At 62.7% G+C, this 66,931-nt stretch overlaps 2 protein-coding genes across 5 annotated transcripts in view; both read left to right on the top strand.

Annotated features, from left to right (window-relative positions):
• The window catches only part of STARD10 (StAR related lipid transfer domain containing 10), a 42,345-nt gene extending 36,279 nt beyond the window's left edge, over positions 1 to 6,066 (top strand). The window contains exons 3-7 of the mRNA XM_062196671.1: positions 2,789 to 2,936; positions 3,306 to 3,409; positions 3,981 to 4,098; positions 5,386 to 5,438; positions 5,644 to 6,066. Of these exons, the coding sequence (XP_062052655.1) occupies positions 2,789 to 2,936; positions 3,306 to 3,409; positions 3,981 to 4,098; positions 5,386 to 5,438; positions 5,644 to 5,889 (669 nt within the window). The 3' untranslated portion in view covers positions 5,890 to 6,066. The remainder of the gene's footprint in view (positions 1 to 2,788; positions 2,937 to 3,305; positions 3,410 to 3,980; positions 4,099 to 5,385; positions 5,439 to 5,643) is intronic.
• Positions 6,067 to 28,519: 22,453 nt separating this feature from the next.
• ARAP1 (ArfGAP with RhoGAP domain, ankyrin repeat and PH domain 1) lies at positions 28,520 to 62,630 on the top strand. Of its 4 annotated transcripts, XM_062196667.1 has the most exons (33): positions 28,528 to 29,057; positions 38,181 to 38,350; positions 38,764 to 38,831; positions 39,324 to 39,442; positions 39,566 to 39,721; positions 40,037 to 40,106; positions 40,296 to 40,416; positions 40,583 to 40,785; positions 41,119 to 41,225; positions 43,375 to 43,574; positions 44,121 to 44,206; positions 45,374 to 45,556; positions 46,559 to 46,733; positions 47,512 to 47,646; positions 49,109 to 49,244; positions 49,502 to 49,604; positions 50,222 to 50,417; positions 50,644 to 50,695; positions 50,784 to 50,947; positions 51,032 to 51,244; positions 51,458 to 51,563; positions 51,924 to 52,071; positions 52,164 to 52,250; positions 52,329 to 52,397; positions 52,675 to 52,792; positions 55,031 to 55,144; positions 55,348 to 55,493; positions 55,973 to 56,005; positions 59,343 to 59,425; positions 59,962 to 60,012; positions 60,151 to 60,214; positions 61,803 to 61,952; positions 62,073 to 62,630. In XM_062196667.1, the coding sequence occupies exons 1-33, from the start codon at positions 28,564 to 28,566 to the stop codon at positions 62,088 to 62,090; spliced, it is 4,338 nt and encodes a 1,445-aa protein (XP_062052651.1). In that variant the 5' UTR covers positions 28,528 to 28,563; the 3' UTR covers positions 62,091 to 62,630. The 4 variants fall into 4 exon arrangements, with proteins under 4 accessions (XP_062052653.1, XP_062052651.1, XP_062052652.1 ...); XM_062196668.1 differs by lacking the exon at positions 55,973 to 56,005 and having other exon boundaries at positions 28,530 to 29,057; XM_062196670.1 differs by lacking the exons at positions 28,528 to 29,057; positions 38,764 to 38,831 and having other exon boundaries at positions 38,186 to 38,350.
• Positions 62,631 to 66,931: the final 4,301 nt, after the last annotated feature.

Here is a 66,931-nt window from a genome sequence, read left to right as displayed (position 1 = left end):
TGTTGTCTCTGCCACAGTCACTGCACACGCCCCCTTCCTGGGCTGAGCCACCCCACTCCGCACTCCCACTGGGTGCCATGGGGCATGTTCCATTTCCAAGCTGGGCTTCTCCATAGCTGGAGAAGGCTGGGGACTCATCTCTGGCTCCTCAGGCTCAGTCCAGGCTTGGAACCGGGGGCTGGCTCCATTCATGCCCCTCCCGGACAGGGAAAGGTACTTCCTCAGGGTCTCACAGTGAGTGCAGGCTGGAGGCTGGCCTTGAACTTCGGTTTTCTCGATTCCAAAGTGGGGCTAAGACCTCAGAGCACTGTGCGAGAAAGGAGCGGGGTCCCTGGCACAGGGTGAGCACTGCTCAGGCCCTCCGGGGACCTTCTCTTGAGCACTTAGTCGTCCCTGCAGAAACAGCGCAGTTGATGTGAGACAATCAGAGCTACAGACAGCAGAAAGAAAACCACATATCTTACCGTTCAGAGAGGCTCACTTTTTAAAGATATGTTTATTTGAAGGAGTATCAGAGAGAGGGAGAGCTTCCACCTGCTGATTCACTCTGCCGACGGCCACAACAGCCGGGGCTGGGCCAAGCTGAAGCCTGGAGCCAGGAGCTTCACCCAGGTCTCCCACATGGGTGGCTGGGGCCCAAGCACTTGGGCTATCTTCTGCTTCCCTTCCCCGGCCATCAGAAGTGGAGCAGCTGAGACGTAAACCGGCACCCATGTGGGATGCTGGCGCTGCAGGTGGCAGCTCTACCCACCACACAACGCCAGCCCCAAGAGGGCCACTGTTAACAACACTGCTGCCTTTGCCTTCTGAGATTCTTCTATACATATTCTCCCCAAGTGAAATGAACATATTTTCTTTCTTAAAATCTATACACTTTTCATTTTATTTGAAAGGCCTGCGCGCGCGCACACACACAGATACAGGGAAGGAGAGAAAGAACTTCCATCTGCTAGTTCACTCCCCAAATGCCTATAACAGCCAGGAACATGGAATATAATTTGGGTCCCCCACCACAGGTGACAAGGACCCAACCACCTCAGCCGGCACCGCTGTCTCCCAGGGTGTAACACATCAGCAGGATGCTAGAACTGGAAGTAGAGCTGGGACTCGAACCTGCACTCAAGGGCTGTGGGCTTCCCAGGGGACATCTTAGCTGCCACAGCGAATGCCCTCCCTGTCACCTGCTTTGGACAGGCAGCGTTCATTTCCATAAGTTTTCACTGAATCTTAGAGCACATCTGTATGTCACCAGTTGTCCCAAAATGTCACTTTATTCTTAAAGATTGATTTATTTGAAAGGCAGAGTGGCACAGAGATAGGGAGAGAGAGAGAAAGCTGTGTTCCATCAGCTTGTTTGCTCCCCAAATGGCTGTAATGGCTGGGGCTGGGCCAGGCCAAAGCCAGGATCCTGGAACTCTGAAACTCCAGCCAGGTCTCCCACATGGGTGGCTGGGGCCCAGGCAGTTGGGCCGTCCTCTGGTGCTTTCCCAGGCACAATAACAGGGAGCCGGATTGGAAGTGGAGCAGCTGGGACTCAAACCAGTGCTGCAGTATGAGATCCTGGCGTGACAGGCAGAAGCTTAACTGGCTGTGCCACAATGCTACCCTGCCCCCCCCAACCCCATGTCCTCTACAGCTGCATCCAAATCAGTATGGGACCCAGGATCACACTTCCCATGTGACTGCTGCGTCTCAGTGTCGCCCAGTCCCTTGGCTATGACCCTGAGCTGCAGGAGACTGGGCCAGTAGCCTTGCAGAGCATCTCACTCTCTGTCTTTGCTTGTGTTCTCATGGTGTCACTTAGCTTGTTTCTCTGTCCTCTGAGGTCACATCTGGGGCTTGACAAGTTTCTTGGTGGCTGGAATAAGCCACAGGGGTAGGTGCATCTTTTCCTGTGGCATCCTTTGTGGCACCATGGCCTAGTCCTCCCTCGAGTCTTTGCATGTGTCCCCTGGGAGCAGAAAGTGCTGTGTGGGTTCCCTCTGCACCATCTGAATGCCAGTTCTGGGAAACCGTTTTAAACCACATGAGATAACTGGTTCATTTGCGGAGGGAAACTTGATCGCGGAGGTTGGACTCTGGGTGAGAAAACAGAAAAATCACAGAACAAGGACACTGACCAGCGTTTCATCTTGCTGAGTGCAACTGAGGGAAACCTGGTCCTGTTTGCACTTGCTCCCCGGACATGTGATCCGGGTTAAATCCCAGCGCTGCTGCTCACCAGCCGGGTAAGCTTGGGCGAGTTACTTAACCTCTTTGAGCCTCAAGTTCCTCCTTGGATTTCTTGTCTGGCAGAGTTGCTGGTTGGGTTCCATAAAACAAGTGCTTGGCCGTCTTCTCCCCAAGATGGAAAGCCCTTTGAGGGCAAGGCTAATAAACAGAAAGAAATCGAGTGCTTTCTGTGTGGCCGGGCGACGAGGACTGTGAGGAGAAAGGTTGCCCGTTTAGGCCCCTCTTTGCCCCTGATACTCTCACTGCATACCTGTGCCAGGCTCCACGCTGAGTTGACTGTGAGCCTCTGCCCATGAGCAGCGCGGCTCCTGGCTGTGGGAGGGCACAACACAGAGATTCAATGTGGGGGAACCTAAGAGTCTGGCTGGGAAGGCTTCCTGGAGGAGGAGACTGGGTCGAGGTGGGGAGGTGGTTTCTGGAAGCAGGCGCTACCCATCTGGCACAGGCGGCTTCTGGGGGAGCTGGCCAGGGCACGTGGCAAGAGTGCACCCCGCCCTGCCTGTCGTCCTCCCTGCCCGTGTCCCCCGGCCCTGACAACGCCGTTGTCTTTCTCCAGTGCCGGATGGAGTGCCGCGACGTGCCGGCCGAGACGCTCTACGATGTCCTGCACGACATCGAGTACCGGAAGAAGTGGGACAGCAACGTCATTGAGACCTTCGACATCGCCCGCTTGACAGTCAACGCAGATGTGGGCTACTACTCCTGTGAGCAGGCCCAGCACACAGTCCCCTCCAACTTCCCTCCCGGTGGCTCCTGTCGTGGCCAGGGAGACCCAAGGGCTGAGACGGAGGACCGGCCCCCCTGATGTCCCTGTTCATTCCTGGACACTTAGGTGCATACTCGTGTGCATTCGCGGACTCCTGTGGACATTCCACACACCGCGACACACGCACACCCACAGCCGTGCGCCCAGCCGTGGCCACACGTTCCTTCCTAGACACACGGCTCTATGTGCACTTGCTCACAGTGGCACTGGTTGGTTTCCACTCGCACACACCGGCAGGCCTCCCTGCACATCTGGCCTCCGCCGTGCCCTCTCACAGCTTGCCTGAACACTCCCTTGCCCTCCACAGGGAGGTGTCCCAAGCCCCTGAAGAACCGTGATGTCATCACCCTCCGTTCCTGGCTCCCCATGGGCGCTGATTACATCATTATGAACTACTCAGTCAAACATCCTGTGAGTCCAGCCGCTGGGCCTGCTGCATGGCCGGCCGAGGGTGCTACTGTGACTTCCCTAAGCCCTCGGTCCCCCCCAACTCTTTCCTGTGCAGCCAGGACAGTGGCTTCTGGCTCCTGCTGAGGCTCCCGTGTGGATCGGGAGAGGGCGCCGGGAGAGGGCGCCGGGAGCCTCTCTGGGGGGAGGGTGGGCTGGGCTGGGCTGACTCCTGCTGGCTGCACTGGAAAGGCTGAGAGGCAGGGTCCTCCGGGCTTCCACGAGGCCAGGCCGCCATGATCTCCCTGGTGTAGGGGACAGGCAAGGACAGCTGGCCCGGGCCCAGGTGAGTGTGTGTGCTCAGGGTGGGGGCTTTCCCCAGGGGAATAGGGAAGCATCGAGAAGAGAGCAAGGATAACCTGGTGTGGTTCTTCCCTCGCTCCTCACCCCACCACCTGCCTGACCTGGCATGGACGCTTAAGGAAGTGAGCTACGAGCTACTGTGTGCCTGTGTCATGTGTACTTACCAAGACGGCTGGGCTCCTCCCTCCCCCCCCCCCCCCCCAGCTCACTTCCCTGTGCCTTCCATCCCCAGAAATACCCACCTCGGAAAGACTTGGTCCGAGCGGTCTCCATTCAGACGGGCTACCTCATCCAGAGCACGGGGCCCAAGAGCTGCGTCATCACCTACCTGGCCCAGGTGGACCCCAAAGGTGAGGGCTTGGCCTGGCAGCCTGTCCTGGGCTCCTTCCCGTGGCACGGCAGAGGGGCATCGTGGAGAGCTGTTTTGTGTTCTGGGAGCTTGTTGGAAGCGAGGATTGTGACTTTCCAGTGGTTTAGAGAACTTGGGCCGGGGTGCTGCCGCTGCTTCTCTGAGCACGCTTGTGGCTCTCCTGGGCTCCCACATGCCCAGGCTCTGGCTGCTCCCGCTCTGTCTTGTCAGCTCCCAGCCTCTGGCCGTGCTAGGAGCCTGGGTGTTCCAGGCTATCCTCTCCCCCACCATGGCTTCTGGGGCAGCTGACCACATGCCTCTCTGCTGAGATCCAGGTCCCTGTGGCCGTCGGCCCCCGGCCATTTCCCTCAGGGTGCGTTCTGGGCAGCTGAGCTCACCGCTCTGCGCTCTGCACTCGCCACTGCCCCTCCTGGCCCCGTCCCCCTAAGCCTGCCCCATCCTCAGCGCTCGGATCCCGTCTGCTTCTCCAGGGTCGCTGCTGACACTCACTCCCCTCACAGTCGGCCACCAGAGGAGGGTTCTGGAACGCACTCCTCCGTCCTTTGCCCTCGAGCCCTCTCGGGCTTTCCCTGTAGTCCTGCTGTTTTCCCTGTAGTCCTCGCCCTCTCTCCCCTCCTTGTCCGGGCAGCCAACTCCTCAGCCTACACACACAGCTCTGTGCCCCTTCTTCCCCCGCAGGGCTGCCTCCTCGCCTGATCCCCAGGGAGTCACTGCCCCCTGCTGGGTGGGCCCACTCCCCAGCACACCATCAGGCCCCAGACGGGTGTGCCTGTGCCCAGGGGATGGTTAGGCCCCCTGCTTGCTTCTCTGCCCGGGTGAGCCTGGTACCCAGTGCTCTCCTTCAAGGGAGTGTGGTGGAGCAGACACCTGGGAACGAGGCCGAGCGGGGCGCTGGGCTATGGGGCCGGGCCAGTTGATCAGCCAAGGGGACAGTGTGGTCAGGGAGGGGTCTGGAGAGACCGAGCCTCGGGGCCTTCCCAGCAGAGGGGTCAGTGTAAGGGGAGGGAAGGGGCCAGCTCAGCCGCCCTGGCTCGGAATTGCAACCCAGGGTAGCCCCTGGCTTACCCAAGGTTCCCTCGTGTGCTTGCCTTTCGTATTCAGTGGAGGGACATGGGTGCAGAATTGAGCCCGGGACCTGAGGAGGGAGGAGTTGAGGATGCGACGGTCTCCCCTCTTCCTTCCTATCCCCCCCCCCCCCCCGGCTGAGGGCGGGCGGGCGCCCGAGGCCTCCCCCTGCCCTCTCCTCACGCCCTCCCTGCCCTCTCAGGCTCCTTACCCAAGTGGGTGGTGAATAAGTCGTCTCAGTTCCTGGCGCCCAAGGTGAGTGGCCCTGGGACTGGGCGGGGGCTGCAGGCTGCGGGAGAGGACTCGGGGATGAAGGGTGGGGCCGAGGGCGGAGTGAGGGCCGAGGGGCGGGGTCACGCTGGGAAAGGAGTCCCAGCGTTGGGAGCTGCCGGCGCGGCCGGAACGGGAGCGGACACCAAGAAGACCTGGTCCCCCGTCCCGCGCCCCGGCGGGCCCGCAGGCCATGAAGAAGATGTACAAGGCGTGCGTCAAGTACCCTGAGTGGAAGCAGAAGCATCAGCCGCACTTCAAGCCGTGGCTGCACCCGGAGCAGAGCCCGCTGCCGAGTTTGGCGCTGTCGGAGCTGTCGGTGCAGCACGCGGACTCGCTGGAGAACATCGACGAGAGCGCCGTGGCTGAGAGCCGCGAGGAGCGCGCGGGCGGCGCGGGCGGGGAGGGCAGCGACGACGACACCTCGCTCACCTGAGCGCGGCTTCGCTGCAAGGACCGGACCGGACAAGACGGGCCGGGCCCGGGGACCGCGGGTCCTCCCGCACTTTCTCCCCTCCACCCCCGCCCGCGCCTCGGGGGGCACTGGGCTCGGGCCCAGGCGGGCGCTGCGGCCCGGCTGAACACAGCCCCAATAAACGATCCCACAGCCTCAGCCGGCTCCTCCCTGTGCGTGCATGCCGCCTCCCGCCCCCGTCGCGACCGCGCCCCGCGCCCCCGCCTCTGTGGATCACATCGGCAGTGTGGTTGCTGCTCACCTGGCCTTTGATGCTTTAGGCCGCCGCTCGTTTCCCACGTGCAGCCGCAGCTGCGGCGGGGCCACCGCGCCCTCCTGGCCCTTCCTCCCCGGCTGTGCTTCATCTCACTCTTCATCTACGTACTGGCCACTGCCCTCGGGGAGGGAGCAGGCCTGGCCAGAGCCTGGGCTCAGAGGGTAGAGGCGGACTGGACGCGGGGGCCGCCACTCCCCTGTCATCGCAGAAAGGAGGGTGCAGAGCTAAGGGTGGGGCAGCATGGCTTGGAGGAGGGAGGGTCTTGGACTATAGGGCAGGGCTCTGTGATTTGTGCCCTCCTTGGGTCATCTGAGACCTCAGGACTGCGGGAGCAGAAGTGGTGGGACCTCTGGCTCACAGGCCCCATCCCGGTGCCCATGCTCTGAGGTCTGGGCATGGCTGCCTCCCCACCGTGCCACCGTCTGTGGCCCTCTGCTGCCCAAGGGACACCCCACCGCCAGGTCCAGAGGAAGCCCCTGCGCTCCGCTCATCCCGATGGCTTTGTCCCTTTATGATCCTGGGGCCCAGGCGGTGCCCCTGAAAGAAGGCACAGTCCTCTCAGAGTCCACACTCCCCCCCCTCCCCCCCCCCCGGGTGCAGGGTGAGTGGCCCCTGGAGGTGGGTGAGAGATACTCTAACCGGCCAGGAGAGGTTTCACTCCCAGCCCAGCCTGGGGGGTGCTTCTCGGGGCCTCACTCCCTAAATCCCTGGCCTGGGCTGGTGGGTTTTGCCTGCCAGCAGAGCGTGTGGGTGTGTGGGCGTGTGGGGTGGGGGAGCTAAAAGGGCTACATTGCCTACCATGGGGCCCGGCAGGTGGCAGGGGCTTAAATGAATGGCACCTTCCTCCTCTCAGGGTAAGCCCCCCGGCCACCCAGTGTGCACGTGGTGGAGCAGAAGCCCAGAGAAGTTAGAGCTCTGGCTTGGCCGGCCCCGAGGCAGCCTTCAGCCCAGGGAACCTGGGGCGCTGGCACTGGGCAGGACACTTTCCCACTGCCCTGCCCCTGGGGCTGTGGTACCTTAGACACGTGTGGGGAAAGGACTTCCTGGAGGAGGTGGTGAGGGATCACAGAGGGGTGGAGTGGGATTGGGGAGTGTGGCCTCTCATATCGGCCAGAAGAGGGGTGGCAAAGGTGGGAAACGCAGGGAGAGATGGAGACTGGGACGGCGGCTGGTGGGCGTGTACCTGGACCTCCGGAGACAGACAGGACTTGCAACCCGGAGGGCCAGGAGAGAAGGCCACAGGGACCCGCGGGTCGGGCCACAGAGCCAGGCGCCCGACCCAAGGTCCGCTACTGGGCCGGGGGCGGGGCCGGGCCGGGTTCCGGCCCCTTCCCCGCCCCGGGGCGTCACGTGGGGCGGGCGGAAGCGCCCCATGGGGTGGGCGCGCCCAGCCCGCGGCGGCGGCAGCGGCGGCAGCGGCGGCGAGTTGGCGGCGGTGTGATTCGGCGGCGGTGGGGGATCCCGGGTCTGTGCGTGGAGTCTTCACTCCAAGTAGGTCGGAACCGCTGCCGGGTATCCAGGTCCCCAGCGCCTCGCCAGGTGTGGTCCGAGCTTCCCCATTCTGCGGAAGGGAACGCCGAGGCCGCACGCCGACAGCGCGCCTTGGCGCCGGCTTCCCGGCTCGGGTCGGTCCTGTGGCTTCGGGGTAAGTGGGCCCCTGCGGATGGGCGGTGGGGCCATGGACCGGAAGAAGGGCCGGGTCGCGGGGCTTCCAGCTCTTAGCCCTTGGCCGTGCGTGCTCCAGGGCTCCAGAGCCAGTGCTCACGGGCGCCCCGGTTTTCCTCTGTGAGACCGAGGCTGGCACCTTCTTGACTGCTGAGCCCATTACAGTTCTGCAGATCGGTGGGACCCTGTGCCCAGGACCTGGGGCTCCCGTGACCTTGGGCAGGCTACTTCCGGTCTCTGCACCTCAGTCCTCAGTTCCCCACCGGTAAATGGGGGCACGGCCTCCCAGGAGCCCCTCCCTGGCCCAGTTGCTGGCGAGAGGCGGTGTGTGTGTGCTGAATGGGGCCAAGCTGGGAGTGGATGGCTGGGACTGGGGAGCAGAGGCTTGGAGCACGGGCTGGGCGCCACAGGGTGGGTGTTTGGCCTCAGGTATTCAGCAGGGGTTTTGGGAGCTGGGAAACTGCCCCCTGCGCTCCCTTCTCCCCAGAGCCCCTGCCCTGGGGAGCGGGCTTCAGGGACAGACGATGGGGGTCCTGGGCGGGTAGAGGGGAGGACTTGGTTCTGTGCTTGGTTTCCACAGCCCAGACGGAGACGCTGCTGCTGCTGCTCCTCTGTGCTGGGGGTGACCGCCCAGTGAGATCATTACAGGGCGGAAGGAGCCCGGCACAGCCAGGAGACAGGTGTGAGCAGGTGCGGGCCCAGGGGCAGGAGATGACTGTGGGGTCCCTGCAGTTAAGTGGTGGTTTACAGGGAGGGGGCCCGCCCTGGGAGGGCAGAGTGTGTGCAGAGCAGGAACTTGGGTGTTGCCCACCTGCTCAAACGAGGGATGGCAGGGGATGAGCGAGGCTGGAAGGGGTGCAGCCCAGGGCTGCAGAGGGAGCTCCTCCTGCTGTCTCGTGGCTGGTCGCTGGGTCTCCCTGCCTCCCCACGGGCACTTGACTGAGTAGAGCAGGGCGTTCCAGGCAGAGTGCTGGTGCCTGGTGAGATGGAGGGGCTGGGGCCGCCGAAGCCGCCGCTGCCCCAGGCTGACCCCACTGCCTGGGCTCCAGCCGTGCTCCTCCACATGTCCCCCCACCCCCACCCCGTACCCCACCGTGGTCCTCGGGGACTTTGGTTCTGCCGTGGGCTGTGTGTTGCTCCCTCCATCCTGCCCAGGCTTGCCGGCTCATGGCACAGCTTAGGAAGGGTCTCCTTGGAGCTGTCTAGGGGGAGGGGCCCCACAGAACCGTAGAATGACTGGGGCCTGGGGCCTGGGATCCCTGTGCAGCCACCAGCACAGCCGCTGTGGGACTTTGCAAGGGTTCAGACCTCCTCAGAGCCTCCATTTCCCCATCTGTAGGATGGGACGATAAGCCCAAGCCTCAAGCTCCCAAGGAGAGACTGTGCTGGGACAAGAATGAGGCCTGAGTCTGAACCCTGCCCTCAGCATTGAACGTTTGAAGGAAGGGAAAGCAGAACCCAGGGAAGGGGTCCGATCAGAGGGCCGGCGGCCCCTGAGAGCATGTGGGCCGGGCCGGACCGGGCTGAGGGCATGTGCAGGGAAGGGAGTCCCCTCCTCTCTCCAGGGCCTCTCCCCTTCCTACCCCACTCTCCCTTGGCTGAGCTCAAAGCCAGCCGCCACTGCCCAAACAAGTGGCCTCTGTTCCCAGGAGAGGGGGAGGGGAGAGCAGCCCTGGGCTTCAGGCCTGTCCGGTGCGCTGACCCTGGCCCCCCGCCCCTCGCTCTGGGTCTTAACCCTTGGGAGCCTGTGCTGGGCCCTGTGCTGCTTGAGGGATGACACCCCTTGGCCACCAGCGCTCCCTGCTGCCCTTTTGCGGGCTTCCATGGGTCGTGTCGCCTCCGACGGGGATGCTGAAAAAATGGGGAAGGGCAGAGGGAACGGGGTGAGGAGGAAGCCGGCCAGTGCAGCTGTGGTTAGGGACTCCTTGGCCCAGAGTGGGGGAGTCCGAGGCCAATGGCTAGAGATCAGGCTAGGGCGCTGAAAACCAGGAAACCCTGGTGGGGGTCTGGCCCTTTGGGGGACAAGTGAGGGGAGGGGCAGGAGCTGCCTTTGGGTGTCTACCAGTGCCACACGCTGCATGGCTGCTGACCTCTGTCACAGTATGGCGCCTCACACTCCAGATCACAGGGCAGAGCCGGGCCTCAGAGAGTGATGACGTGGGGGTGGGGGCGGGCGCCAGTGGACACGTTGGTAGCACTGTTGCAGGAGTCCTAATGTGTGTTACCTGTTTTAAAAAGATTCATTTATGTATTTGTTGGAAAGGGAGAGTGACAGAGTGAGGGAGGAACCCACACCTTCCACCCTCTGGTTCACTCCCCAAAGGCCGAAACAGCAGGGGCTGGGCCAGGCCGAAGCCGGGGACCCGGAACTCCTTCTGGGTCTCCCATGTGGGTGCCTGAGCGCCCGAGTCAGCATCTGTTGTCTCCCAGGTGCATTAGTAGGAAACTGGATCAGCAGTGGAGGAGACGGGACTCGAACTGGCGCCATGAGAGGGGATTCAGTATGGGATACGAGCATGCTAAGTGGGCGAGTTAACCTGCTGTGCTGTGAGCCTCATCCCTATTAAACCATTTAACCCTGCCAGCAACCTTGGAAGTTGTGTCCCATTCTACAGGTAGGGAAACTGAGGCACAGGGAGGTTGGGCACCTTTCCCCATGTCCCAGTGAGTAAGTGGTAGAGGCGGGGTCAGGACCCAGGCATGTGTTTGCTTCCGGAGCTCAGCCCAGGGTGGGAGGCACTGAGGAGCTTTCCTTCCGCTGGCCAAGGTGGCCTGGAGCAGAACCCTGGGCAGGCAGCTGGCCCCTCCCCTGGGAGCCGTCGTCCTTGGCGGCTCAGTCAGGCTGACTCAGCCCCTCCGTGGCCCTGAGCAGAGGGCCTTCGTCCTGTCCCGGGGCGGGGAAGCTGCTGTCCAGCAGGAGAAACGGTTGCTTCCTGGGAGCCTACGGTGTGGCAGGCAGGCAGCTGAGGCGTTCATGTACTGGTTTCATTAAATGCTCAACGTTAGTCTCAGGAGCCAGGGAGGCACTGCTCCCACCTCGCAGAGAGCAGACTGAGCGACTCGGGGTTAAGTGGTTTCCCCAGGGTGGTCCGATACACTGTGCTTCCCGGGAGAGCCCTGAGGGGACACAGGAGATCCCAGCCCAGTCCCAGCCTGGGACTGGCCGGGCGGCAGGCAGTCGGAGGGCCTGCGGCCAGGTGGCGTTGCCGGGGACTGCGGGGGTCTCCTGCTTGCACGGACGATGCAGGCAAGAGCCGAGCATCTTCTCGTGCCATCGGCCCCGGCTTTTGTCTAACACAGGGCTTCTCTGAGACTGACGAAGACGCTGAGGTCAGCAGCCGGCAGGTGAATGCCTGTGGTCTTTCAGCAGCTGACAGAGAGCCGGGATCGGGCCCAGGAGGGCCTTGAGGCCTTGGCCGCCCCCCTGCCTGGGCCTGGCCGGGGTCTCCCGAGGCCCTGAGCTGACTGCAGATGCTGCCCACACTGCCTGTCTCAGGGACCAAGTCTTCCTCCCCTGACCCCATGCTGAAGGCTCTGCCCCTGCGGGGTTGCCCTGGTCAACCTGACCCGGCCCTCTGCGGCCCTGGGGGTGGGCTCAGGGCCAGAGAGCCGTCCCTGGGCGTGTGGCAGAGCCCTCACTGTCGTCTTCATGTGTGGTGGCAAAGATGCCGGGGTGGGGGTGACCTCTCACTGCCACTCTCCCTCCCAGGTCTGGTGCAGGGTCCGGGGCTACACTTGGAACACTGGAGCCTGGCTGCCTGCACCCCCTCCAGCCAGGCCAGTGTTGGGTTGGTTCTCGCCAGGACAGGGCAGGGCTGAGAGACCACTCTCCCCCCATGCCTGGGTGTCCCCAGCCAGCTTCCTGGCTCCTGCCCCTGGGCATCCTCTTCTCCCCTCCCGGACAACAGTGCAAGACCGAAAGTCTGCTGGGAGTCAGGCCTGGTGGCAGGGACCTGCTGTCTGTCCCTGGCCTCGAGCCCAGGAGGAGGCCTTTGGCTGGTCATGGATCGTCCATCCGTGTCACTCAGCCTCCCAGGGGCTTCAGGGAGGGGCAGAAAGCAGCAGAGGAACCTCCCAGGCCTTCTAGTCCCCAGGGGTGGGCAGGACAGGGCAGGAATCAAGCCAAGCAGGCAGGTGGAAGTGAGGACAGAGACGGAGAGAAGGAAGGGCCTTTCCCATCTCCCCACTCCCTCCCCGGCAGGCAGGGCTTTCTTTTTTTTTTTAAAAGAATTATATTTATTTGAAAGGCAGAGTTGAGAGAGAGAGAAAGAGAGAGAGAGAGATGTCTTCCATCCACTGGTTCACTCCCTAAATGGCTGCAATGGCCAGGGCTGGGCCAGGGTGAAGCCAGGAGCCTCTTTTAGGTCTCCCACGTGAGGGTAGGGGCCCAAACACTTGGGCCACCTTCTGCTGCTTTCCCAGCAGGGAGCTGGATCGGAAGTGGAGCAACCGGGACTTGAACAGTACTCATATGGGATGCCAGTGTTGCAGGTGGTAGCCAAACCCGCTGCGCCACAGAGCTGGCCCTGACAGCCTGGATTTTAAGATTGGGAGTCTGAGATTCCGAACATCACAGATGCACGGGTGCTGGAGTTTGGTGCAGCTGTGGTTGCCAGCTTCCTAATTTCTGGAACTCGAGGTCCCAGGAGCCTGGGAGGCCAAGGTTGGGTGGGGTACCCACGTGGGGACTGAGCTCCCCAGAGAGTCTCAGCACTGCTTGGTGTCTCGGGGCCCCACTGTGCTCTCTGCACCCACACCCCCAGCGTTCAGAAGAAGGCCCAGGGTACCTGGCGCTGGCAGAAGAAGCAGTGGTCTTGGCTGTGGGGAGAGACAGGGCCAGGCCCCCCTGTACTCCCTGGAGTAGTGGGGCTGTCTGTGTGGGCACCAGGCAGGGGTTGAGGGAAGGCTTAGAGAGAGGGCTGCGGACTGTGGGGGTCATAGGGCAAGGTCAGGGTCACGCTTATAGGCATTGGGGCCGACAGGGCATGCGGCTCAGCAGACTGGGGTCAGGCCTGGAGGGTCAGGGCCCCCTGGAGAGCGGTGGGTGGAGACCGGAGTTGGGGAACCCAAGTGGGAGGCAGTGCCCCACTGTGGGGTGCAGGCGGGGCATTCAGAAATTTACAGTGCCTTCGCCAGCTCTTGCTGAGTGCCTTCCCGGTCTGAGGGCACAGCAGCTGCACTCAAAGGGCTCTGGGCCCGGGGCAGGGGGCCTGTGTGCCCTGCAGGTAAAGTACCTTGGCTGGGTGAGCCCCTGGTGGGCATGGCTCTCCAGCCCCTGCCGTGTAAGCTGGGCAAGGCTCTTGGCTGCTTGAGCCTCTGTCTCTGGTCTCTGTGGTGGGGACCTGCGTCCAGGTGGGCTGTTGGGTGACTTTCGCAGTTAAAAGGCAACAACTTTGGGCCGGCACCGTGGCTTAACAGGCTAATCCTCCGCCTTGCGGCGCCGGCACACCGGGTTCTAGTCCCGGTTGGGGCGCCGGATTCTATCCCGGTTGCCCCTCTTCCAGGCCAGCTCTCTGCTATGGCCCGGGAAGGCAGTGGAGGATGGCCCAAGTGCTTGGGCCCTGCACCCGCATGGGAGACCAGGAGAAGCGCCTGGCTCCTGGCTTCAGATCAGCGAGATGCGCCAGCCGCAGCGGCCATTGGAGGGTGAACCAACGGCAAAAGGAAGACCTTTCTCTCTCTCTCTCTCTCTCTCTCTCACTATCCACTCTGCCTGTCAAAAAAAAAAAAAGCAACAACTGGGCTGGGGTGGAGGCTGAGCCGCTGCTCCTCTGTCTGTCTCTGCCTTGAAGACGTGAAGACGGATGTGCCGAGCCGGGGTTCTGGTCTAACGGTCCTGGTCAGGGTTGTGAACTGGGACACTCAGCCGCCTCCGCCGCCTGTGGCCTGCAAACCCACATCGCTCAGTGCAGGGCTGGCCCAGCCCACGCGGCGGGTGGGGGCTGCTCCAGAACCTCTGAAGTCCCCTAAGGGCCGGGCGGCTGGGCCGGGCCCTGCCCCTGGCTTGCTGGGCGGCCCTCTCTGGGGCTCACACTCCCTTCCGCAGCTGGGGAGCATTGGCGTGGGTGGTTAGGTGGTGTGGTATGCTGGGCGGGGCCTGGGGGGGGCAGCAGGTAGAAGGGGACCCCGATTCCAGCCTTACCTTGACCCCTGGCTCGCCATGGACTTTGCCTGGCTACTTGCTGTCCTTGTGTAAAACTGAGAAGTGTTCACTTAGGCAGGACAGTCACCGGGTGCCACCTTTGGGACCCAGAGCAATCAAACTGGAGGTGAGAGAGAGAGAAGAGAATGTGGTTGACACAGCCACAGGCAGTGACAGCTGGGCTGACCGGGGTGTCACCATGGGAGCCCGAGGCTGCTTCCTGGAGCACGTGACCACGGAGCTTGAAGGGCAAGGTAGAGAAAGAGTCCCACAGAGGTTGGAGTATAACAAAGGCCTGGTGGGGAGGTGCTGGGCGGGTGCAGGGGAAAGAGAGCAGAGGACTCGAAGCTGGAGAAGAGGGCCCCTGGCGGGAGTCAGAGGCTGGGGCCTTTGAGCCCCATGGGAGCCGAGCAAGGGCCAGGCAGGCAGGGGAGAGGTGACAGCTGCTTGGGGTGGCTGCTGGTCCCAGAGACTCTGGGGAGCCTGGTGGCTCTGACCCGCCTGGGGTTGACTGAGGGGTGGTAGCGTCCAGGCCAGCACATCCCTGGTGTGGGTGAGGGCTGCCCCCCCCCCCCCCCCCCCGCAGTGTTTATCAGGTCAGCCCAGCAGGAAATGGCTGGGACAGCCTCAGGTGGAGAGGAAGGGGCAGGCCCAGCCCCAGAAGGTGACAAAGGAGCCTCACTCAGACCTTCCCGAGCTAGACCTGTGGTCTGACCCTTGACACCTGCCCCCAGCCAGCCACACCTCTGCAGAGCCTGGCCCCCTGCCCCCCCCCCCTGCCCTCTCACCTGTGTGCGGGCCCAGCTTCCACGGCCGCCCATAGTGCTGGAGTAGCCACAGGGGTCACCCACCGGTGCTGTGGCAAGCCAGGCCTCTGCGGATTGCCGCTGCCGCGTCCCCCAGGTCCTGACCCAGCAGGTGGCACTGACAGGTATACGTGATACCTGCCGTGGGGGTCGGTGGACAGGAGGCAGCGACCCAGGGATGCTTGTTGGGCTGCTCAGGGAGGGACGGCGGTGCACGTGTGGGGGCTTCGGGAGGGATGAGGGTGCACCTGGTGCTGCCCCAAGGTGAGAGCACGCGAGCCCTGTGCCAGAGGCGGGGGCAGCCGTGCGCTCTGGCTGTGCATCCCGTGTGGCCCTGGTGACACAGCAGCTTCCCCTTTCAGAGGCCAGCAGCAAGGAGCCGGCCAGGGAGAGGACAGGTGTTCCCCTGTTCCCCTGGGCCACGAGTCTTGGGGTGCAGAGGGCTCACCCTGCCCCCGCTCGGTGGGCAGAGCCTCACCTCTCTCCTACCCCGGACTACCCTGTCCTGCCTGCCTCTGATGCCTGTGTGGCAGGAGTTGGCCCACCCCCTCCCCCACTGGCGGTGTCCAAGACTCCCCTAGGGTCCGGGATACAGCGGAGGATCTTGAGGAGCCCTATGGTGGCGCCTCCCTCTCCCTCTTGATAACGAGGTGCCCCCAAAGGCCCCTGGAGGGCACCTGGACCGAAGGGCCAGGCCCGAGCCCAGTGCAGCTCCACGGGCCTGGGCTTCGAAGGGCCTGAGCTGAGGCTAAGGGAGCAGGCAGCACGGACTCGGGGTAGGGCGGTGGGAGTGAAGGTTGTGTCAGTGTGGCCCAGCGGGCTCGGCGGCTCCAGGTGGGCCGGGAGGAGGCAGGCGCCAGGCCCAGGGCTCTGCACACACGGAGGCGGTGAAGGGGCACTGACGAGGAAGGAGTGGGGGCCCCCGGTGCCTCATCTGGTGGTGGCGGTGTGAGGTGGGCCAGAGGGGGACAGGACGAGATGGACTCTCCCAGGGCCTGGGACCAGCATGTGGCCATCAGCTTTCTCCACTGGCAGCTGAGGGGGCCACGCCCTCCCTCCCTGTCCCTCTTACAGGGGTGGGGGTCAGAGGAGGGGGTGTCAGGTGCTGACTGGAGGACAAGCCCTGGGGGCTCTGGTGTGCGGTGATCACTGCCGGGCCTGGGCCATTGAGGCAGTGCTCTGTGCTGCTGGGCTCTGTGGGGGCCAGTGTGTGTGTGTGAGAGAGTGTGTGTGAGTGTGTGTATGTGTGAGAGTGTATGTGTATGTGTGTGTATGTGTGAGTGTGTAAGAATGTGTATGTAGGTGTATATGTGTGTGTATATGTGTGAGTGTATGTGTGAGAATGTGTGTATGTGTGTGTGTGTATGTGAGTGTGTCTATGTGTAAGTGGATGTGAGTTTGTGTGTCAATGTGTATATATATGTGAGTGTGTATGTGTGTGAGAGTATGTTTGTCTGTGTGTATGTGTGTATGTACATGTGAGAGTGTATGTATGTGTGTGCTGAGTGGCATCCTTATTTGATGAGTGATGTCTTAGACCCTTGGAAGGCTAAGGCAGGGGTGGGCAGGGGGCTTTGGCTCTCAGTCATTTTTCCAGCCATGTGACCCAGGAAATCAGCAATTTTATAAAGTTCCCTTAGTAATCTGTGTGTATTTTATTTATTTATTTTTAAAGATTTATTTATTTGAAAGACAAAGTGATGGGGGGGGGGAGAGAGAGACAGAGACAGGGAGAGAGAGACAGGGAGAGAGAGACAGGGAGAGAGAGAGAGAGACAGGAGAGAGAGGGCTCCCATACCCTGGTTACCGCCGCAAATGGCCACGATGGCCAGTGCTGCAGCCAAGCCCACACCAGGAGCCGTCACTCCACCCAGGTATCCCGTGGGTGACAGGAGCCCCAGCACCTGGGCCGTCCTTTGCTGCCTTCCCTGGCTAGCAGGGAGCTGTTTCTGAACTGGGGCAGCCGGGACTGGAACTGGACTCTGCTGGGGGCTGCCGGTGCCCCTGGCAGCGGCTGTGGCACCGGCACCTGCGTGGTGTATTTGAGGTCATATAACTCTCTGATGATAATGGTGTTGGGAAACAAAGTGGAGCAAACTCAGCTGTAATGACTTGAAATACATTTGCTGGTTTTTCCTGTAAAGATAAAACTGGTACCTCGCTGTAACAACTCGAAGTGAGGCTTGTAGAAAGTGGAAGTCTTTGAAGACCGGGACTGGAGTTGGGGTTAGGGTGACACTGGGCTCCTCCTGGTCTGTAATGTCCCTTGGGTATTAATAAAACTGTGGTTGAGCGTCTTATCAGGGTGGTGCTGATGAGGCTAGTACAAAATACAGTGTTCTGCCTCTCGCCAGATTCTCTGCATGTGTAGCAGGGGTGTGGGTGTGCGTGTTGTGCACTGCCCAAGGGCACCTGGAAGGTGTGGAGGGGGCAGCCGGGGAAGGGAGGGCTGAATTAGGCTGTCCTCCACGGCCTGCTGCCGGGCCGGGGGCTCGATTTCCCCTTTGCCAGAAGGCCCCAGCTGGGTGGGAACCCCTCTCTGTCCTGGAGTGGGGTGGCGCTGGGCGCTCCAGGAGGAGGTCCAGTGGCCAGTGGGGGTCGTGTGAGGGGCTCTGCCAGGGTGTGACCGAGGGGATGTGTGGTTGTTGGTGTCTGGTGCAGCCTCAGGAAGCTGAGGGCCCCTCTGGTGGGACCAGCCGGGGCCTTGCTGTGTTGGCAGGCAGGGTGGGGCAGGGCGCAGAGGGCAAGCAGGTCTGCTCCTCAGACGTGTGTGAGTGTCACAGTGGTCTGGGTGCCAGCTCTGCGACACGGGCACGCACAGCCCTGCATGGCTTGTCTGGAGCTCTGGGTGATGAGAGCTGGAGCCAGGACTGGAACCCAGACCTGCTTTGCTTCCTGCGTGGGGCAGGGGCTCCGGGCTGGAGCCCGGGGACTCGCCGCCAGCCCCCCAGCAGCCCCCTAGGTACCTGAGGCAGCTCTTTCTTCACCCGGAGCCCTGGGACCGCAGAAGATAGGCCATGCCCACGGGGGTGGGGGGATGAGGCAGAGGTGGGGGTGGGGGCGGCAGGAGACCCCGGATGCCTTCCTGGGATTGCCGTGGGGCACCTGGAAGCAGCCTCCTTGGCTCATGAGTCCGGGGTGCAGGGAGCCGGCCTGTCCCCGGGGCGGGGGCCACTTCTGCACCCTCTGAGCTGCGAACCCAGCCCCCACCTAGTTCCTCATACAGACGGGAAGTGTCTCCAAGGCTTCTTGCCTGAGTGAGCGGGGTCCTGAGCGTCCTGGAGGCCGGTGTAGGGTGACCTTGCGGGTGTCCCAGGTGAGGCGGGGGTGGGGTAGGGGTGGGGGGCTCCTGGCACTCTGGGCAGCGCACACAGTGACCCGCTGGCTGGAGCTGCACACTCTGCCGGGTGCCTGCTGGGGTGGAGGGTGGCCCCTAGAGGCTGTGCCCCTGGGGGCGGGGTGAGGTGTGCACTTGTGGTCAGGGTGGCTGTGTCCCAGCAGGTTCCTTGTTCCTGTGTGGGGAGCGCTGAGGGGTTTCCTGAGGTCTGGACGCGGGGTCCCTGCCCAGCCTGTCTGCCCACAGAGGGTGAGCAGGCTGCGCCCCTCGGGGCTGGGTCTCTGCCGGGCTGCGCACAGGGAGCTGGGCGCCATCTGGGAGGCAGCCCAGCCACAGGGCTCCCCAGCTGCCAGTGGAAGGAAGGAGTAGGATGGGGAGGCTGGCCCGGGCTGGGCTGACTCACTCGTGGGAATCGTGGGAATCGGATGGGGAAGGGGGCCCAGGGAGGCGCCAAGGGCTGCAAGCTGTGCAGGTGACGGTGGGTAGGGGGCGTCCGCAGGCCTCTGCAGTGTCCTCTGGGTTAGCCAGTCCTTCCTCACTCCCGCAGCCTGGCGTGGCCTCCTCCCTCCTCCCCACGGGTGGTGGCGGTCCCATCCTCTGGGGGACCCCGTGGGCACCAGGTCTGCACCTCGTGCGACCTCCATGAGATGGGGTCAGGCTTCCAGGCGATGGGGTGGCTGTGAGGATGGGTGTGGTGCAGGTGGGAGCATGGTGGGGCCGGGCGCGTGCCCGCACTTGGTGGGAGAGGAAGCTGGGCGCAGCGCCTGTCCTTGGCTCGTGGCAGAGCGTGCATCCCTGGGCGGGGGCGGGTGGTGAGGTCAGGAGGAGGATGCTGGGGGGTGGGGCGGAGAAGGGAGGACAGCAAGGTCTGCCCCGGGGCTACATGGCCAGAGGGCAAAGGAGGCGGCTTCGGCCAGGCCGAGGAAGGATCGGTGGGCAAGGGGTGAGACTTGCTTACCTCTGGACTGGAACTGAACTCTCCCCTGGGCTCCACCGTGGGAGGGGCGTGGGTGGGATGGAGCAGGACACCCCAGGCCCCTAGGGGGTGGGGGGGAGGTGGACCCCAACGGATGGAGCAACCAGAGAAAGAGCAGAAGCAGTGCTGAAGCTCAGCCTCCGAGAGCTGGGAGTCTGAGGGGGAAGTTAGGGAGGACTTTCTGGAGGAGGAGGCCCGGAGCCAGGAACTGAAGATGGGAGGGAGTGGTTCATGCACTCATTGTCAGCAGACAAGCGTGGGGGCTCCCTGTGGGCAGCCCGGTGCCTGGGGTGAGAAGTGGCTAGGAGCTGCGGACGGGCCAGCTGGGACTTGGGGGTGTGTCACCGAGCGCCTTGCCGAGTCACTTCCTCGCTGTGGGCGCTTGCTTCTTCATCTGTGAGCATCGGGGCCGGGCCGGGCTGACGACGGTCGGGGGGACTTGAGGGCGCAGGGCACTGCGGACGGGCTGTGGCTCGCACAGCTGGGAGATGCTGGAAGGGAGAGGCGGGCAGCGGGCTGTGGAAGCTGCCCCGGGCCCTCGGGCCCTCCGGTGGGGTGGAGGGGAAGCCCCAGCCTGCGGCTGTGCTGTTGCAACCAGATGACAGGCCCTCAGCCGCCCTGCCTCCCTGGGCGAGGCCTCTGAGATGGGTCAGCAGCTGCAGGGCGAGGCCTCAAGGCAGGCCTGGGCTGAGGGCAGAGAAAGTGAGGCACTTGCCCTGGGTGCCGAATTCAAGGGGCGCCAGCACGCTTGCTGACCAAGGTCCATGCGTGATATGTTCCTGCCGTTAAAAACCAAATTAATGCAAAAATTCCACCCTGAGTACGTAGAAGATTGTAGCCAATTCATTCTTTGTCTCAGAAGGCTGTCTTTTTTCAGGGGGCTGCCTCCTCCAGGAAGCCTACCGTGATGCAGGCCTGTGGAAGGTCCCCCCACCCCAGGCTGTTTTTGGTGTCTGAGGTCTGGCTCTTGCTTCCAGTGCTCTGAGTAGAGCCGTCTCTGAGGGCTGTCGGTGTCGCAAGTCCCCTGTCCCGTTGTCTGACCACCGCAGCCAGAGGCCTCTCGTGCAGGAGTAGGAACTTGAGAGAGGCTGAGTGCTGCCAGTGAGGGACCCAGCCCTGGGTGCTCAGTGGGGCGGCTGGGCCTCCCTCACTGCCTGGTCACAGCAGGTGCTCACTGCTGTTTGCTGCTCCTTGAGAGGCATCGAGCCCCGTGAGCGAGGCCGCCCTGGGTGATAGGAATCGGGGCAAGCCAGGCATGCGGCTCAGCTATTGTAGTAGTCACCTTGGAAGGAAACCAGGGGAGTTATTTCAATGTATTGGATACCGTTATCTGTAAGAATATCATTTGGTGACATTAATCACTAGGAGGTATCCTTGGGACATGACATATTGGTTTTCGGTAATATCCTAAAAATCCAGTGTTTGCGACCCAGCCCACCTCCTCTGGGGGTCCAATTCCAGGGGTCCATAGGAGCCAGATGTGGCTGCTGTGTTGCACAGTGCAGGGCTACCCTAGCCTCGGGCTGCCCTTCCTAGCTGTGTGGCTTTGGGCAAGTGACCTAACTTCCCTGGGCCTGATTTCTTCCCCTTAAAATAAGGATCACCAGGGCCGGCGCTGTGGCATAGCAGGTAAAGCCACCTCCTGCAGCACCGGCGTCCCACATGGCTGGCATCCTGGCTGCTCCACTCACAATCCAGCCCCCTGCTAATGTGCCTGGGATGGCAGTGGAAGATGGTCCACGTGCTTGGACCCCTGCACCCACATGGGAGACCCAGAGGATGCTCCTGGTTCCTGGCTTCAGCCTGGCCCAGTCCTGGGCATTGCAGCCATTTGGGGAGTGAATGGGAGATTCTCTGTCTCTCTGCTTCTGTCTCTCTGTAGCTCTGACTTTCAAATAAAATAGTTAGAACCTGAGTAACAAGTCAGCGTCATCTGTGCCCCAGCGGCTGCTGTGAGGGCTGAAGGAGGCAGCATAAGGCGCGCAGATGCTGGCGTGTGGGAAGTACCCGCTCTCCAGCACTCAGCACCTGGGCTGCTCCGCCGTTCTTGTCCGTGCTTGGACCGGAGGTGCTGGCTACTTAAAGCTCACTTTGAAAACTCAGCCCTCTCCCGAGCACTGGCCATTGTAGGCAGGTAGGGAGCCAGTGCAGAGCACTGCTGGTTTGTGCTAACCCCGCCCCAGGGCCCATGACCTGACTGCTGCAGGCGGGCGTGGGGGGATAGAGGGGAGGGGGGGCACCTGTCCTTGGCACCTGCCTGCCTCCAGATGGGGTGAGGGGTGAGGGGCGCCTCTGAGCTGCAGGGCAGGACCTCAGCCTCCCCCGGCACTTGGCGGTGGGGCCCTGAGATCTCCTCTTCGCTCAGCCCCCTCATGGTGGCCCTCAGGCATCGTGGAGAGGGCTGTCCCTGACAGGCCACCCAGGGTCTGCGTCTGTCCCCACCGCTGCTGCCCAACATGGGGGTCTCCAGAGAGAGGCACGTCCTGACTCTCTTTCCCACCTGGGCGGCCCTCACCCAGGGGCAGCTCTGCCGGCCACCTCCTCCCCTCGGGGCCCCTTGCCTGGCCTCTGGGCCCCCTCCGGCCTCCAGGAATCCTTCCCTCTCCCTCCGCCTCCGCTGGCCTCGATGCTGCTGCCGGTGGCCCTGCCTCACGCGCTTTCTCCCCCACCCCTGTCCTTGCAGCCTCGAGCCCAGGCCGCGATGAGGAGCCCCTCAGAGTAGCTGCTGCCCCCGGGAGGACCTGGGCAGCCTGGCCGGTGAGTTGGGGGTGGGAAGGGCGGGCCTGGGCTGGGGGTGGCAGGCCAAGGCTGGCCCCTGAGGTTTCTTTTTTTTTTTACAAAAATATTTATTATTTTATTTGAAAGACGGAAATGTGCCATCCACTGGTTCACTCCTCAAATGCACCCCACAGCCAGGGCTGGGCTGTGTTGACGCCAGGAGTCCAGAGCTCCATCTGGGTCTCCCACGTGGGTGGCAGGGACCCACGTACGTGAGCCCCTGGGGAGCACATTAGCAGGAAGCTGGGCTGCAGAGTGGAGCTGAGACTCGAACCCAGCACGCAGTAGGGCTGTCAGGCGTCTCTGGCGGCGGCTCTGCTGGCCCTGAGTTTGAGCAGCAGAGGCCGCCGCCCCGGGAGCTCGCTGGGCACCTGGCCCTGGGCTTGGGAGGGCTGGGAGGGCGGGACCTGCAGGCTGCGTTTGGGGCGGGGCGGGGTCTGCTCAGGTGACCCCCGTCCCTGGTCAGTTTCCCAGACTCTGTTTGTGACGATCACCTTTTCATTCAAATTGTATTCACTTTTTGGAAAATGGTACCAAATCCAAAGCTACACACAGGTGGAGTAAAGGGGGGGGTCTCTGTCTTCCCTGCTGCTAGTTCTCCCTGTAGGCAGGTCTTGGTCTCTGAGTATTCAGTGGCGTGTGTGTATGTGTGTGTGTGTTGTGTATATGTGTGTGGCCTGCATGTGTGTGTGGTGTGTGTATGTGGGGGGGGTATGTGCTGTATATGGGGTGTGTGTGTGTGTGTGTTGTGTATATGTGTGTGGCCTGCATATGTGTGTGGTGTGTGTATATGGGGGGGTATGTGCTGTATATGGGGTGTGTGTGTGTGACATGTGTGGTGTGTGTGTTGTATATATGTGTGTGGCCTGCATGTGTGTCATATGTGGCATGTATGTGTGTATGGTGTGTGGTGTGTGTGTATGTGGGTGTGTGTGTATGGCCAGTTTGTTTTTCTCTGTAACCCAGATGTTTACATAATACTCTCTGCACTTTGCTTTTCCACTTTATTTTAAAGGCAGAGTTACAGAGAGAGAGGAAGTGGCGGGGAGATCTTCCATCTGCTGGTTCACTCCCCAAATAGCCATGACAGTTGGGGCTGGGCCAGGCTGAAGCCAGGAGCCAAGAACTCCATCCAGGTCTCCCACATGGGTGCAGGGCCCAAGCACTTGGGCCATCATCTGCTGCCTTCCCGGGCACATTAGCAGGAGCTGGACCAGAAGCGGAACAGCCAGGACTTGAACCCCTGACCAGCACTCTGATGAGATCTGTTGGCTGTTGCAGGTGGTGGTGGCTTAACCCACTGTGTCACAATGCCAGCCCCAACAATATAGACACACGAAGCCAGAGATCGCGCGTCTGCTGGCTCACTTCTGAAGTCCCCACGGCAGTGGGCATGGACGAGGCTTACTGTGGGACTGGGAACTCGGTGCGGGTCTCCAAGATGGACTCGGTACTTGAGCTGTCGCCACCTGGGGCTGGAATCGGAACTGGGGCTGTGACCCACACCCAGACCCAGGCTCTCCACCATGGGCTGCGGTGTCCCTCTCTGCTACACGGCCACCCCACGGGAGATCTTTAGTCCCATTTTGTATGAGCTTTAGAATCTGCCTGGCTAAACAGTCCCGCTTGGAATTTTAGCTGGGATTGCGTTGAAGCTGCGGCTTCACCCTGGAAGAACCGCTGTGTTGGCTGTAGGGAGCCACCCTGTCCAGGGCGCTGCTCGCAGTTTTGTTTGTGTCTTCCTTTGGGTCCCTCACATCATCTCTCTTTTTAAAACAAAAACAACAACAAAACAAAAAACAAAAAAAACGAATTAATTTGAAAGGAACAGCAAGAGAGGGAGAGAAAGGAATCTTCCATCTGCTGGTTTCTCCCAAGTGGCTATAACAGCCAGAGCCAGGCCAGAACAAAGCCAGGAACCTGGAACTCTACCCTGGTCTCCCATGCAGGTGCAGGGGCCCAAGGACCTGGGCCATCTTCTGCTTTCCCAGGCCACAGCAGAGAGCTGATGGGAAGTGGAGCAGCCAGGACTCTGATGCGGGATTTTGGCGTCGCAGGTGGACACTTAATCCACTGTGCCACAGTACCAGCCCCTCCTCACAGCACCTTTTTATTATTATTGTTATTGTTGTTGTTGTTAAGGGCCAACGGTTCAGAACGAGGTGACAGAGAAGGATACGTAGTGAACAGTTCTCTTCCCCACAGAGGTGGGTTTCCTGGGAAACGGGCAGCGTGTGCACGTGGGCCTGCGTCCAGAGGACGTCTGGCTGTGAAGTCTCAGGCCCCCTGCGCTCCGGGTGTGCCTCTCCCCTCCCTCTGCCCCTCAAACCTGTTTCCTGCCTCTGGAGAAACGGGGACCTAGCATTGTCGCCTGCCTCCCAGATGCCTTTCCAGGGACCCCGCAGGCACTGTCCCTTCGCTCTTCCCCCAGGGGCAGAGTGTCATGTGATGTCTTCACAAAGCTCACGGAGCACGTGCGACGCGCGGGAACTCTGCATGGACTGTGCAGTTTTTGCTCTGAGATAAACTTCCTGCTGGGTCACCCCCCAGATAGCCGCAACGGCTGGAGCTAGGCCAGGCCAAAGCCAGGAGCCAGGAGCTTCATCTAAGTCTCTCACGTGGGTGCAGGGGCCCAAGCACTTGGACCATCTTCTGCTGCTTTCCCAGGCCATTAGCAGGGAGCTGGATTGGAAGTGGAGCAGCCAGGGCTCCATCCCAGGCACTCTGGGTATCCCAGAATGGCTTCACCCATTGCATCACAAATGAGGCCCCTAAACTTGTCTCTTACTCTCCTGTCCCATGACCACTTTGGATGCTGTGTGATCCTGCTGTGCCTGTGCCAATGCGACAGTGTGCGCGTGTCTGGGGGAGGTATGCAAGGCGCTTCCTCTTTTTCCATGTTGTGCAAATATTCTATTGCATATGTAGCCCGTAATTTAGTTAAACATTCTCCCACGGAGGGACATTTGGGTTATTTCCAGCCTTCTGCTATTACACACGGGACTGCAGCCAATAGCCTTTTTATATAGTAATCCCTCATGTCACACGTGTGCCCCTGGTGGCACTTGGGGTTTTCCTGGTGGGGGTGTTGCCCTCCCTGAGGGCCCCCACCCCGTCGGCAGGGAAAGGCAGAGTCAGTTACCGGTGCTGTGTGTCTCGGCGTTTCTCGTTGCCAGTCTGATGGTGGAAGGCTCTGCTGGTCTGATGGCGGAAGGTGGAGTTTGGCTGTTTTCCACCTGCCGTGTTCTGGTGGGAGGCTTAGGGGCCATGTGTGAATTTCCCTTCCTGTGAATTTTCCTGGTCCTTTGCTTCCCTCCCTTTCTGTTGGGTTGCTGATCTGTTTCCTATTTTGAGGTGCTTTCCAACAGGTAGGAAAGTGGGCCCCCAGGATCCGGGGCTGTGAGGTGTCCCCTGGGCTCGTGGTACCGTGCAGGATTTTATACACAGGCAGGCGTGGCTTCATGGAGGAGCACTCGCCCGGTCCCAGGTGGCACAGGGCAGCCTCCTGACGCACGTACTGCCAGCACCACATGGCATGCTGCCCTGTACTGAGCTCTTTTCAGTAAGTAGAAGCCCACTCCAAAGTCGCGATCGGACGCGTAGCACAGTGGGGTGTTCGCGTCAGCCGGTACCATGTGACGGCTGTGAGTGGCAGTGCAGGTGTGCCCTCAGCCGAGGGACTTTTCCAGCTCCTTTGTAGGCTGATGGGGCCGCCGTCCCACGGGGCGGTAGGCTGTTGTGTGAAAGGTTGCTACACGGCATGTGACTGTAGCTGGGTGTTCTGGTCTGGTCTTCTGGGTTTGCAGCGCTCCCAAAAGGCTTTGGCTTCCCTAGGGTGATTTTTTCCAAAGTTTTAGTTTTTGTGCTGGAGTTTGTGAAGTGGGAGGCGGGGTCTGCCTCGGGTTTTCCTAGCTCAGCCCACAGCGGCACCGATGGCTTCGGGACCCAGCTCTCCCCAGCCCTGGAAACACTGCAGTTGCACACGTCTTTGAGTCCAGTGTTGAACTTTCTGTTCTGTTTGCTCCCGCGCTGGTACCCCACGCGGTTCGAGGTGTCGGACTGTTTCTGATCACTGTCAGACTGTTCTGACTGGGTCTGCGTGTGTTGCCGGAGCCGACTCCACACGTTACCCTTGTTCTCCCGGCTTCCAGGACTTTCCCAGCTCCTGCTGCCTGCTGAACGTTCCCACGAAGTTTAAAGTCAGCTTGTCTAGCTGCCAACAAATCACCTTGGATGTGTATGTGTGCGTGTGTGTGTGGATGTGTGTGGTGTATAAGTGTGGTGTGGGTGTTTTTGGGTGTGGATGGGTATCTGTGTGTGTGGTTTTGTATGTGTGGTGTGTGTGTATCTGTGTGTGCACGTATGTGGATGTGTACATATGTGTGTGTGGGTATCTCTGTGGGTGTATATGTTTGGGGGGTATTTTTTGTGTATATGTGGTTGTGTAGGTGTGTGTAGGGGGCATGTATATGTGTGCATGTGCACGTATGTGGGTATGTGTGTGTGGTGTGGGTGTGTGTATGTGTATGGTGGGCATGTGTGTGTGGTATGTATATGTGTGGGATGGGTGTGTGGCATGTGTGTATGTCTGTGTATGTGTGTGGGTTTTCTTGTGTATGTATGTGGTTGTGTAGGGGTGTGTGTTGGGGTGTGTATGTGTGCATATGTGGGTGTATGTGTGGAGAGGGTGTGTGTGTGGTGTGTGTGGCATGTGTGTGTGGTGTGGGTGTCTGTGTCTGTGGGTATGTATAGGTGTGGGGGAGTATTTTTGTGTATGCGTATATGTGGGTGTGTAGGTGTGCATATTTGTGTGTGGTGTGTATGTGGATGTGGGTGTGTACATGTGTGCATATGTGTGTATGTGTGGTATGCATTGTATGTGTATGTGTATATGTGTGTATGTGTGGTGTATATATGTGGGTGTGGGTGTGGTGTATGTGTGTGTATGTATGTGGGTATGGTGTGTGTGTGTGTGGTATGTGTGTGTGGTGTGTATGTGTGATGTATGTGTGGTGTGTATATATTTGTGTGGCGTGGTGTGTGTGTATGTGTGTATATGTGTGTGTGTATGTGTGGTGTATATGTGTATGTATGTGATATGTATATGTATTTGTGGTATGTGGATATGTGTGGTGCATATGTGTATGTGGTGTGTATGTATATGTATGTGAGTGTGTACATATATGTATGCATACGATGTGTATATGTATGTGGTGTGTATATGTGTGTGATGTGTATGTGCACGTACGCGTGTATTATGTGGTATGTGTGTGTCTGTGGTGTATGTATATGGTGTATGCATGTGTGTGGCGTGTATGTGTGGTATGTGTATATGTGTATGCATGTGGTGTGTGGTACATGTGCATATGCATGTATGTGGTATGTGTGTATGTGTATGTATGTGGTGTGTGCATGTGTGTATGTATGCGGTATATGTATATGTGTGTGGTGTGGGTATGTGGGTATGTATGTGGTATGTGCATGTGTGGTGTGTATGTGTATGTATGTGGTGTGTGCATGTGTGTATGCATGTGGTGAGTGTGTTTGATAGGGTCGGGTGCTCTCACACATGGCCTGGAGAGAAGCAGAGTCTTTGTGGCGTCTTCTGCCGGGGACTTTCCCGTTGGACCAGATCTTTTAGCCCCTCCATGGCAGCCTGAAGTTTTCATCATGGGGATTTGTTTTCTTCCTTAGGCAGTGATTTCTTGGTGCCTTCCGTTTTGCGATGCCTGGCTGTCACTTATAAATGTCGGTTTCTGTTGGCTGGATCTCAAAGCTGCCCCCTGCTGAGTCCCCGTGTTGCTGGTGACGGCCCAAGGCGAGCGGCTGGGACTTGCCAGCTCAGGAGTCACGTTCCAGGCAGCCGGCACTGGCTGAGCCTCCCTCCTCCCTCCTCCCTCTCCCTCCTCCCTCTCCCTCCTCCCTCCTCCCTCCTCCCTCCCCCTCCTCCCTCCTCCCTCCTCCCTCCCTGTGCCTCTTGCTTATTGTGCTCCAGAACCTTCAGAGCAATGTGAATAATAAGAAGAAGATATTCCGAACTTTAATGGGAAATTTTCTGTTTTTTCCATTAAGCAAGATGTTGATCAGTCAATTTCTGTTTTGGTGAGAGCATTGTTTACATCAGCTGGGGACTGAGCTGTGTCTTCCGCTGTCTAGGGGCCATGGGGATGACCAGGTAGCATTCTGTCTCCTGTCAATCACATCCTCTGTCGACGCCCACCACCCCAGGAGCTCTGAGCTCCAAGGCTATTTGGAATGAATGAATGAATGAATGAGTGACTTTCCCTCCTCGGTGGTGGGAGGAGTCCCTCACAGGGCCAGAGTGAGGCTGAGGCCGGGTTGACCTCTATTTCTTCCAGGGACATGGAGTGGGGTGAGGTGAGGCTTGGACCCCAGCCTGGGCCTGACCCTCTGCTGGGGACATGGCTCAGAGGGCCCTGGCCCTGGCTGGAGCCCGCGGGGCTGGGGAGTCGGAAGACCCAGCAGTGCCTGCTCTTGCCTGGCCCCAGTGGGGGAGGGGGCTCCAGGGCAGAGCTTAAGCCCACGGCATGGGAGAGCCGCAGAGGGAGGCTGATCTGGGGCCCACTCTGGGCAGCCACGCCTCTGACCCGTGCCCATCTGTGTCTTCCAGGTGTGGACAGAGCCCTGCCGGCTGGGCCTCTGCTGGCGGGAGCCATGGCGGAGGCCGGGGACGCCGCGCTATCGGTGGCCGAGTGGCTGCGGGCGCTGCACCTGGAGCAGTACACGGGGCTCTTCGAGCAGCACGGGCTGGTGTGGGCCACCGAGTGCCAAGGCCTCAGCGACGCGCGCCTGGTGGACATGGGCATGCTGCTCCCTGGCCACCGCCGTCGCATTCTGGCGGGCCTGCTCCGTGCCCACGCGCCCCCGGCCCCCAGCCCCTGCCCTGCCCCACGGCCTGTGCCCATGAAGCGCCACATCTTCCGCTCGCCACCTGCACCTGCTGCTCCACCCGAGCCGCTGCCCGCCGCTGGAGAGGGTGTGGGGCAGCCTGTGGTGCCTCCCATCCCGCCCCGCAGGAGCTGCCAGCCGCCTGCCTGCTTCTCCACCCCGGACCCCCTGCCACCCCCGCTGCCTGCCAAGCGGCATCTTGTGGAGCCCAGCGTTCCACCCGTGCCCCCACGCACGGGGCCGCCCCGCCTGCTGGTGAGGTGAGTGATGTCCCCGGGCTGGGGGGATCCCTGGGGGTGGACGGGGGATCGTGGCCTTCGGCCCTGGGGTAAGAGACTCCCAGGGGAGGAGCAGAGGCACTGGCCCGGGCATCGGGGATGGCGCCGGTGTGACCTGGCGTGACGTGCTGTACGGGCCCAATGGGAGCCGGCGGGGTTTGCCGCAAGTGCGGATGATATCTGAGGCTGGCAGGGAGGAGCCCTCGGGCTGTGCTCACCAGATGTGGGGGACGAGGGGGCATAGGCCAAAGGGATCCAGACGTGGGCCCTAGAAAGGACAGGACCTGGACTGTGTGGCAGAGCCCCCCATGTCTGTTCTGGGTGGCTGGGTAGGCAGCAGGTGCCACCCCTGACCCCGGGACCACCGGACGGCAGACAGCTTGGGGTAGGGGTGCGGGTGGGAGAGGGAGCAGCACCGCCCAGCTCCCAGGGCTTGGGCTTCTGTCACTCCTGTCACACCCTGCCGCCGGTTCCCAGGACATTTCTCAGCTGCTGGTGGCCCTGGTTTCCTTGAATGTCTTCCCCGTCGGTGGACACTGCATTCTGACCTCCTTCACACGGGCCCTGTCTTCTGCCCCGCGCGGGGGTGCCCAGCCGGAGGGGTGTGTGTCCAGGGGGCCGTGGACATTTGCCGGAGCCCTTGGGTGAAGTCTGGGGCAGCTTCTTGGAGGAGGGAGGCTGTGCAGAGGCCACTGCTCCCCTACCTGCTGGACCTTGTGTGGGGCGTTTTGCCTGTGCCATCTTGGTCGTGCCTACAGCAAACCTGGGGGATTTGTGTCCAGGTTTCAAGCAGGGAAAGAGGCTCTGAGCCAGGAGGGGACAGGGCTGTATCTGTATCTGTGCCTAACACACTGGGTGGGTGGGTGGGGGCCCTGGGGGGCAGGTCTGGGAGATTTCTCCCCACCCAGAGAGGAGCTTGAAGACCAAGCCAGGCCTGTGCTGTTGTGAGGTTTGATCGGTTGGAACTCAGAAAGTGGCGGTGCCTCCTCTAGTTCACACAACTGGGGACAGGAGCTAGGGTTCCCTGCTCCCCACCCCTCAGCCTGGTTTGCAGCCTAGGTTGGAGTTTTTTGTGCCACTGCGCCCTCTAGTGGCCATTCTCTTGTGTGCAGGAGTACTTTCCCTGAACCCCAGCTGTGACTGGGGGAGAGACTGCCTGCCTGCCAGCCTCTGGGGGCTTGGCAGTGGGTGAGCAAGGGGAGGGAGCAGGGCACTGACGTGAGGAGGCTCATACAGGATTAGGAGGAAAAACCTCCAGTGGGAGAATGGGGGCTTGCTGTTTAGGAGGCAGGACCGTGGTCTGGCCCAGCCAGCTGGGGAGCCCAGGGAGGAGCTGCTCTCCAGACCGTTTCCCTGTCCAGTGTCCCCCACCCCGGCCCCGCGGTCTCCGGGGCCCCTGGGGCCCTCCTGGCACTGGCTTCTGAGTTCGGGCAGGGTGAGAGTCCTGTCCACACCCTGGGGCCCTACTCCCAGAGCCTCAGCCTGGACTCTGCCGCTTAGCCGGCCTCTGGGGGAGGCTGGGCCCATGGCCAGGAGTGCAGCTGCTTGTACCGCGAGGTCCCCCAGTCCCTTGTGCACAGAGGGAATTCATAGACAGTCGTCCCCCGCCACCTGCGGCCATTCCTTGGGGCACGGGCAGAGTGAGGAGTGACCACCAGGCCTGACTCCCAGGAATCTGAAGTCCTTGGCTCTCGGGACAGAGGGAGTCTCTACAGCTCCGCAGGGAAATCTCGAAGCAGATGGAGCTTAGCGCATGCGCAACAGGCCAAGGCAGGAGGCCTCACTGGCTTCCTGGCCCCTTCCTGCGGCCCCGCGGTACTTGGTGGGAGGCCATTCTGTCCCCCTTGCAGGAGTCCTACCCTCTCCCCCCACTGAGCAGGGAGCCCACTGACCGCGTGGCACGAGCTCCCGCGGAGCCCGTGTCTATCCCTGCCTGGCTCCAGCCTCTCCCCAGGTGGGGCCTGGGAGTCGTTTGCACATTATTCTCAGGGTCTTGCCTCCCCAAGAGGCAGGCCCAGGCCACTTTGTGTGTGCACTCCCCCAGGGAGGGGTGTGTGCGTGGGTTTGTGCTGGCTCTGAGAGTGGCCTGCGCTGTCCTTGTGTGTGCGGGTGTGTGGGGACCGCGCAGTTTTGGGGGTGACCTGGAGTGGCGTGTGTGAGCTCCTCAGGGTCTGTACGCCTGTTGTGCTGCACGGCGAGCTAGTGTGTGTGTGTGTGTGTGTTGTTTGTGTACTGTTGGGCGTGAGCCAGTGTGTGCATGTGCATGCCTGAGCTGCTGGGAGAGCAAGCCCGCCCACCAGGATGTCAGCTCCCCTGGGGCGTGGATCTTCTCTGGTTTGATTACTGCTCGGTCCCCAGTATCCGTCCCTTGTCCCTCGGTGGCGGGTGACGAGTGCCAGTGTGAGTGTGTATACTGCAGGTGCCAAGCTTGTGTGTGTGCGACTCAGCACACACTGTGCCCCCAATCCCTTCTCCCCACCCCATATGCTGGGAAGGGAGAGGTCTTCCGAGGAGGCCAGTGGAAGAATGAGGCTGGGATGGGCGCTGAGGCCACAGACCAGAAAACAGCAAGGGTGGGTTCCTCCTGCCTGGCCTGGGGCCCCGCTGCACCCCCAGACTCTGCACCCTCTCCCATTTTTTAAGCCTGCAGTGAGAACTTGCCAAGGGTTCTAGAGATGTTTACAAACCTGCCCAAAGTCACTGGGCTCATTTCTTTTCTGTTACTTTATTTTTAACATTGATTCTATTTGTTTGAAAGGCAAACAGACAAGGAGAGAGAGAGAGAGAAAGAGAGAGAGAGAGAGAGAGAGAGAGAGAGAGATATCTCCCATTTGCTGATTGACTCCTCAAATGCTCCCAGCAGGGCTGGACCAGGCCAAGACCAGGAGCTGGAAAGTCACTGTCACTCCCCCACGTGGGTGGCAGGGGCCCTTGCCTGCTTGAACCATCACCTGTCGCCTCCCACAGTGCACATGAGCTGGGAGCAGTCAGGCTGGAACCAGGCGCTCCGATAGAGGATGCAGGCGTCCCTCGTGGCCCTCTGAGCTAGGCTCCCGGGTCAGTACACAGAGCCGCTCTCAGCTTGCTCTGGGCCTCAGTGTCCTCCATTCCTGGAGATGCCCCTGGGACAGGAAGCATGGTCCAGAGCAGGCAGCTGCTAGCTGGACTCCCAGCCAATCCCTGCTCTCCCTGCAGAATGGTCACTTGTTGCCAGGGCAGAACTTGTTCCCTCCGAAGAGCCACCTTCGCAGCCTCTCAGGGCCTCCTTGTGGTGGGGGTGGGGAAGGGGCGAGGCCGGGGCCAGGGCTTCCTGGACGTCCACCCTTCAGGGCCCCAGGAGACCAGCAGGCACGACTGCCGGTCCCCGGCTTGGCAGGGGGTGCGGCCCCAGGCAGGGTTGCCCCGGGGGATTGTGGGTGGCTGCTGTCCTCAGAGGCCGTTTTCAGGAAGTGTGTGTTGGCCGGGCCGCAGGGGGCGGGGAGGCGGGGAGCAGGAAGCCAGGGAGACCAGCACAGGGTGCAGACGGACACAAACACACACTCTCTCACGCTCAAGGGCAGGGCCGTTGTCGCATGCCGCAGCACGCACACACACACACACTCTCACACACACGCTTGGAGACACGCATCGTGTGTGCGGAGCCTCACCTGGGCCTCAGCAGCGCCGCCAGGACGCACCTCCCACACACCTGGGCCAGGGGCAGGCGCGCCCCTTCCCGCACACACTGAGCCTGCCTGGCCACCGCCTCGGGAGTCCTTGGGCCCAGGACCCAGCGGGCAGCTGAGGGTGAGCGAGGGGCAGCCCTGGCCAGGCCGGCGGGCGGGAGGCTCCCGGAGGGCCCGGGTGGGCAGGAGGCCCCGCCTGCCCGGCTGTCTGCCCGCTCCGGGAGGCTGGCTTGTCTGCAGGGCTCTCCTCTCCCTTCTCTGTTTTGCTCTCAGAATTTCCTGTCTCTTGCACGCTCCCCCACCACCACCCCCGGGCTCTCCAGGCCTCAGGGCCCCATCAGCCTCTCCAGCCCCTCTCCCTGGCTCACCGGAGCCCATGCTGCCTGCTTTCCGGAGCCTTCCCAGACTCTGCTCCCCGACTGTTCCCTTACGGGGTCTCTGCCCTTGGGGAGCCTGGTGCTGACATCTGTTCTGGGTCTGCTGCCTGCACGCTCTGGGGATTCCCTTGCAGAGGCTCAGGTTGCCTTATCTCACCGTTAAGTTCAAGGGCACGGTGGGTTCTGAGCACCGCCCTGCCCCTGCCCGGGGTGTCGGGAAGACCTGCAAAGGCTGGCCCTGGGTCGCTGTGGAGCCTCCCCGTCCTCAGGGCTGGTGGCACTGTGGGTGCCCACAGAGGTTGGGGTCTGCTGTTCTCAATGAGCTCAGAAACCCTGTGCTTGGGTTACTAGGGACGGGAGGAGAGGTCTCTAACCCGGGCCTGTGTGCTTACCTGGCTTCTTATTCCATGGGGCTCAGTGGATACCTGCACCTGCTCTCTCTTTCTGCCAGGGCAGCCCTGGGCTGGGCAGGTGAGGGCCTGGGACAGACTGTGAGCAACCCTTAGGGCCAGCACAAGGACAGACCTGCGGGGCGCAGGGTGTGCTGCTGTGGGTGACGCGGTCCTCGGGCAGCTCCTGCCCTTGACAGCTGGGGTAGCCTGGGGGAAAGCCCAGTGTAGGCCTGCAAGTGCCCAGGAGGGCCAGGTGGAACGCAGAGGACGGTGCAGTGGGGTGGACTTCCTGGAGGACGTGGCTCATTAAATAAAACAAAAACAAGCTCTGTGCAAAATTCTTGGCACACAGTGGTTGCCTAGTAACTGGGAGCTGTTGGCCCGGGGAGACAGCCAAGTGCTGGGTGGAGACTTGGTTGTGAGTAGACTCCCGGTTGCTTGGCTGCTGCCGCCTGGAGGGAGCTGCTGGCTCTCTCCAGGGATCAGGGTGAGAGGAGGTGGCGATCATGCTGTCAGTCTGTAAGTGCTCACCGAGGCTCCTTCTGCGCTGGCCATGACGCCAGCTCGGAGAGGATCGGCCCTGGGGGCTCACAGCAGGCACCGCATCCCAGCAAGGGCGCTCCTGGGGAAGGGCGTTCTGTGCGGTGGTGTGGGCAGAAGCACGTGCAGCAGGAGCAGGGGACCCCCGGCCTGTGGGTCTCAGGACGGAGACAGAAGGAGCCACAGAGGAAGCACGAGGCATAGCCCCGGAGCTGGGTCCCTGAGGAGGCCAGGCGGGAATGAGGAAGTGGGCAGCTGGGAAAGTTTGTCCCCATGGGAAGGGCAGGGCAGGGAAGGAGATGGCCCTCCCCACGCCGGCGCTGGGCTGCCCTGCGCTGGCAGCCCTGCCCTGCGCGCCAGGGTCTGGGCTTGGGGGCAGGCCTGCCTTGGTGGTCCTCTGAGGTCATTTCAATGACCAGACATGGACAGATGCAGCCGTGCTGAGCGGTTGCAAGTGTCGAGGCTGGGGGAGCCCCAAGGAGGCTCCAGGCCAGCCTGAGGCTTCAGGGGAGTCCCACAGTAGAGGTGGCAGGTCTAGGACTGGGGTGTTGAGAAAGAGGAAGAGGAGCTAGGGAGGCAGATGGAGAAAGGGAGTGTGCGGGTGGCTGGGCTGTGGGCGCAGGGGAGCCCACGGCCAGCCTGGGCTGCCCGGGCTGCCCCACTCGGCAGTCCTGCCTGCCCCAGGGTGGGACCTGGCTCCTTTGGCAGAGCTGATGTGGACAGGAAGTTTGGAAGAGCGATCTGGGGTTGGGGGGCTGAGGGCACAGGTGCCCAGCCCAGTCTGCAGGGCCTGAGCATCCTTCGGCGGCAGCCAGGGTGAGGACGCAGTCCTGATGACACGTGGACGTGACTCTCCTTTGTGGAATTACCAGGGAACCTGGAGGCAGGTCCGACAGGAAACTCAGGCTCTGAGGCCAATGAGTGTCGGAGCGGGGATGTGGCCCCACGCCTGCTGGGCCCCGGGGCCCTGTCTCTTTCTTGACTGGAGTGATGCCCTGTTGGCACCCGCATGGCCAGAGCTGCTGTGTGATCTCTCCTCGTCCACCAAGTCAGCCTGCCTGGGCTGAGGGCCCAGGCCAGGGTGGATCGGTCCTGCCCAGGGCGCCCTGGGAGCAAGGGCTGAAGGCATCGGGGGAGGGGAGCAGCTCTGTCTGGGGCACCTCGGAGGCTGCTCTGGAGCACAGGGAGCATCGAGCTACATCGAGGGGGGCAGGTGGGCTTCTGCGGGCTGAGGTGGTGGGGAGAGGGCCATGCGGGGCAGGAAACGGCCTGAGCGGCAGCTTGGAGGTGGGGCCGTGGGGGGCGTGCTCAGGGACGGGCAGATCCTGCTTGTCAGGTGGGTGAGAGGTCATGGGTGACATGCCAGCCGGCCGTCAGCTGGAGCTGAGCTTGCCATTCGGGGGCGGGGCCGGCCCTGCACGGGCCCTGTTCTCGGTAGCAGCACACTGCCCCTTCCCCTGGGGTTTTCCCACATGTCGTGCTGTCCAACACCACTTCTTCTTTCCTGCAGCCAGGCCTGACTCAGCAGGGCCCGATCCCCAGCACTAGGCAGGCAGGGGTCCTGGAGGAGGTGGCCGGAGCGGGGCCTGGAGGTTGCTGAGACGCCCTGCCTCACCTTCGTGGGACACGAGCCCTTTGCTACGAATCTCTGCTGACAGGGGAGCGCCCGCTCCCGCCTGCCTCTCCCTTCTCACCATGGTCACAGTGGCTGGGCCTGAGGCTGTGACCTTGCCCTTCGTGGATGAGCTGGCCAGACCCAGAGTCCAGGGGCCCCCGATAGGCAGGCCTCGGAGGAGCCCTCAGATCCTGGCCGGCTCTGTTGGCTGGGCCGTGGTGCTGGCTGCCTGGGTTCAGACCCCAGCTGGTTTGGTGCCTCAGCTCCCTCCTGTGGCCCGTGGGAGAATCCTGAGCCTCACCTTCTAGAGCCTTGTAATGGCCGAGTGAGTGGATGTGCGAGCAGCGCCCAGCAGAAGGACTGGGAATGCGCCTCAGGAGACACGTGGGTTCTTAATAGGAACACAGCATCCAGGTGGTCACTCACTGCTCCCCCACCCCCAGCACTGGGCAGGTGAATGCCGAGGTGAGGGCATGGCCGGCAGACCTCAGGTGTGGGCCGAGCCCCTGCAGGGGATCAGGCCACAGATGGTTGAGCTGGTTGTCAGGGGAGTGGCTGGGCTGCCTGGACCCCGAGGATAAGGGGGAACAGGGTGGGGAGGGGGTGCACCGTGGTTCCACTCCTCGGCCCTGCCTCAGAGCCCACCCCTCTGGACCGCTGCTCGGTGGGCCTTGGCCAAGAGCTCGGGGCTCTGCTCAGTTGATCATGGCCTGGCCTCCACAGGCCCCTTCCTCCCGGGCTCTGGGAGGCAGCGTGTGCTGGGTCAGTTGGCTCATCAAGGTTTCCTGGGCGGTGGCACCTGACTCGCTGGGCCAGCTCCCCAGGGTGTGCTCTCTGGCCTTGGGCATCATCCACCCTGGCATTTCCTTCCCTTCCAACCCCTGTGGCCGATTTGTCCACCTGCCCGTATCCTTGTTCCCCACCCGCCCACCCATCCTGCCTGCTGGTGTTGCAGACCCAGCCTGGCCCCTGCAAGACAGATGCTGCCCCGCCCTTCAGGGACTCGGGCCGTGGGGGAGATGGCCTGGTGCAGTGCCCGCCGTCAGACCTGCCAGATGACCGCGGGGGCGGGGGGCGGCGGTCCCAGGGTGGTGGCGGGTCTCCCTTTGTTCTGGGGTCCTTGGAGCATCCAGAAGCCATTGTCTGGGGCCCTCTAAGCGATAGCTCAGGGGTGAGGGACAGGTGACCACTTGGGTCACTGCTGCCCGCCACCATGGCTGACCTGCACTTTCATGGGTTTCCAGGAGGGCAGAGCTGGATGGCAGCTGGAGGCTGGGTTCTCACCTGGTGTGCACACGTAGGGAAGGCCGAGGCGCCGTGCAGGTGGCCCGAGGAGCGCATGGGCTTACGTGCTGGTGCCGGGCCGGCCTTCGGGAAAGAACTTGAAAGGCTCATTTGAAATGCTTTCTAAGGCTCATATGGAGGGAAGCACGGATGGGCTTTGGGAGGGTGGGATAGGCATAAAAAAGGGGTCCAGGAAGACCTAGAGAAAGGGGGCTTGGTTTTAGTTGTAGCAGAGGACAGGGAAGGGGGTGTTCCTGGCTGGAGGTGACCACAGGAGCAAAGGCCTCCTGCAGACCCCGCCACCCCCACCCCGCCTTCCCAGCCTTCCGGGTTGTCTGCCAGCAGCAGTGGACGACCAGCAGGCCATAAGCAGCCGTGGGGTGCTCGCCCACCTGGTGCTCCTCTGGGCCCCTGTAGGTTGCTGGCAGGGGTGGCTGGCGAGGCCAGTCGTCCAGAGCCCGGGCGCCAGGTCCCAGCTGCTGGTTTGGGCATATGGCACACGGCACGCCTCATCTTGGTCAGTCTTCCAGCCAGCCTGCCTGGTTGGTAACTTGGTCCCTGTTGCACAGAAGAGGAAGTTGAGGCTCAGCCAGCCCATGCCCCAGGACATGAGGTCAAGTTCAAACCCTTGTCTCTCAGGCCAGAGCCCTGCAGGAGGCTCAGGCTGCTGGGAGCTGTGTGCCGAGGCCAGCAGGGGCTCCATGGTGTGAGAACCCAGGGGGCCCTGAACCTGGCCCGGGAGAGTCGGCCGAGCGTTCCTGGAGCGAGAGCAGAGGGGAGGAGCTGGGGTCGTGGGAGATGAGTATGGTGGGGTGAGGCGAGGGGTCTCAGTGCCTATCCAAGTCTGGGCAAGAGACCCACAGTGCAGCTCATTCCTTTGCCAACAAATGCCTCTTCTGCACAAGCCACGCCTTATCTCCAGGAAGCCTTCCCTGACTACCCCCCCCCCCCCCGTGCCAGTCTTTGTCTCTCCTCCAGAGTGGAGAGGCGGTAGGCACAGGTGGCTAAGAGCTCCAGCACTGGGAGCAGGCGACCAGCTCCTTCAGGCCCAGGAGGGGCCTGCTCCTCTGGGGAGCCAGGAGGGCTTTCCACCAGGAGTGCGAGGAGAGGGCTCCGTCTTTAGGGGGCAGTGTGACAGGTGGATTTCCCTGCAGCCCCGCTCAGCTGGGGGCCCAGTGGGTTTGAACCCAGCTCTGTCACGTTGTGATACCTGACTTTGGTTCTGTTCCCAGCCTGCCCTCCAAGGACGAAGGGTCATTGCCACCACCACAGTCGTCCCCTCCCCAGCCCGAGCCTGTGGAGCCCCCATCCACCCTCCCCTGTGGGCCTCCCCGGCCCCTGTCTCCGCCTCCCTGCCCCCCAGAGATCCCGCCGAAGCCTTCCCGCCCGCCCCCGGAGTTTGGTGAGTGTGCTCAGGGCCCTGCAGTCGCTGCATTGTGCTACCCCTTTGCCCCTTCTGCCCACCTTGTGGCCCAGGAGGGGGCGCGGCCTCCTTGAGCCTCATGGAACCACCTGTTGCCCGCCCACTGTGAGTTCCGGGCATGGGCGCTTCCTTGTGCTGGGATTGGCCACTTTTTCTCCAAAATTGGTTAGCCTTTTAGGGACATCCCCCCCCCCCCGACCCCCAAGCTCACTGCCTGTGGTGACCTGGCCTGTCCTTTGGTATAAATAGCACTTCCTGTCTCCTGTGCCGGGTTTTAAGTCAGGCCCGGTGGGGTGGGCGTCTCTCTCAGCCTAGGGTGGCTGGTGTGGAGCAGCTCCGGGCGTGGGGCCAGGCCCCTGGCTTCTGAGTCCCCCACCTCCTTCTCTTCCCAGATGAGTCCGACTACGATGAGGTCCCAGAGGAGGGGCCCAGGGCCCCAGCCAGCGTGATGACCAAGAAGGTGGGGTGGGGCGGCGGTCAGGGTCAGCCCTCTGCTCCTGGAGCCTTGCAGCCCCTGGGCACCACTGCACTCAGAGGCAGCCGTTTCCTAGGGGAGTCCCCTTCCTGCACGGCACTGTCTGGCCATGCAGGGGTCAGGGGTCAAGTGCAGCCCGGAGCCCTGGGTCTGGAGCTCCGCCCTGGTGCGTGTGTGAGGCCTGCCTTCTCTCCTGTCTCCCAGGGTCCGTGGCTGTGTTCCACTGTCCGTGCCCCACACCCTGCCTCTCCAGCCCCAAGTCTGTTTGTCTAGCCCTCCATCTTTCCACCTTTATATCTGTCCTGGGTCCCCAAGAGTGGTCTCAGCTTGCGGGGGGAGGGGTGTGAGGAGGCAGAAGTGAAAGTGCTGACTTGTGAGGGTCAGGATGGGGTGCACGGAGGGAGTGGGCAGCCCCCCGGGTGTATGTGACCTGGGGCGTGAAGGGAAGCATGACGCCAAGTGGGTCTGGGGGTGCAGGAGGAGCCTCCACTGAGCCGAGTCCCGCGGGCCGTGCGTGTGGCCAGTCTGCTGAGCGAGGGAGAGGAGCTGTCTGGAGAGGAGGAGGAGGAGGACCACGCCTATGAGGGCGTCCCCAAGTGAGTGCTCCTCTCCTTCCCCACCCCGCCCTCTTCCTTTCAAAGCCCTGTGCCCTCCTGCCCTCCATCCCCTTGGCCCCCAGCCTCGCCCCCAGCCTGCCCCTGCCCCACTGTGTTCCCTAGTGGTGGATGGCGCGCCGACAGCCTGAGCTCCTCCCCGCCTGGCTTCGTCCCCGAGCTCGTGCCACCTGCCGTGGTCATGGACGGGCTGCCCGGGGGCTCCACCTCCGTCACACGGGTCATCAAGGCCGGCTGGCTGGACAAGAACCCGCCTCAGGGGTGAGTATGGGCCTCTCGGGCCCTGCGTGCTCTACGTGGGGACAGGTGGTGTTCCAGGATGCTGCTGTCACAGACCCCAGCGCCAGAGGGGCTCGGGATGATTTGTGCGCTTCTTCCTCTACACGGTCAGATCCAGACCCTAGAAGTCCTACTCCATCTGACCTCAGTCATTCTTGCTGGGGGTGGGATCCTTCCTCTCTTGAACCTGCTGATCCTAACTTTGCTGTGACTGCAGGGGGCCCAGGGGGTGTGTCCCACAGCTGCGCCTCTGCCCCCAAGGCCTTGCTTGGAGTCCCTGCACTTGTATCTCGCCAGGTCGTACATCTATCAGAAGCGATGGGTGAGACTGGACGCTGATTACCTGCGCTACTTCGACAGTAACAAGGTGAGGCCGATATCTGGGCCCAGGCACAGTCCGTCTGGTCCGGCTCCTGGACCCGGGTCCTCATGCCCCATCAGTACATGGGCTGAGCTTGGGGTCAGCACTGGGAGACATGGCTGCGGCAGCCTTCCTCTGGGCTGAGGCTGGGAGTCGGGGAGGGGCAGGGTCTCACCTGCATGCTCTGGATCCCAGGATGCCTACTCCAAGCGCTTTGTCACTGTCGCCTGCATCTCCCGCGTGGCTGCCACTGGCGACCAGAAGTTCGAAGTGATCACCCACAACCGGACCTTTTCCTTCAGGGCAGAGAGTGATGGTGCGAGCAGGGAGCGTGGAGAGGGGACGGGAGGTTTGGCCAGATGCCTGGGGGAGAGAAACAGGATAGCCTCTGAGATGGGGGGAGGGGGAACGGGAACAGCAGGGCCTGGGGGCTGGTCTGGGCGGGCTTCGCGAAAGGGCTCACCCCTCTGCCCTTCCCACAGTGGAGCGGAAGGAGTGGATGCAGGCCCTGCAGCAGGCCGTGGCGGAGCAGCGGGCCCGGGCCCGGCTGTCCGGCGCTTACCCATTGGGAGCGCGAGGCTTAGAGCAGCCCGACCACGCCGGCAGCCTGGAGCTGCGTGGCTTCAAGAATAAGCTGTATGTGGCCGTGGTCGGGGACAAAGTGCAGCTCTACAAGAATCTGGAGGTGAGAAGGGGGCCGCCCTCTTCCCGGCCTCCCCGGCCCTGAGCCGGCCCCATGCCCATGGGGGCCCTGAGCGCTGCCCTTTCTGTTCCCTGCCCCTGCCCCTGGCTCTGACCACCGCCTCTTAGTCCCTGAGTTCAGCCCTGCGGTCACCACCCCACCTGTTGCTCATGGACCTGAGTGCGGCCCCTTCCCACGCCCCGTTCCCATCAGCCCTCCTCTCCCTCCTAGGTGCATTCTAGGCCCTAAGGTACCACATCCCCCCCTTCTCCCCACTCTGGATCTCAAGCCCTGCCCCCGAGGCCTTGTCCTCATCCCTCCCCGCCTGCCCGCCAGGAGTACCACCTGGGCATCGGCATCACCTTTATCGACATGAGTGTGGGTAACGTGAAGGAAGCCGACCGGCGCAGCTTCGACCTCACCACGCCCTACCACATCTTCAGGTGAGCCCTGCCCGGCCACGCCCCCTGTTTTCTGCAGCATGGGGAGCTGCCTCTTCCGGCCCAGCCCCATCCTGCTTCACTCACCTGCCCTCGGACCCCTCCCTTCTAAGAAGTCCTGCCCGCTGCCCTGCTTCCCTCCGGCCCCCCTCGTCCCCTGCACCCGCCCTGCTGCTCCCCAAGTTGCCCGGAACTGGCTTTGTGCACCCACAGCCCGGCTCCCTCGAAAGGGCTCTTGGCTGTCAGGAAGGCTCCGGCACCCACAGAGGCAGCTCCTCCCAGGCCTCGGCTTGTCCCTCCATGCCTGTCTGTCCTCTGCACCCTCCCAGGCCTTCAGCCACCTCCTTCAAGTCCCTGTGCTGTGCCTGGCTCCACCCCATCTCAGCAGGCGACCTGGGAAATCCCCTGGTCTCTCTGTGCCTCAGTTTCCCCGGGACCCAAGGGGTCTGTGCAACTCTAGGGGGAGTGCAGTGGCCTCATGGCACTGCTGCCTGGCTGCCCTCAGCCCAGATGTCTGCCTCGGAGGGGTCTTCCTTCTGGATCTGGCCTGCGAGTCCAGCTACTATGTGCACATCAGCTTCCCAGCTCCTGGTTGCTCCCAGGGCCCCCTCTGCCCATGGAGACCCCTGCCTCTCTGCTTCCCTCTGCCCTAAACCTCTCTGGCCCCAGGCACCTGCCCCCGGAGCCCGTGGCCACCTGTCTGAGCTTCTTGGTTCCATCCAGCGTGACCGCCAGCTGGAGAGCCATGGCTTTGCTTGTCCGTGTCTTGTGTTTGAAGTTCTCTCTGAGGACGTCTCGGCCTGCGGTTCTTCACTGTTCAGGCTTGCCGCTGACCCCCCTGGGGGCGGAGGGTCCGTCCTGGGGAGGCCTGCCTGCCCCCCCAGCTCCTCGTGGACGCCTGCTCCCAGGAGGCTGACTGGCCTGCCTGGAAGCCTGCAGAGATGGGCTTGGCACCTGGCAAGTCCCCTGCCGCAGGCCACAGTGGACAAGAATGGTCCAGCGCCTCTTTTTTTTTTTTTTTTTTAAGATTTATTTATTTATTTGAAAGGCAGAGTTAGAGAGAGGTCTTCCATCTGCTGGTCCACTCCCCAAATGGCCACAGTGACCAATCCTGGGCCAGGTGGAGCCAGGAGCCAAGACCTTCATCTGGGTCTCCCACATAGGTGCAGAGACCCAAGCACTTGGGCCATCTGCTGCTGCTTTTCTCAGGTGGATTAGCAGGGATCTGGATCAGAAGTGGAGTAGCCAGTGTTTGAACTGGCGCCCACATGGGATGCTGGCACTGCAGGCAGTAGCTTTACCTGCTGTGCCCCAGCTCCAGCCCCATTTTTTTTTTTTTAATTTTTAGAATGTATGCTCATTTTGTTTGAAAGGCAGAGTGACAGAGACCTTCTGTCTGCTGGTTCACTTCCCAAATGCCTGCAAAAGCCAGGTCTGGGCCAGGCTGAAGCCAGGAGCCAGGGACTCCACCTGTGTCTCTCCTGTGAGTGGCAGGGATCCAAGTACTTGGGCTGTCACCTGCTGCCTCCCAGGGTTTGCGTGAGCAGGAAGCTGGATTGGAAGTGGAGGAGCTGGGACTCAAACTGGCGCTCTGATATGGGATGCAGGCATCCCAAGTGCTGACTTGTCTGCTACCCAAATGCTTGCCCCAGGAAGGCGGTTTGGACAGCATCTGTGTGCCTCGTCCTTCCCGCCTGACCCTCTCCGTTGTCCTCAGGGTGCCCTTTGCCCTCCTCTGCCTGGCCCAGGCCTGGCCCTGTCTGTCTCCCAACCTCTTCTCTGCCGACCTGCCCTCCTTCCTGCAGGCCCTGGAGTGTCCTGTGTGCCACCCTGCCCCTTTGCCCATGCTGTTCCCTCTGTCTAGAACACCCTTCCACCTCTTCACCCAGCCCAGCCTTCCTCCTCTGTCGAGTCTTAGGTTAGGTATCATTTCTTCCCAACTCCCTGAGCTGGGCAGAAGCCCCCTACGCTCCCCTCCCCGATGGGTCCCCCAAGTTCACGGTGTCCTCGCCTTTGTCCACACCCGCCTTCCCCACCAGACCCAGGACACCTTCCTCTTCTGACTGAGGGCCCCCAACACCGTGTCCCATGCCCCCACGGTGCCCCCAAGTCCCCGGAGCCCGCTCCCACCAGTCCCCTCCTGTGTCACCAGCTTCTCCGCGGACTCGGAGCCAGAGAAGGAGCAGTGGCTGGAGGCCATGCAGGGAGCCATAGCCGAGGCCCTGTCAACCTCGGAGGTGGCCGAGCGCATCTGGGCCGCGGCCCCCAACAGGTCCTGTGCCGACTGTGGGGCCGCGCAGCCCGACTGGGCCTCCATCAACCTCTGCGTGGTCATATGCAAGCGCTGTGCAGGTGTGTGTCCCGGCGGCGCCGGCTGTGCAGTCGCTCCCCTGTGCCGAGGCACAGAGCGCAAATGGCTTGTTTGGGGTCTCCTGGCAAGTGAGCGAGCTGGATGTAAGCCCAGGCTCTCTGGGGTCCAGTGTCTCGGACACACCGGGAGGGTGGGAACAGTCCAGGCCAGGCCGAGGGAGGGGCTGGGGAGGCAGGGGACCCAGGGACGTGGTCAGATTTGTGGGAAGCTGCACAGGGGTGTGCCAGCTTCTCTCCCTGCTCCAGGGGTCCCTGGAGGTTCGGGGTGTGCCCAAGAGAGACTTCGTTCCCTCCAGCCTCAACCTCCCCTCTCCCCTTTTGTCCCTCGGTGATTTATTACTCACTTGGCTCTGGGCCCAGGTTCCTGCAGCTTCCAGGCTAGTGGGCTGAGGATCGCAGGGCCCAGTCCTGTGCTGTGGGAGCAGGGGTGCCTGGCTGGGTTCCAAGGTTGTGCAGCGGGTGGACACAGGCCTAGCCCTGGGTTCCCGGCCGGGGCGCGGCCCCTGGTGACTGGCCCTCCATCCATAGGGGAGCACCGTGGCCTGGGCGCTGGCGTATCCAAGGTGCGAAGCCTGAAGATGGACAGGAAGGTGTGGACAGAAACGCTCATCCAGGTGGGGAGGCCCCTCCCTGCTCGCCGCCGGTGCCCGGGTCTCCCAGTCCCCCGGGCCCCGTCACACTGACCACAGAGCCTTGGCGCTAGAGGAGGCCTTTGTTACAGCGTAGTGGCTGGGGACTTTGGCAAAGCTGGCAAACTGGTGGGGACGTGAGCATGTTTTCACAGTTTGAAGGGTAGTAAAGAGAAGATAGAATAGAGACCAGACGCGTCCTGTAAAGCCCGGAGGGTGAGCTGTTGGGCCCTTCGGAGAGGAATGTGCTGAGCCTGGCTCTGCTGCCGCTCTCAGCCTCTGCGCAGCTGTGGAGGCTCAGGCTGGGGACAGGGCTCTGGCCCAGCGTGGCCGCCTGCACCGCAAGCCCCGCCCCTTCCCGTCCCACACCCCTGCCCCGCACACCCCGCACAGCCTCTTGCCCTCTGTCTCATCTGAACCCACAGGCATCTGTGTGTGTGTGCACGTCGGGGTGTCTCCTGGGTGCCCACGGTACCCATTGTGGCAGTCACAGGGGAGAGCCTGCAGCGGGAGGCCTGACCTGGGGAGCCGAGTCCAGAGGCAGATGGCTCGCCCAGTTCCCGTGTCCCCTCTGGGCGTTTGGCCCCTGAGATCTCTGTGTATGACTCCCCTGTGGGTTAAAATCTTCGGTTCACAGACAAGCATGCTGAGGCCCAGGGAGGAAAATAACTTGCCCAGAGTCACAGAGTGAGGCAGGAGTGGGAGTGGGGGGCGGGCGGGAAACAGCTGCGGGGTGGGTCATGGGGAGACTGAAAGAACTGAGCTAGCTCCCCGGCTGCGGACCCCCGCCCGCCTTGCCCGGAGAGGGAAGTCAGGAGCAGAGATGAGTGCCGGGTCCACTGAGTGACAGGCTCGACGCCCGCCTCCCAGGCTGTGCTGGCCTCAGGAATGTAGAGTTGCAGATGTGGGGCTGGGTGGGGCAGCTGCAGGGGCCCAGGGACCGGGCACCAGGCCTGGGGCGTCCACCTGTCGGACCGGCTGCCTCTCATGCCATCACTGCGCCCTGGGCTGGTGGGGAGCAGCTCAGCCACCCTCAGGCCAGGCTGCTCCTCACCTTCCCTGATGGGGAAGTGGGTGGTGGCCCAGCCACGCCAGAAACCAAGGCCTTGCCTGGCCGCCCGCGGCCCCCTGATCGCTTGCCCACACCCACAGCTCTTCTTACACCTGGGCAATGGTGCTGGGAACCGCTTCTGGGCAGCCAATGTGCCCCCCAGTGAGGCCTTGCAGCCCAGCAGCAGCCCTGGTGCCCGGCGGCGCCACCTGGAGGCCAAGTACCGTGAGGGCAAGTACCGCCGCTACCACCCGCTCTTCGGGAACCAGGAGGAGCTGGACAAGGTCAGGCACTGCGCCCACGCGGGAGGGTCCCTGGAGAGCGCCCCTTCCTCCCTCGACCTTCACCCATCTCTCCTGTCAGCTCACACTGGCGGGTCGGCATATGGGAAAGGTGAGGCAGAAGAGCCTTCCTTGCCAAAGCCGCAGAGAAAGTTAGGACAATGCTGGGAGGAGCCAGGCTTGGCCCTTGGGCCTAGGCCACGTCCCCGTGTCTGCCTGCCTCCCTCCGGTCCCTCTGTCTCCCGCGCCCTGCCCTGTTCCGGCTGAGTCGTGCCAAAAGGAGTGAACTTGATGGGGATGCTATTTCCTGTCAGGCTCATGAAAAACAGCTGGGCTGCTCCGGCCCACCCCCATCCACACCCCATTCAAGATGAGGCCTCCGGTGGGCCCCGGCCCCCTTTCCCGGCCGGGAGCCAAGCCTCAGGCCCTGATCTAGCTCAGCCCGGAGGGGAGGCAGCCAGCTCCAAGGCAGGGGCATGCCACTGGTGACCTTGGGTTGGCCTTCTACCCCTCCCCCAAACAGTCCCACCCAGACAGGCCCCGTCCAGCTGGACGTCCACTGGGAGCCTCCACCTCCCGGGGACCCAGGCATCCTGCCCCCAGCCCGGCCCAGTCTGGCCTGCAGGCCAGGAGGGCGGCAGCTCCCATTGGTTGGGAGGGCCGGGCAGGCGGTGAGGAATTCAAATGTGGGAGGAATTAGCTACAAAGCAGCCCCTCCACCCCTCCGCCAGGCTGAGGGAGCTTGAGAGCTGGCTGACCGGGCAGCCGGTCCTGGGCCCGGCAGCAGGGGTGAGGCCTGGGCGGCTGGGACCCCCAGCCCCTGCCCCTCCCTCCCCTCGCCCCTCCTCCCCTCGCCCCCTTTTTCTTCCTCCCTGCTTTCTTTCAGCCTGAGGATGGGCTGCCCCTGTCCCAGGTGACCCCTTCTTCTCCGTCCTCTCCTACCCCTGCCCCCTCTCCCCACCGACCCCTGCTGCGCCCGGCCTGACCTCCCCTTGCTCTTGCCAGGCCCTGTGCGCCGCAGTCACCACCACAGACCTGGCCGAGACGCAGGCGCTGCTGGGCTGCGGGGCCGCGGTGAGCTGCTGCTCCGGGGACCCTGAGGCCCCCACGCCCCTGGCTCTTGCCGAGCAGGCGGGGCAGACACTGCAGATGGAATTCCTCCGGAACAACCAGGGCACCGGTGAGCAGCCTGGGGCGGGGTGCCCGCGGGGTCTGCCTGGGGCCGCGTGGCGTGTGGCGCGTGGCACCCGCTGGAGCCGTGGGGCTGCATGGCTGCGTGGCTTTTGGGCCACGCTGGAGCTGGGTTTGCAGCCCCTCTGACAGCATGTGTGACCTTGAGCGCGTCTGTTGGCGTGTCAGCGTGCGTTTGTGCTTCGTGTGCATCTCTGTGACTGCTTCTGTGCACCCTGGGCTGCTCTGGGTGTAGGTTTTCTTGCTTCTGGAAGGCCGAGGGCCTGGGGCTTTGTGTGTGTGCGGAGTGTGTGCGTGACCCACCTCGCTGTCTGGGCTCCGTCGCAGGCCCAGGAGTGAGTGGTGCCTCCAGGGCTGAGGGTGGAGCACAGTGGCTGGGGCTCTGGGCTCAGGGCCACGGGTGGGTGGGGCGTACTGGGCTGGAGAGAGCCCAGGTGTCCAGGGAAGCACGGGAGACCACCCAGCTGGCTTAGGCTTGGGGAACAGGATGCCCCACCCCCACCCCCACCTGGGGCTGACCACTGGGAGCAAGGCTGGAGCCAGGCTGCTGCCTTAGGCTTCGCGCTGTCTGGGACAAACCTCTCTCCCTAGGCCTCTCTCATTCTGCCGTGCCTGGCCCGGTGCCTCTGCCAGGGGCTGAATGAGGTGGGCTGGGCCAGGAGTCTGGGATCTTCCCGGAAAGGGAGGTGCTGGGGCCGGGCCCCGAGGATGCTGGGTGGGGAGAGGTGGAGAGTGGAGGGCGCTAGTGCTCTTCCCCCACTCCGAAGGCGTGCCTCGGCCGGACTCGACACTGCCCCTGGAGAAGCACTACTCGGTCGTGCTGCCAACCGTGAGCCACAGTGGCTTCCTCTACAAGACCGCCTCGGCTGCCAAGCCACTGCAGGACCGCCGTGCCCGGGAAGGTGGGTGCTGCCGTGGACCCCGCCCTGGCCCTTGGCATTCTGGCCTGGCTGCGGGAAGGGTGTCGAGTGGCCCGGGGCCGTCACCCTGGGAGGCTTCATAGGTACAGTTCGTGCTGTGCCATCGGTGCTTCCTAAGTGGACTAGCTGGGGCCAGGACGGCACCCCGTGAGGGTTGCGCGCTGTGTGGGGCATCTGGGTGTTTGCAGCCCGTGCGTGGCGGGAAGCTGCCTCTGTCTCTGATCTCGGCCTTCTATTCACTCCCTAACTTACAAGAAGCCACCCATCCTGCGCCCGCTCCCTTCCTCTGCCCCCTCCCTCGCTGCGTGCGGCTCTCCATCCCCCTCGCTGCCTCCCACGTAGGCCGGGTCCCTTTGCTGGGACCAGAAGCCTGAGTGGCCACTCGCTGTGGTCAAGACTCTAAATGTCACTCTGCAGGACATCGTCCCAGTCCTTTCCTCCGAAACAGCATGCCCCACCCCCACCCCCAGTGTGAGTCTGTCCTTCCTGGTGTGTGATTTCGGTCCTCTGCACCCCCCGGACCCATGCTTCTCTGGGGCACCCTTGGAGCCCCAGCACCTCCGACAGTGCCCACACAGGGGGCACTTGGTGCAGGTCCTTGGTGACTGATACGGGGCGCACAGCCCTTGCAGGGCAAGTGAAGGGCCGTGCGTGCTCTGGGGATATTGTCGGGGCCATGACCTCTGCATCCCACAGCACCTCCTGCAGGAAGCACTCCCGGCGTGAAGCCCTGCAACCCCCACAGAGATTTCTTTGGAACTCATCCACTCCCTTCTGCTTACGGCCCCGGCCTACCTCCCTCGGCCTGATAATGTCATTTATGTAATGGCCTGAGTCATCCTTTTCACCCTGGGTGCCAGGAAGCTCTAAACCACTGTGGACTTTGGGGCTATGGGCTGTGCAAGCCTGCATGGCCTTGATCGTCTATTCTTTCCACCGCTTTTCCATGTCCAGAGTCCCAGTGGGGTCTTGGCAGTTTCCTGAGAGCCACTGTGGGAGGAGGCAGGGTGTAGAGTGATGGGTGCTTCTGGCAAAGGAGGGTGGGGCACGGGGATGGGTGCAGAAGGCGTCCTGGGGGCTCTAGACTGTGCTCAAGGGAACAGGGTGGGCAGGAGTTGGGAGTGGCCAGAGAGGCAGGTGGAGAGGTGGGCTGGGGCACGCACTCGCCTGGGCCTTGCGTCCAGGCCAGGGTGGGGCAGGTGCTGATGGTTCTAAGAGGAGGGAGGAGCCTGGCGTGGTGAGACGCTCTGGGTCTCAGCAGAGGCCCGGCTGGAGGACAGAAGACTGGTGAGGAGGCAGGGTGGTGGAGGTGCAGAGAGGAGTGGATTTGGGGGAAACTGGGCGATAGGAAGACACGGTTCCCATGGGAGTGGGGGCCTGGGGAGGATGCAGGGGCTGGTGCGGCGGGGCTCCCTCGTGACTCCCTTGCCCAACCTCTCCCCAGAGTTCAGCCGGCGCTGGTGTGTCCTTAGCGACGGGGTCTTGAGCTACTATGAGACTGAGCGGGCAGTGACCCCCAACGGGGAGATTCGGGCCAGCGAGATTGTGTGCCTGGCAGTGCCCCCTCCCGACACCCATGGGTGAGCACTGTGGGGCAGAATCACAGACTGGTGTTGCTGCGAGGTCCACCCCCACTGGGAAGTAGGGAGGCAGGGCCTCCCCAGGGTCACACAGCAGACCGGCCGCTCAAGGGCAAACGGGGTCTCCTGTGGCTCCAGCCCCAGCTTTCCCATCCCCTCCTCCAGGGCTGAGGGAAGGGCAGACACGAGGGCACTGTGGAGTGGGCAGAGAACAGCAGTGGGGGGGAGGGCCTGAGTCCCCGCCTGTATGTTCACAGCTTTGAGCACACCTTTGAGGTGTACACGGAGGGAGAACGGCTCTACCTGTTTGGGCTGGAGAGTGCGGAGCTGGCCCATGAGTGGGTCACGTGCATTGCTAAGGTGGGCTTGGGCTAGCAGGGCTGGGGTGGGAGGCGTCTGGTGGGCGGGGTGGGGCCTCCCACCTGCCTCCTCTGTGTGCCAAGGCCCTGACACAACTCTGCAGAGCAGGGCTGTAGGCCTTGCCCTCCACGGGTGCTCCATAAATGTTTGGTGACAAAGGACAGTCAGGGCCACCTTGGGAGGGCCAGTGCTGCCGCCAGGGGGAGTGAGCCCCTTGGCCCCGGAGCTATGCAGGCAGAGGCTGGAGGGCAGCAGCAAGGAGGCTGCTGGGGAAGGCTCTCACTTGCTCACTGCCCCGTGGGCCCCCGAGGGTCCGTCCTCACAGGTGTGGGGCCCCGGGTGTAGCAGACCTGGTCCTGGCTCCTCAGCAGCTCCCTCGCTGGTGGGGGAGACAGACGGGGCCCTTACAGCCACTGGGATCTCGGTGCTAAGACAGAGAACATGACACTTCCCCCGGGGGGGCTCTGCTGGTGTCTGGGGAGGAGTGGGTGTGGAGCAGGTGCGGTCACTGTGCAGGTTCTGCCCTGGGCAGGAGAGGAGGCCTCTGGGGGCCAAGGGCCCAGGTGACTTGGGCGGGGGCAGTGCTGGGGGCTGACGCGATCGCCCCCGCCCCCCAGGCATTCGTGCCTCCCCTGGCGGAGGATCTGCTGGCCCGGGACTTTGAGCGGCTTGGGCGCCTACCCTACAAAGCTGGCCTGAGCCTGCAGCGGGCCCAGGAGGGCTGGTTCTCCCTCGCCGGCTCCGAGCTCCACGCCGTTTTCCCAGAGGGACCCTGCGAGGAGCCGCTGCAGCTGCGGAAACTGCAGGAGCTCTGTGCGTGGCCCCAGCCCTGGGCCCCCAGACCCCGGGCACCCCACCCTGGGCTCCCAGGCCCCCAGCCCAGCCTGCCCACTCGTGTCCTCTCCCATCCATGAGTGCCTCCCAGAGAACCTCTGTGTTGGTGGGTGGGTCACCGGGTGTGTGTATGTGCCCAGAGAGCGGAAGCAGGTTGGGGGTCATGGTCAAGACCTGGGCCTCACCTTGACCTCCCCCTCCACAGCCGTCCAAGGGGACAATGAGAACCAGGTGCTGGTGCTGGTGGAGCGAAGGAGGTGAGCCCTGGCTTCCCCAGGGGCAGTCTGCAAGCCCAGGGAGGGTGGGCCAGGGGGGTCCAGCAGTGACTGCCTGTCCCTGGCCTAGGACACTGTACATCCAGGGGGAGCGGCGGCTGGACTTCGTGGGCTGGCTAGCCGCCATCCAGAAAGCAGCAGCCAGCTTGGGGGACACCCTGTCGGAACAGCAGCTGGGCGACTCGGACATCCCAGTGATCGTGTACCGCTGTGTGGACTACATCACGCAGTACGGTGAGCCCCGCCCCCGCGGCCAGGCCCCGCCCCCGCTCCACCCCCTGCCTCCCGCTGACAGCGGCTGCGCCCGCCCCTCCCCAGGCCTGACCTCCGAGGGCATCTACCGCAAGTGCGGGCAGACGTCGAAGACGCAGCGGCTGCTGGAGAGCCTGCGGCAGGACGCGCGCTCCGTGCGCCTCAAGGAGGGCGAGCAGCACGTGGACGACGTCTCCTCCGCCCTCAAGCGCTTCCTGCGCGACCTGCCCGATGGGCTCTTCACTCGTGCCCAGCGCCTGGCCTGGCTGGAAGCCTCAGGTCAGGCCCCGTCCTCTGGGGCCCCAGGATTCCCTCCCCACCCCATGGTGCACTGGGGACCAGGCGGGCTCCGCTTCCCTTTCCTCCACCGGATTCCTTCCCCTCGCTGAGTGCGTGGCCCGGCAGGGGGCGCTGTCTCCCAGCACCACAGGCAGAGTGGCCGGGAGGTGGCCGCCGCAGGGTTTCTGACCTGATCCGTGTCTGCCCACCCAGAGACAGAGGAGGAGGAGGAGAAGGTCTCCAGGTACCGAGAGCTCCTGCTGCGTCTGCCTCCTGTCAACCGGGCCACTGTGAAGGCGCTCATCAGCCACCTGTACTGGTGAGGGCCACGCGGTTGTGAGGCTCGGTGGGAAATGGGGGGACGAGACTCGGCCACCCCCGACCTGGGGGCCGCCCGCCCTGGGAACTGAGTCCTGGCTGTGACCTGCTCTGACCTTGGACGTTCTGTTCTCAACGCATCTCCCATAGAGTGGGGCCAGGGGCCCTTGGCCAGGTTCCTCTCCAGAACCCAAGAAACGGCCAGAAGGACCCCCTCCCACACCTCAGTTAACGCTCTTTCTGACCAGGGCTTCCCTGCCCCCACACCAGTGCCCAGTCTCAGACCCAGCAGGAATCAGGAGGGGGAATGAGGAGGCTCGGGGCCACCTCCCCACTGCTGGCCTCTGTCCCCACCCTCCAGCGTCCAGTGCTTCTCGGACACCAACCAGATGAACACGCACAACCTGGCCATCGTGTTTGGGCCCACACTGTTCCAGACAGATGGGCAGGACTACAAGGCTGGCCGTGTGGTGGAAGACCTCATTAACCACTATGTGCTGGTGTTTAACGTGCGTCCCTGGGGGACAGTGGGCGGTGCAGAGGGAGGCCGAGCCTCCTACATGACCGTGACCGCCTGTCCCCATCCCTCTGCCCTCCCCAGGTGGACAAGGAGGAGCTGAGGAAGCAGCGGGAGGAGGTCACGGCCATCGTGAAGATGCGAGTGGCCGGCACTGCTAGTGGGACCCAGGTGCAGGCCGGGGCCTGGGTGGGGGGAGCTGCCTGCGCCTGCTCCCTGGGCCTGCAGCCGAGCCCTGTGTCCCTGCAGCATGCTGGCGACTTTATCTGCACCGTGTACCTGGAGGAGAAGAAGGCAGAGACCGAGCAGCACGTCAAGGTAGGGGCTGGATGGTAGCTGCACCCAGCAAGGCTCCGCGGAGGAGGGCGGGGGAGCAGGGCTTCCAAGCCGAGGAGAGCCCTGGCTGGGCTGGGCTGGACCAGGCTGCTGTCTCCCCTGCTCTTCAGAACCGCTCAGGGACACCCCTCGGTACTCCGGACGCCGGAGTTCCCTGCCAGAACGGGGCGTGGGCCCCGAGGCACACAGCTTGGTGGAGCTGGCAGAGCAGTGGCCGGGGACTGGGTAGGTAGGCTGATCTCCTGCTTGGTCACCGCAGATCCCGGCCTCCATGACAGCCGAGGAGCTCACCCTGGAGATCCTGGATCGCCGGAACGTGGGCGTCAGGGAGAAGGACTACTGGACCTGCTTCGAGGTCAACGAGAGGGAGGAGGCAGGTGGGTGCCCCTGGGCTGGGCGCCGGGTCAGGGTCGCCTGCGTGGCAGGGACGGTGGTGGTGAGAAGCGTCTGGTTGACAGATGTCGCTGTGTCAGGGTGGCAGTGCAGGTGCCGGCGGTGGTTGAGGTGCTGCTGTGAGGAACAGTGAGGCAGAGACGCCGTTGGCGTTCATGATGCCCCCCTGCCCCGGCGTCAGTGAGAGTGGTGTTGCTTGTAGGGGTCACAGTGGTGAGGTTGGTGACAGGCTGGTGGGTGATGCCTCCCTGGTGGTGCAGGGGTGATGGGGTGAGACGTGGCAGTGGTGTAGGCAGGGGTGAGACATGGTGGTGCTGTAGGAAGGGGTGAGACGTGGCGGTGGTGTGGGGAGGGGTGAGACGGGGTGGGGGGTGAGAAGTGGGGTGGTGTAGGCGGGGGTTGCTGTGATGGTGCTGTGCGGTGCCTGTGGTAGTGTCAGGGGTAATGGAGGCATTTTATGGGCAAGTGTGGTCTTTTTTTTTTTTTTTTTTGACAGGCAGAGTGGACAGTGAGAGAGAGACAGAGAGAAAGGTCTTCCTTTGCCGTTGGTTCACCCTCCAATGGCTGCCGCGGTAGCGCGCTGCGGCCGGCGCACCGCGCTGATCCGATGGCAGGAGCCAGGTGCTTCTCCTGGTCTCCCATGGGGTGCAGGACCCAAGCACTTGGGCCATCCTCCACTGCACTCCCTGGCCACAGCAGAGAGCTGGCCTGGAAGAGGGGCAACTGGGACAGGATCGGTGCCCCGACCGGGACTAGAACCCAGTGTGCCGGCGCCGCAAGGCGGAAGATTAGCCTAGTGAGCCACGGCGCCGGCCGGTCTTTTTTTTTTTTATTAATTTATTTGAGAGGCAGAGTTACAGAGAGAGGGGGAGAGAGAGAGAGTTCTTCTATCTGCTGGTTCACTCCCCAAATTGCCACAATGGCTAGAGCTGAGCCGATCTGAAGCCAGGAGCTTCTTACCTACCAGTCACCCATGCGGGTACAGAGATCCAAGCACTTGGTTCATCTTCCACTGCTTTCCCAGGCCATTAGCAGGGAGTTGGATTGGAAGTGGAGCAGCCTAGACTTGAACTGGCATCCACACGGGATGCCGGCACCCCAGGTGGAGGCTTAGCCCCCTACGCCACAGTATCAGCCCAAGAGTGGTCTTAATGGCAGCAGAGGACAAGGGTGTGTCCATTGATTTGCTTTATTATTTTTTCACAGTTTTTTTCTTTGAAAATTGTTTCAGCGAACACTTAGAAGTAGTACGTGTTCACGGGGTACCATGGGGCGTTGCGATATATGCATACATTGTATAGTGTCCGATCAGGGAAAATGTATCCGTCTCTTCACACATTTAACATTTCTTCACAGTGAAAATGTTCAGAATCCTGTCTCCTAGTTTTGTTCGTATAGAAAAATGCACAGCGCGTTAACGGGGTCTGTAGCCGCCCTCGCATGCGGTAGGGCGCTGTCTAGTGCTGCCTGCAGGGAGCCAGGTGTGCCGTGCCTGTCCGCCTGGAGATCCGTCTGGCACGGGGTGGAGACGGATCCAGACATGGCACCGGCACCGGCAGTGGTGCGGCTGCAGCTGTGTCAACTCAGCGAAGGAGACTCATGGTGGCGCTGGAGGTGGAGACAGGGTCTCCAGCTCCAGTCCCTGAGCTGGGCCGTGACGGAAGAGTAGGGGTTACTTGGTGAAAGGCAGAAGCACAGCCTTTCCCAGGAGGGGACAGCAGGGGGCGTGGTGACGGAGAGGGGGATGAAAGGGAGGCCGAGGTGGCCCTGTAGGGCTGGCTGCGGTGCACAGCCATCAAAGGGATAGTGATGGGGGGTTAAGGAGATCGCTGGCTGCTGGGTGGGAAAGGCAGGGACGAGGGAGATGAGAGCCCGCGCAGAGTCCACGTAGAACGTCATGGTTTCAGTCGAGAGAGGAGCAGGTGACATGAGTCAAGATGGGGCCGTGGAGATGGGGGGAGCAGGCTGGACGTGCAGGGGGTGAGGGAGGAGGGGTTTGTTTCTGGCTTGAGCAGCCTGGTGGGTAGCGGTGCTGCTGTTCCCCCTTAGAGGGGCATCTTGGGAATCTCTCAGGCTGGGGGTGGGGCCTGCTGGGTTTGGGTAGCTTTGGTCACGGCCAGATGTGTCAAGCCTGAAGCTCAGGTGGTGACAGTGGTGGTGCTGGCACACCAGGCAGTGGAAGGAGGGTGTGGCCAGTAACAGTGGGTGTGGCCTCTCCCCAGAGCGTCCCCTGCACTACTCTGAGAAGGTGCTACCCATCCTGCACGGGCTGGGCATGGACAGCCACCTGGTAGTGAAGAAGCACCAGTCCATGGAGGCCATGCTGCTCTACCTGGGTAGGTGGTGGCTGCAGGGTGGGGCAGGCGGGGTGCGTCCCTGCGTCCAGAGCCAGCAAGGAGCAGCTCGGGTGCTGGGGACCAGGCGGGCGCCTCTGTGGAGCCCGGGGCAGGGTGGGGCGATACCTCCATCCTGGGTCTCGGGGAAACTGGGTCCCCGGGCTGGGGGTCGTGCAGCTGTGCCCACTCCAGTGCTCCCCCAGCCAGCCGTGTGGGCGACACCAAGCACGGCATGATGAAGTTCCGCGAGGACCGCAGCCTCCTGGGCCTGGGCCTGCCCTCAGGCGGCTTCCACGACCGATACTTCATCCTCAACAGCAGCTGCCTGCGGCTCTACAAGGAGGTCCGGGTAAGCAGCTCCCCTGGGCCCCTGCACCCGAGTGCACTCAGACACCCATGCATGAGCCTCCCCCTCGATCTGCAAGTGGGAGCAGCCCCATCCTGGGGCCCCAGGACGGGAGAGCTGTAGATTTCTTGGGTACCCTCCTGCTGTGTCCTGGGCAGCCACTCTGCTGTGCCCTGTAGCCCCAGGAGGCTGTGGGGCCCAGATGCCCTCACACACGTGCTCTGTCTTACCCATGCGTATGCATTGTCCCAACACCCACAGAACGTGCTGCATGGTGACAACCTGGGGTTGTGACACACGCTTGTCCAGTCACCTCACAGATCAGAGCCTTCCTGTCCCATTGTCCATGCCACTCTGTCCATGTGCTGGCTGTCTGCCCAGACCAGGCTCCAACTTAGCCCCTCCCCCCCCATTACCGCACACACGCCCTGGCTCCAGACCAGGGACTTCTTCTCCCATAACCCCGATCCTCTATCAAACAGAGCCAGAGGCCGTGGAGCGGGGCCCCTGAGACCGTGAGTAGCTGTGGACTGACTGCCAGCTGCCTTACACCGCCTGGGGGTGCTGAGCGAGCCTGGCGGGAACGTGGGGTCACAGCCAGGGCTCCTGGCCATCTCCAGGCATGGTGCCCTGCCCCCTTTCCGGTCAGCAGTGGCTCCTTATCTTGGAGCCCATGGCCTAAGCTCCTGCCTCATCCTCAACCCTGTCCCAGAGTCCTTTCCCAAGATAGGGTCCCCTGTCAGTGTGATGCTAGAATCTTCCAGAGGACTTAGTTACAGAAAGTTACAGGGCCAGTAGCAGAGGTGGCTAGGTTTGAATTAGAGCTCTATCCTCATCTCTCCCGCCCTGGAGAGAGTGCCAGGGCTGTCAGAATGTCCTTGCCACTGCCCCAACCCTAAAACGCCAGGCTGAGATGAGAGAGGCTTGGGGGCTGCTCCCACCTGTGCTGGGAGTCTCTTCTGTAGCTTCCCTGGCTGCTTCCCCACCTCTGCCACCCCCACCCACGGGAGGGGAGCTCTTCCCTCGAGGCTGCCATGTTCCTAGCGGGGTGCTTCTGCTGGGCGAAGGCGCTTGCTGAGGTTCACGTGAGACTCGATGCCCTTCGATGCCCCTGTGGATCCCGGCCATACCCCGCAGACTCGTCCCAGCAAAGGGTCTAAGCTGAGCTCCCACAGCTGCCCTTACACCCCCTGAGGACATGTGGGTACCCATGGTGGGACCCACGCTGCCACCCCTTTGCACACTAAACCTCTATCGGTGCAGCTGGGCCCCTGCCGACCCCGGCGGGGGACCCCTCCTCTTCTCCCCTTTACAGAGGGAGCTCTGTGATCGGCTCCTCACTTCAGAGCCTGTCCCCCCTCTCTCAGTCCTCTGGGATTCTGAGATGCTGTCTCCCTGGACCCTGGCTGCTTAGCCCCTGGGAGCAGAGAGGGAGGGGCACTGGGGCTCCTGGAGAGGCGGCCGCTGACCCCCCGGCATGGAGGCCTAGGAAAAGGGAAGAGATCTAGGGCTTACCAGCCAGGCCCTTCACACCCTGAGCACAGTCCTCACCATGTTCCCGTTAGGACGGATGCTGCCTGCATCTCGCAGGGGCGCCAGTAGGCTCTGAGCGATCGCATTCCTGTGCAGACGGGGCAGTGTGAGACTTGCTTTCGTGTTGCTGGTAGTGTGGTTGTTCGTTGACCTGGCGATGGGTCACCTCCTGATAAACCCATCTTCACGATGAGTCCAGTGCACCTGCTGGCCCCGCAGCAGTGTACCCCATGTCCCCCTTGTGCTGCGTGACTGATAGGAGCTGTGACCATGCCCCGACCCCATCACCAGGGAACCAGCCCTAGCCTGGAGCTAGCCCCAGCCCAGGAACAGATTGAAATTCAAAGTCAGGTTTCTAATGAGCGTGTATTGCTTTTGCCCTGCTGTAAGATCAGACAGTCATAAGTCGAACCTTCATAAGCTGGGGACAGACTGTAGGGACTCAGGCTCAGCAGTGCACCTGTTGGGCTCAGAGCAAAGGATGCTATCACTTTAGCCAGTGACAGCCAGCACCTCAGGCCTGCTGGAGACCATAGCACATGTGTTGGCTCTGGAGGTGTTGCTAACTCTGGAATGTGTTGGCTTATTAGGGCAACAGGACCCAAGCCTCGTCCTGGGGGTCTCTCATTATTAGAGACCCCAAGGCCCATGTGAAAGGTGCATTCTGGGCGGGTCTTGGGCATCTAAGGTGAAGTTCGTCTCTGCCGCTGACCTCGCACCTGCGAGATGCTGGCAACATTGGCTGTTGATTAGAACGGAAGCCCTGTAGGGTTGGATCTCCAGGGGAGACTGCACTGACTGCTGCTCCCCCACCCCAGGCCCCCTGCACCTTCCTGCCCTAGCCACCCTCTCGTCACACCCGTGCCATGCAGTCACTCAGAGCAGTGGAAGCTGAGGCCTGGCCTTGTGTTTGCAGATCCTCAGGGAGCTTCGCCTGGTCTCAGAGCCTCCATCCCTGCACTTCTCTCCTCCCGGTCTGACGCTGTCGGGGGCCTGGCACCCATGGCCTGTCGCTTCCCGTGGCCTACCTCACCGCTTGCTTCTGGTCCTCTTCCCCTCCCACCTGCTCCCCGACCTCTTGTTTCCCCTCTGCACCTGTAGCCCAGACTCCCCAGCGTCCTTCCTTTGTCCTGCCCAGCGCCTGGGCTCCCCACGCCTGCAGCCTGATCTCCCCCTGGCCTGGGCCTCTCCCCCTGCCCACCCTCGCTGGCTGCTTCCTGCCTCAGGCCTTGCTGTGTTCCCACTGGCATGGGGCGGGCGGTCTTCCTCCCTGTGGTCCCCCCACACCTGTTCCCTCCCTGCCCGCCCAGTGGTTTGCTGCAGGCATTCCTGGGCACGTAGCGCTTGTCGGGTCAGCTGCAGCCCGTGGGTCAGCAGCAGGTGTCCAGGTAGAGGCAGGGTGAGCAGTTCCCACTGAGGCCCTCCTAAGCCACGCCCCCTGTAACAGCACGTTAGTCTCCACCCTCAAGTCCTTTGTGATACCACAGGAAAGTCCACCTGCTCCTGAAACTCCGCCCCTCCTTGTCCATCTTTTCTTCCTGCTGAGGAGCCATGCCTGGGGGTGGTTGGAAGCAATGGCGGGGAGCAGGGTGGGCCCGGCTCAGTCTCTGACCCCCCAGTTTCGGTTGTAAGTGAATCCCCCTCCACTGCCACCCACCCCGGTGCCCCTGCTGGCTCCAGGAGTGCCTGGCAGGGGAGGACTGGAAGCAACTGGCTCCCAGAGCAGGAGGAAGGCTCATTCAGCTCGCCTGCACGCAGCCTCCTCCTCGGGGCCGTTGCTCCTGGGCATCTGCTTGGAAGCCAGACCCCTGTGCAGAGGCGGGGCCCGTGGCGAGCCCAGCGGGGGCCTGGTGCCGCTGCCAGTACACGGGTCTCCTGCTTCCTGACCTGGCCCGCTGCCTGCTTCAGCCGGAGTCCTCAGCCTTCTGTGGACTCACAGAGCTCATGGCGGCTGGTCCCCCGGCCTCTGCTCACACGGTCAACCCTGGAGCCCCGGCGGCGCGGGGCCGGTGTGCAGGACACTGGGCCGCTGCTCCCCGCCGCCCGCCAGCTGATTCAGGCCCAGGCTGCCAGTCTGCTCACTGGCTGGGCCATGGCCATGGGGACTGAGGGTTGACCATCTGCTGCTGCTGCAGGGAGAGAGCCCTGGGCGGGGGTGGGGGGGCGGGGGGCTGGTTGTGGCTCCACTGTGGGCAGGGAGGGCTTCCTGTAGGGTGTGTCCTGTGCGGGATGCCAAGGGGACTGGAGGGAGGGAGGAGGGAGCCGCCCCCAGTCACGGCCCTGACCCTCTCGAGTGCCCTCTTCCCTCGCTCGCCCCAGAGTCACCGGCCCGAGAAGGAGTGGCCCGTGAAGAGCCTTAAAGTCTACCTGGGGGTGAAGAAGAAACTCCGGCCTCCTACCTGGTGAGCCGGCCGGGAGGAACGCAGGGCCAGAAACTGATGAGGGAGGGGGCCTTGAATTCGGCTGCACTCAGAGTAGTGGTTCCCCAGCCCGGACACAGGATGGAAATAAATCCTCAGGCCCTCTCCCCGACCTCCAGGGTCCTGGTCCGAGGGCTGGGGCCCAGCACTGTCCCCGACTCCCCCAGGTCCTTTCTGTGCCCGGGTCCCCCTGTTGTAGACTAGTAAGGCCCATAACAAGGGCCGGCGTGTATTCCAAGAAGTTGGAAATTGCTGCCTCGCACTGGTACCATGAGGGCCTGGAGGCACCAGGCTTGGCTCCCTGGCTTTCCCCTCTGCTGGCTGAGCCTGGCCGGCCTGGGCTGGGGAGCCAAGGGCCCCCGGGGACCGAGAGAGGCAGAGAGTGCTGCACTTGGGAGGAGGCCCTGAGCCCTGCCCCGGCTCTGGTGTAGGCTTCTGGGCTCTGTCCTGGGAAGCGGGGCGCGGAGGCGTCTGTGGGCTGCTCAGGCCTCTGTCCTGTCCCCCCCCCCCCCCCACAGCTGGGGCTTCACGGTGGTGCACGAGACAGAGAGACACGAGAAGCAGCAGTGGTGAGCAGCGTTGCTCTTCTTGCTTCCAAGTCCCCGCGGTGCTTTGCTCTCTGCCCTGCCAGACCTGGGCTGGGGAGACGCAGGTGCCCCCGTCAGCCGGCGCCTTGGCAGTGTGCAGACCTGTGCCCCACCCTGCAGGTACCTGTGCTGCGACACACAGATGGAGCTCCGGGAGTGGTTCGCCGCCTTCCTCTTTGTGCAGGTACCAGGCGCAGGGTGTCGAGTGTGAGCAGGTACCAGGTCAGGGTGTTGGGTGAGGACAGTACCAGGTACAGGTGCCAAGTTAGGTTGTTGGCTGTGGACAGCAGCCAGGTCAGGGTGTTGGGTGAGGGCAGTACCAGGTGCAGGTGTTGTATGTAGGCAGGTACCAGGTTAGGGTGTTGGCTGTGGACAACCGCCAGGTTTGGGTGTTGTGTGTGGATAGGTACAGATGCAGTGTGTGGACAGGTGCCAGGTTAGGATGTTGTATGTGGACAGGTACAGATGTGGGGTGTGGACAGGTTGCCAGGTCAGGGTGTTGGGAGTTGGCAGGTGCCTGGTTAGGGTGTTGGGTGTGGATAGGTACAGATGCAGTGTGTGGACAGGTGCTAGGTTAGGGTGTTGTGTGTGGACAGGTACAGATGTGGGGTGTGGACAGGTACAGATGCAGTGTGTCGACAGGTGCTAGGTCAGGGTGTTGGGTGTGGACGGGTGCCAGGTCAGGGTGTTGGATGAGGACAGTACCAGGTGTAGGTGTCAGGTGTGGGCAGGTGCCAGGTCAAGGCGTTGTGTGTAGACAGGTACAGATGTGGGGTGTGGACAGGTGCCAGGTCAGGGCGTTGTGTGTGGACAGGTACAGATGTGGGGTGTGGACAGGTGCCAGGTCAGGGCGTTGTGTGTGGGCAGGCACAGATGTGGGGTGTGGACAGGTGCCAGGTCAGGGCGTTGTGTGTGGGCAGGCACAGATGTGGGGTGTGGACAGGTGCCAGGTCAGGGTGTCGGGTGTGGGCTGGGGCCCTGGGTGGCTTCGACGTGAAGAAGGGACATGTGTGCTCCTTTCACGCTCAGGCCACCCGCTGCTTCAGAGAGGGTTTGGTTAGTTCTCTGCTTATTGTGTAAGCCCTCCCTAGTGAGCCTGCAGCCCCGAGGGCACGTGGAGCCTGCCCTTGGGCCCTCCCCACGGGGAAAGGAAAACAGCCCAGATGTGGCCTGCGGTGTCGCCGCGTGGTCAGCGGTGTGGTGATAGAGGGAAGCCCAGGGACCCTAACCTGGCTGGCTGGGGTGGGCAGCAGGAGAGGGTGCTGGGAGAGCTATGTTGGGGTTGCCAGAGAGTCCCTGGCAGGGCAGGGGAAGTCTATGTAAAGACCACTGAGCCCAACCCTCCAAGGCAGCAGGGCGTTCTAGGGGCAAGGGGGCTGTGCTGGCCTCAAGGGTCTGAGCCCGAGCTGGGCCCCAGGGGTGGGGTGGGGGTCTTAACCTGGAGACAACAGAGCTGTTCAAACCAGAGCTGAGAACCTCCTGGGCTCTAGAGCCACGTGTTTCTGGAGCTGTGTTAGCCCTGAGCTTCCTGGCGGCCAGAACCTAAAAGGAAATGGTGGATTCCGGGGTTCTGCAGTCCGGGTCAGAGGTGGTGCGGGCGGGCTTCGGTCGGGTGCTGTTATCGGAGGGGGGGTTGCTGAGTCACACAGCGGCCCTGCTCTGACAGCTGCTTCTCCTATCTGGCCGGAGCCAGTGTTTCTGGGAAGGGTGGGTGGGTGGGTCTGAGCGAAGCCCCGCCCAGGCCGCAGCGTTCTGCTCTGCCTGCCCCGCAGCACGACGGCCTGGTGTGGCCCTCCGAGCGGTCTCGCGCGTCTCGGGCGGTGCCCGAGGTCCGGCTGGGCAGCGTGGCGCTCATCCCCCTGCGCGGCAGTGAGAACGAGATGCGCCGCAGCGTGGCGGCCTTCACCGCGGACCCGCTCTCCGTGAGTGGCCCTCTGCCTCGTGTGGGCGCGGGACCTGGCTGGCCCTCCCGGCAGCCCCCTCTCTGTTCTCAGCGGGGACTGGGCTTCACCAAGCACTCACGGAATCTCTGCTCCCCGCAGCTCCTCCGCAACGTCTGAGCGTGGGAGCCGCCCTGGCTCGGGGGACACCGCCGCCGGGAAGCCTTCTGTCCGGACCCTCTCTTGCCTTGTTGGCCTGGTGTGGGTCAACAAGGGCACATGAGGAAGCCACACCTACACCCCACATCCTGACTGCCCGTGGTGGGGGCTCCCTGGCCTAGGTGAGGGCCAATGGGTCAGCCCGGGGAGGAGCCCCACTCGGCTCTGTGCGGGTGCTCGGCCCTCCTGGCCGGGCCTGCTGCCCTCCGAGGGCATCCGCCCTGAGCTTGCCGGGTAGGAGAGACGGGGAGAAATCCGGGCCTCTGGGGAGCACCATCCCGTCAGAGGCTTGAGACCCTGGGGCCCCGCTGGAAGGGAGCCCACCCCTGTGCCACGAACTCTGGAGCCACAGAAAGTAGGTGCTCCAAGGAACACCCTGCCTGGGTGTGGGGGCAGCTCTGGGGGAGATTCCTGCAGGGCTGGGAGCTGGACTTCGGGGGTGTCAGCCCCCCACCTGGGGGCTTTTTGATAATATAAATATATCTGTATATTTTACCCTGTGCTGATGAGGCCTGTGATCGGCGGAGGGCATTGGTGACTGAGGGGCGTCCCAGGTTGGGAAGGGGCAGGAAGTTGGGTAGTTCTGTGTGTTGTGCCCTGAAGCCAGGGACCTGGGTCCTGCCCTCTGCAGGCCTGAGCTGGTTAGACACTCGCCCCTGCCCGGGCAGAGCCCCGGCTGGCTCTGTGCGGTCCCCCTGGCTCTACCGTTCAGCCAGGGGGGGATGCCAGGCCGGGTCCCGCGAGGCCCTGAGCCCCCATGCCTGCTGCAGTCTGAGCTGACCGCTCGCCCCTCGGCCGCCTCCGCTGGAGGCCCAGAGTCGCAGAGGAGGGCCTTGGGGTGGCTGTGGGCCCCTGGGCCCTGCAGGGAGGCAGAGACGGATGGGGGCCTCCCTGAGGTGTTGGACACACAGCCCGCTTCTGCCGGGAGCCCCAGCGAGCAGACCGAGCAGCTGTGCTGACCTCCTTGGACTTCGCCCTCAGCTCCAGCCAGTGGGGAGGGGCCTGGAGGGTGGGTGGGTCACGTGACCTCTGTGGGAGGCCTGGGGGCTGGGGGGGCCTTAGGGAGCTGGTTCTTGTCCCTGTCTCAGGGGCCTGACTTTGTGCCTGATTCGCAGTGACTGCCGCTTCTGCCTCCGGCCAGGCAAAGGCAGACAGCTCCCTTTGTGCAGGTGGAGCTGAGCTCGCTCTGACCGCGGGCACTGGAGCTGAGTGTGTGGGACTGGAGGTGGCGTCCTGCACAGCTGCCACAGGCCCGGCTCCCGGCTCCTGGAAGCTGCAGTGACTACACTGGGCCACTGGGGGGCAGCCGTGGCCCACTCAAAGTTGTCTCTGAACCACGTTACCACGTCTGGAGGGCCCAGTGTGGTGGTCCTGGGCCAGGTGTGCCTCTGCTGGGGCGCATTGAGGCCGGCCCTGCTGTTGGCTCACAGGCAATTGATACTCTTGATGGAAGGTGGCACAGCACAGGAATCTGCTTGGGACTCTTGGGCGCTAGGACCCAAGAGGGAGCAGCCTTTTCCAGAGGCCTGGGTGGGTAGTACCTGTGCAGTCACTGCCTGCTCTTGGCGAGGAGCAGAGTTAGGCCCAGAGAAGGCAGGAAACTTCCCCAAGGTCACACAGCTCTCCTGAACTAGACCTGAGGTCCATGTTCACTGCCACTTTGGAGGAGGTGGGGGGTTTCTTTTTAAAAATTTGCTTGACAGAGGGAAAGCTCTCCCCTTTCCTGGTTCACCCCCAAATGCCCATAACAGCCAGTGCTGGACCAGGCTGAAGCCAGGCCTGGAACCCTATCAGAGTCTTCTGACAAGGACCCAACCCAAGCACTCGAGCCACCACCTGCTGCCCGCCAGGTGCTCTGGAGCAGGCGGCTGGAGCGGGCGCTGGGCCGGGCCTGGAGCCCGGGCACTCCAGTGTGGGACGTGGGCTCCCAGCGGCAGCCCGCCCGCGCATGCCACCTCAGCCGCCCTCGCGATTCTGCGGGTCTCTCCAGCAAGCAGCCTCCTTTGTCCGCTGAGGAGGGCGTCAGGTGTGGATGATGGCTTGAAGTGCCTCCCCCGGGGACCCCAGTGTTGGGTGGGTGGGTGGGTGGGAGGCACTGCTGGTCCCTGTCCCTCGGGCCCCTGGCTGGTTTGTTCCCTGATTGCTGGAAGTTGGGCTGGGGCAGGGATGGACGGGGAGCCCAGAGCCAGACCTGCTAAGGGGCGGGAGGGAGGGGGCTTCCTGGACGGGTAGGATCTGGGGGAGAGAACAGGGTTTCAAGGACCAAGTTCAGGCCTAACCCCAGGGGCCACAGGGAGTCCAGTCAGGCACGGGGAGGGGAGCCCCGGAGCCTGCCTTCCTCCCCTCGCCCCTCCCCTCTCCTGTCTCCTGGTGACCTCTGCCACAAAGCACTTAGCAGGGGGCGCCCAGGAGCCCTGTGAGTCTCAGGAAATCGATTGGTGGGGGAGGGGAGGAGCTGGACCCTGCCTCCTGCTCTCCCTGGTTCCACTCCCCACCCTTCCCCCCCAAGCCTGGGGATTGGAGGGAGGCCTGGAGCTGAGCGGCTGAGGTCTCTGCCCACAGCCTGCTGGTTTAGAAAGGCTGGAGTGTGGATGCCGGCGCTCGCGTCTACAGGCTGTGCGCTCAGCTCCGGGGTGCCCCTGTGTCTCTCCCTGACTTACACATCCCTGGATCCCATCAGCTGCACGTGGGAAAGGTTAGGAAGTCGCACCCAAGCCGCGCACGGCCCCGCGTTTTCCTTGCCTTTCTTCCCCAAGTGCCACAGTGCCCTCCAGAGCCCTGACACTGAGCTCCTGCGAGTGAAGCGCCCGGCACCACCCCTTCCAGCCGCCTTCCCTCTTAGGCCGGGGGAGTCGGGCCCCCAGCGCCCTCTCTCTCCCGCCCGATGTGTTTTCATTCAACAAGCACGTGGTGCAGGAGCTCACACAGGACTTTCGAGTCAAGAATTGATGCTGCTAAGAAGGGAGGAAACGGAATTCAACTGTGGTGTCCGGGAGGTAGGCCCAGCGGGAGACAGCTCTAGAGAGAGGCGTGGTTGGTCCTTCCGTGTACTCAGCATTCCAGGGGGGTCGTGGGCTGTGAGCTGGGATGTACCTGCTTCCTTCATAAGTAGCTTGTCTCAGGTCTTTCATTGCAGTAGCAAAATGCTGCCTCCCAGAAACACCTGCTGTGTGCAGACCAGAGGAGGAGGGGGTGGGGACAGGAAGCCCCCCCAGGGGTGGGGCACTTTGACCTGGAAGGACTCTACGGAGGGCATGGGCCTAACTGGACAGGCAGATTTGGACGGGAGCTGAGAGGCACAGGCAGGGTGGCCACGCCCCCAGCCTGGGCCTCACCGCTGGCTCTGAGTCATGTGGGCTCTTGGGGCTCTCCCCGGACCACAAGCTCCGCCAGCTCTGTGACCTGAGTGACCCTGACCCTGCCGGGAGGACTGTGTCTGCCCTGTGGGCTCTCTTCTATAAACAAGAAACGAGACGCCTCCTTCAGAGAGCTCCTCTGGTCTGCTCTCCACTGTACGGGTGCACCAGGGTGTGTGTGTGTGTGTGTGTGTGTGCGCGCATGCGCGCGGTGCAGGTCGCTTACACCCAGCTAGGCAGAGCTGTCAGGGTCAGGGTCTCTGGCCCAGCCCCAGCAGGGTGCCTCTCGCACGCCACGGTCAGCCTGTGGAAATTTCCGCACTTTCTCTGCCCTGGTTGCTGTTCCTAACTACCGTATTTATCACCCTGGAGACACAGTGGCACGGGCGCTCACATGCCACTTGCACACACGTGGTGTCTGCACACCTCAGATGAGCAAGTGCAGCACCGCGCGCGCGCGCGCGCACACACACACACACACATGCACACAGGCACGTGGAGGAACACCCCCACGCACAAAGAGCTCTCTAGGAAAATTGCCACTTCCCCCGCTGCTGCTGCTGCTGCTGCTCCTCCTCCTTCTCTCTGTCCTCCCCCACCACCCACTTCAAAGCACTGAGACCAGAGATGGGCAGTGCGGTGCGGCCTCCCACTTGTCAGCCTCCTCTGTGACTGTCCTGGACCCGCCCTCCCCGCCCCCAGTCTCCCTGTCTCCTCCCCCTCTCGCTGCCTGCCTGCACTCCCATCTATCTCTCCTCCCCACAAGTCACTCAGTCGCTCTCAGCCACCCTAGTTGTCCTTTCTCCCTGCCTCTGCCCTGAGGGGCTCAGGTCAGGACCTCACCGGGGCTGCTGGAGGCAGGCCAGGCCTGGGGGCTTGTGTTCCCGAATCCCCTCTGTCCCTACTCTGGGGCGAGGGGAGGGCTGTACGCCTGGCACCATGGAGACCAGCGTCATGGCAACCCCATCCGGGTGGGCACAGCCTGCCTTCTCTGCGGGTGGGGGCACAGGAGGAGCTGCCAGGAGGCCTGGAGGAGGGGCCGCCGTGCCCACTCCGGCTCACCCTACCCCAGGATGCCCCACCCTGGCCCGCTGTGCTGGCATAGCAGCTCCCAGTGACAGTCACTCATCCTGAGCTTGGGGCCAGAGAGGGCAGGGGTTTGCCCGGGGCACACAGCACCTCTGACCGTTAGGCCTCCATTCTGTGGTCGCCACCTTCCACTGGTCAGTCCTCGGCCAGCCTTCGAGTGATGTGAGCACTAATGCCCGCTACTCTGCCAAGGCCTTGAGTGAGTGTGCCATCTCGCTGAATTCTCAGAACAAGAGCTTCGAGGAAGGCGACCCAAGTGATGGAGCAAGGACAGGAGCACAGGACCTTCTCAGACATGTAGGCCAGCCCAGCCTGCGCACTTTTCTTAATGAGCTGCTAACTGTTTCCAATTCTGTC

This window comes from Lepus europaeus, chromosome 7, assembly GCF_033115175.1.
Source record: "Lepus europaeus isolate LE1 chromosome 7, mLepTim1.pri, whole genome shotgun sequence".
Classification (NCBI taxonomy): domain Eukaryota; kingdom Metazoa; phylum Chordata; class Mammalia; order Lagomorpha; family Leporidae; genus Lepus; species Lepus europaeus.
The sequence above is the reverse complement of the archived record's forward strand: the minus strand, read 5'-3'. Positions and strand labels throughout refer to the sequence as shown.

What these genes read in the sequence shown, in the direction of transcription:
- ARAP1 (XM_062196667.1), top strand. Translation starts at nt 28,564, where the DNA reads ATGGCGGAGGCCGGGGACGCCGCGCTATCGGTGGCCGAGTGGCTGCGG. An exon ending in GGACCGCCGTGCCCGGGAAG is followed by an intron (nt 47,647 to 49,108) that starts GTGGGTGCTGCC and finishes ACCTCTCCCCAG; the next exon opens with AGTTCAGCCGGCGCTGGTGT. An exon ending in GGCCTGGCTGGAAGCCTCAG is followed by an intron (nt 51,245 to 51,457) that starts GTCAGGCCCCGT and finishes CTGCCCACCCAG; the next exon opens with AGACAGAGGAGGAGGAGGAG.